Genomic DNA, 72,089 nt, shown 5'->3' with positions numbered 1-72,089 from the left:
AGTCATGTTCAAGAAAGCAGTCTGAGATGATCTGAGCTTTGTGACATAGCAGGTTATCGTCCTGGAAGTGACCATCAGAAGATGGGGGACACTGCAGTCACAAAGGGATGGATATGGTCAGCAGCTAGGCTGTGGTAGGCTGTGGCATTTAAATAATGCTGAGTTGGTAGTAAGGGGGCCAAAGTGTGCCAAGAAAATATCACAGACACCATCGCACCACCAGCAGCACAACCAGCCTGAACTGTTGATACAAGGCAGGATGGGTCCCTGCTTTCAGGGTGGGTTGGCACCCTGCCCAGGATTGGTTCCTGCCTTGTGCCCTGTGTTGGCTGGGATTGGCTCCAGCAGACTCCCGTGACCCTGTGTTCGGATTCAGCGGGTTGGAAAATGGATGGATGGATGGATGGAATATATATAAAACTGCATTTTCCAGTTCTGCCTTATAATTCTTGAAATGCCTTTGTTATTTGAGCAGTTAATCATTTATGCCTGAAGTTATGTAAGCAGTTAATGATTTCTCTGCTGAAAATGTTATGTCTCTTTAGCATTTAGTGCCCGTGTCTCCTTTTATTTTTTCCAGTTCTCATTATTCCAATACCATTTTGAGTTCAAGCTGTAAAAGCTGGACAGAAAGAGCAGAAAATGAAAAACAGACTCTTTTTTTAAAATTGAAATCAATAGAAAAAAAAATTAAAAATTTCCGATTGAATTGTCTCCCTGGCTGTAAAAAGAGAGTAAGAGCAGGGCAGTTCATCACATCTGCAGTTGAATCGGCAGCAGGGTTGATTTTTGATGGTTTGCATCAACAAAGAGCAGACACGGGTGCAAATGACAGGAGCGGCGACTTCATTGTCGCTTCTCTTGCTTTTGTGGTCATTAGCGAGCTACTGATTCAAGAAACGAGACTCTTATTTTAAAAGAAACAAAAGAGACAGCTTGTAAAAAGACAGATCAGAAGAGCTTAGTCATGAGGGTTAAATTCCTTCAAAAGGTAAATCAATCCTGTTGTGCGTCTCTGGATTGACTCATTAAAGGCTGAAACGGGCAAATAATGGCATATTTTATTAATACGGAGGCCTAATTAACATCAAAACGGGCAGCCGCCGCAGCCTCCACGGACTGAGCCGAGCAGCCAGCTGGGCCTCGGAGTCTGCAGAATTGCTACTGATGGACTAAAATTCCGATTTCAGGCACACACTCCTCTTAAAATGGCAGGTTTTTGTGAGGTAACAAAAAAAATGAAACCAAAATCAAACATGGTGGAACTTTTCGCACCTTTATTTTTAAAATGTATCCCATACAAAGAAGGTGAAAACAAATTAGAAACTATTTAGGGGAAAAAAAAATTAAAAACTGCCAAAAACCCTCAGGTACATCACCACTTAGTCCAGGCCATGAGAAAGGAATTCTATTAAACAATAACTGAAAAATAAAGAAATGACCTTTAAAACCTTTCTGTTTTATTAATATCAAAAGAATTGATAAACAGTATCAGACTAGAAGAATCATCCATCCATCCATTTTCCAACCCGCTATATCCTAACTACAGGGTCACGGGGGTCTGCTGGAGCCAATCCCAGCCAACACAGGTCACAAGGCAGGAACCAATCCCGGGCAGGGTGCCATCCCACCACAGGACACACACAAACACACCAAGCACACACTAGGGACAATTTAGAATCGCCAGTCCACCTCACCTGCATCTCTTTGGCCTGTCGAGGAAACCCAGACACACACGGGGAGAACATGCAAACTCCACGCAGGGAGGACCCGGGAAGCGAACCCAGACGGGTCTCCTAACTGCGAGGCAGCAGTGCCATTGTGCCGCCCACTAGAAGAATCAAATACTTTAAAATACTTTGACTCAGCGGCCACTTTATTAGGTACACCTTCCTAGTACCCGGTTGGACCCCCTTTTGTCTTCATTGCTGCTGTAATTCTTCATGGCGTACATTCAGCAAGGTGCTGGAAACATTCTTCAGGGATTCTGGTCCATATCGACATGATAGTATCATGCAGTTGCTGTAGATTTGTCTGTCGGCTCCACATCCATGATGTGAATCTCCCTTTCTACACCTCCCAAAAAGTGCTCTACTGGTTTGAGATCTGGGGACTGTGGAGTCCATTTGAGACCAGTCATGTTCAAGAAAGCAGTCTGAGATGATCTGAGCTTTGTGACATGGCAGGTTATCATCCTGGAAGTGACCATCAGAAGATGGGGGACACTGCAGTCACAAAGGGATGGATATGGTCAGCAGCTAGGCTGTGGTAGGCTGTGGCATTTAAATAATGCTGAGTTGGTAGTAAGGGGGCCAAAGTGTGCCAAGAAAATATCACAGACACCATCACACCACCAGCAGCACAACCAGCCTGAACTGTTGATACAAGGCAGGATGGATCCCTGCTTTCATGTTGTTGATGTCCAGTTCTGACCAAACCTTCTGTGTGTTGCAGCAGGAATCGAGATTCATCAGACTAGGCAACGTTATTCCAGTCTTCTATTGTCCAGTTTTGGTGATCCAGTGCTAATTGCAGCAAACAGGAGTGTCACCCGGTGTGGTCTCCTGCTGCTGTAGCCCATCTACTTCAAGGTTCGACATGTTGTCCTTTGAGAGCTGCTCGTCTGCATACCTCGGTGGTAACGAGTGCTTATTTAAGTTACAGTTGCCTTCCTCTGAGCTCAAACCAGTTTGGCCATTCTCCTTTGACCACTGGCATCAACCAGGCATTTTCACCCAGAGAACTGCCGCTCACTGGATATTTTCCCTTTTGTCAGACCCTTCTCTGTAAATCCTAGAGGTGGCTGTGTGTGTGAAAACCCCAGCAGATCAGCAGTTTCTGAAATGCTCAGAGCAGCCCAACTGGCACCACCAACCGTGTCACGTTCAAAGTCACTTCAGTCCCCTTTCTGCCCCATTTTGATGCTCGGTTTGAACTTCAGCAGGTCGTGTTGACGACGTCTACATGCCATGTGATTGGCCGATTAGATGTTAACAAGCAGCTGATCAGGTGTGCTTAATTAATGAAGTGGCCAGTGAGAGTATAATAATATAATAATAATAATAATGTTCCTTTCTGGTAATTTGAATATACTGTATCCGCATAGCCTCACAGTTAGGAGACCCGGGTTCGCTTCCCGGGTCCTCCTTGCGTGGAGTCTGCATGTTCTCCCCGTGTCTGCGTGGGTTTCCTCCCACAGTCCAAAGACATGCAGGTTAGGTGGATTGGCGATCCTAAATTGGCCCTAGTGTGTGCTTGGTGTGTGGGTGTGTGTGTGTGTGTGTGTGTGTGTGTGTGTCCTGCAGTGGGTTGGCACCCTGCCCGGGATTGGATTCCTGCCCTGTAGACCCCTGTGACCCTGTGTTCGGATTCAGCGGGTTGGAAAATGGATGGATGGATGGATGTGTCCGTATATACAGGGGTGGGCAACAGTAAGTTTACCATTATTTGTGTAGAAAAAGACATGCAGCTTATGATTATTACAATAGCTTTATGAAAAGGTATATCCTTATATATAATTTGATACTATCCGTATGTATGGTGTTGGCGTCAATACCTCGACTCAATACAAGTTAGAACCATCCAAGAAAAGGTCCAGAGAAGAGCGACTAGGCTGATTCCAGGGCTACAGGGGTTGAATTATGAGGAAAGATTAAAAGAGCTGAGCCTTTACAGTTTAAGCATTAGTCCAGTGGATCGAGACTTGTATTTTAAAATGAGCTCATCAAGAACACGGGGACACTGTGCGAAATTTACCCTTAAGTTTCCAACTAACATTAGGAAGTTTTTCTTTACACAAAGAATGATAGACACTTGGAATAAGAGACCAAGTAGTGTGGTAGACAGTAAGATGTTCGGGACTTTCAAAACTCGACTTGATGTTTTCTTGGAGGAAACAAGTGGATAGGACTGGCGAGCTTTGTTGGGCTGAATGGCCTGTTCTCGTCTAGATTGTTCTAATGCTCTAATGGGACTCTGCCTCTGTAGGTAGAGCATAACGTGGCAAACGCGGCCGCAGTATTGCATGATTGGCTAAGAATGTTCGAACGCTACAGTGATGCCGCTGGACGGCCGAGAATAGTAAGTCGGTGTTGGATCGAGCAGATTACAGTAAATTCGGTTGGTTTTTGGAACGTTGGTTTGGTGGGGCGTACTTTCCAGGACTAACATCGTCGACTGACTTAAACCCTTCGACAGCTCCGGAAACTATAAGTAATTTAGAACGTATCGCCATTTGCTTGGTCCGTCGAAATCTATCTTTGGGCAGTTCGGTTTTGGCATCTGTCCTTCTGACTTGTATTGTTATTACTCCGACACTGATTAGAGTCGTAAAATACGGTTTGTTTTGAAAATTTGTTTTCTGCAAAAAATCAAATGATGTGCGCTGAAGAGCCGAGTTCACGTCTCGCAGCCCCGTTTAAACAGGCAGCTCTTCATTACATCGGCCGAAAAGGTCTATTTTAAGCACAAATCAGTGCCATGATAACAAAATCATTTCAAGGACTTAAAAAAACAAAGAATTCTTTGCAGAGAAAGTATGGATTTCACAAACGTAGAATCGGGCTCCCAGTCGCTAGTATATATATATATATATATATATATATATATATATATATATATATATATATATATATATATATATATATATTTATTTTACTGCAAATGGGGCCGACCAAAGTCGAACTCTCTCATGAAGGGTCTTTATCAGCTCCTGTGCCACCTATCAGTAATCGGTCAGCGTCCTTCCAAGCTACCTGGTGGTCTGCCGTTGCACTGTTCATGTCACATGACTCCTCTCCTCATGGACTTCTGTTTTCTTTGTTTTTTTCCCTTCACAGAAGAATGTCTTCCAAACAAGCCACCTCTCCATTTGCTCCTTCAGCCGATGGAGAGGAAAGCGTAACTCAAGAACGACTGTCATGGGACAAGGAGGAGAGCAGCGATCAGCACCTGACGTCTATGTTGCCTCTACACAACTTGCTGCACAACAAACCTCACTCTGAGGAGCTTCAAAGCGTCGTCACCAACGTTCATTCAGACTCTGATTGGGAAAGCATGGTCTCCGCCCAGCATCGAATGGTAACAGACAGTCCTTCTACTCTATTAGACCACCAAATCTGCGCAGGGTCTGTGTTTTCCATGTGGTGTGGGTGCTGGCAGCCTTGACAAAGGGGGCATTCTAGTTGTGGATGTTGTGTCGTGGCTTCATTAGGGAAATTGTCGTTGTAAAGAACATCATCTAGACGAGAACAGGTCATTCAGCCCAACAACGCCTGTCCACTTAAAGGGGCACATTAGCTCGAAGAAGGGAAAGCATAAATCACTTGAAAGCTTGACAGTGGCCTAGTCTGCTCTGTTGAGACCTCCTGCCTGCGAGTTCAGTTGTTGTTTTAGCATAGCCACTTGGCATGTCTTTTGGTCTGTCATTTGCAGAAACTCTAGCGGTTTTAACCCGACACCAAATTCTTCTTTGAACTAAATGAGTCCTTACAGGAGATGGGTGGGCACATGGTGGCAGAATGTTTCTTGTAAGAGATTGGCCTGCCCACTCCCTGTGTGGAGGTCTCAGCACTTGTGTGTTTTCTCTGGGTACCATTGTCTGAATGTTAACTGAATGTGTAAAGTCTGGCTGACTGGGCCCAATTATAGACTGGCGTTGAGAAAGGTGTGCATCTTGACTGAATTCTTTTGAGTGGGACCAGAGACAGATTTGGATACAAAGATGTGAATGTTGGCAGGATGTGTGTCAGTGGGTTCAATTGAAGACTGGCCAAGTTTGTGTGAGTGGACAGAGTGGCAGACTGGCATTCAAAGATGTGGATGTTGATGTCCTCTTGAACACTGGCATTCATACCAAAAATGTGAACCCACAAGAGACTGACACTCAAAGATGTGAATGTGGACTGAATATGTTTGAGTGGGCTCCATGACAGGCTGGTGATCAAAGGTGTGAATGCTGACTTCATTTGTGGGAGTGGGCCCAGTGACAGGCTGGTGTTCCATCCTTGATGGTCCTCTGGGAATACTCTCTGGCTCCTCACAACCATTTAATCAAACGAGCAGGTTAACAAAATGGATTGCTGGACACAGTAAGACTTCACAAGTGACACACTGGCTGGCAGGAGGTTTGATTGCCATCGCCTGTCACTGCTTGTATGAGTTTAGAAATGTTCCTCAGGCGTCCATTTTGTCTGAGTGTACTATTTGCTTACCACTACCATAAGGCATCCAATTCCTGGGTCACTCCCTACCAAAGCCGCAGGTAAAGACTTTAACTGTCCTTCATCCTGGAATTTAAAAAATGTAGATTGACAAAATGGGTAGATGTGTTCATGGTTTAGGCTCAGTCAACTGAATTTATGCCAAGCTTGGCAGGCATTACAATATTGCAAATCACAAAATAACATTATGGCATGAGTTCTGTGCTGCAACCAATCGTTCTTAGTTATCTATCGTTATAAATACATGGATGTATGCCTTGGCCTAATTAGATAGATAGATAGATAGATAGATAGATAGATAGATAGATAGATAGATAGTGTCAGAGGTGGCTGGGGTGGCGACCCGGCCGGGACGCCCAGGAGGACCGGAGGAGGGCTTGCGCCTTCCCCAGACCATCTGGGGGCGACCACCCTGGTTCCTATGGGGGCCACGGGTACAGAGCTTTGAAGCTCCACCCTGTAGGGGCCCGTGGTCGCCACCAGGGGTGCCCCCATGCCTTTGGAGCCCTGGACCTCAGCACTTCCGCCACACCAGGAACTGCTGGGGGGAAGAGGAGCAGGGACACCCGGAGTGCTTCCGGGGATGCATCCGGCACTTCCGCCACACGGGGGTGTGTCCGTGGAAGGTTGCCGGAACCCACCTGGAGCACATCCGGGTGATAATAAAAGGGGCCGCCTCCCTTCATTCGAGGCTGGAGTCGGGTGGAAGAAGGACTAAGCAGGAGAAGAGAGATTGTGGAGGCGGTCTGAAGAAGCCATTGTGTGGCCAGGACTTTGGGGGGGTTTGTGTTGCACTTGAACTTGTATATATTTGTAAATAAACGTGTGGTGGTGGAAAACAACATGTCTGCCTGTCTGTGCCCGGGTAACGTTCACAATAAATAGATAGATACTTTATTAATCCCAAGGGGAAATTCACATTGACAATTCTAATTGACAAAGCATTGGCCTTCTAAACCAGGAATTGCGATTTCAAGTCCATTAATACAGTGTATTTGTTCTGTGGTGTGGAGTGGCTAAAGGCCTGGACTTTAAATGCCAAGGTTGCCTTCTTCTGCCATCACTTTCTGACCCTGAGTGAGTCATTGCACCTTTCTGTGCTCCTACCATAAATCAGCATCCTGAAGCGGCCTTGGATAAAGACATCAGCCACATTGGCAATACTGCGCCTGACAGAGTAAAGCAGTATTCAGACTTTCTGTATTCCATTGCATTCTGATATTGGGAGATGGCACATGCAGGGCAAGCACCTCTTTCTTTATTTCTAGTCACCCAATCTGAAAGGCTCAGTCTGGTGCCCACGAGCACCCGGTCTTGACTGGCTGCACTAACTGTGGCAGAAAGGCTCTTCATCATGGCACCTACTCGTGTGCTCAGGCACATCCAAGACCCTTTGAGGTTCATTCTAAAAGAGTGCAGTCATCACAGTTTTCTATCTTGTAACAGGGACCAGTACTTTTTTTTGTCTGGGGCTTTGATAAAAGTACGCTCTGAAAAGACGCAGCCATTTTCAAGTAATATTAAATGGTGGAAGAACTCAGAATCCCATGAATCGTCACTAAGCCGTGCATGGCCGTGTTGATTTTTGGGATGTTGACTTCTTCCACCAACTCCGTATGAGTCCACTGACATCTCCGATCCTCTGTTTTCTGGTGATTTATACCGAAACAACTGAATTCTTTAATGCCTCAGCTTCTTCAAAGCTCCGACATCAAAGAGTAAATCGCATTATCTAAAGATAGTAAAATGTGACTGTCCTCCATTAATTTACAATGAGTGACCTCGCTGGGGGAGTGCGGATGATGGATTGACCAAATAGGTGCCAGTGGCCTTTGCCTGCTTGCCAGTGCTTTTTTGCTAAGCTTTTCTGTTTCAAGTGTACGTTGCTGTCGTCTTTGTTTGTTTGTGTGGATTGATATTGTGTCTACTTGGCAATGTAAAAATCGCTTCTTTAAATAGCAATACTTTAAAAGTGTCCATCATTACCATCGACGTTCAGATTTCTTACACTAAATTGCTGCCAGTCTGTGTACCCAGCTAATGCATGCCTATTGCCAAGTCCTGCCGCAAGTTGCTGCCAAGCTTTGGGGTGTTCTGGTATCTTCAATATAGTCTTGCGGTGCAGGAATGCCTCGGGATTGTGAACTTCCCTTCCCAAGGACAAAATAAAAAAATTTTAAAAAATCGCTTCAAGGCTCAAGATGCTTCAGTTGCCAGCATTTGTCTTTGAAGTTCTTGGCACATTTGGTGCCGTTGGATGCTTGGCATTAGCGTCACAGCAGAAGTGCAATGAACTGTGCTCTAGTTGCTTGAAATTTTTTAATAATAAGTAGAGATAAAGAAATCCTGGAGAGTATGTCCTTCTTTTGTCTTCTTGAGGTCCATGACAGGGCAGTCAGGATTCATTGACTTATCTCTGTGCCTGCCGTTTGAATCCTTCAGAAATCCATCACCCCTGGTGGAGCATTAGGAGTGCGGCAGGCAGCCCGTTGGCACCAGCCAGTCGACATGGTGGTAGGGTGATGGTGAAGGAGGAGCCCGGAACGTACGAGTAAAGTGGAGTACAGAGTACAGTATGGGGGAATCTCCTGAAGGAGTTGAGCCGTCTCCTGCTGGCAGAGAGCTTAAAGCTGTTGTTGAATGTTTGCTTTGTGTCATTTATTTGATGGCGGAAATCCTGCTGATATCGTACTGTACTGAAAGTGGGATTCTGAGACAGAAGCCATCACCAGACAGGCACAGCATGTCTGACTTTGACAGACCGTGTCCTTCTTAGGGACGGCAACTCTCACACACACACACACACACACACACACACACATCTCTAATATTTTTCTCACAGTTTCTTTTTAAATAACCACATATTGAAACTTCATTTTCAGCTTTGTTTTGTTTCCTTCAAGAGTCACGCAGACACTTTTTGAAAAGGATACGATCAAAGTGGAGTACATGATATTATTTATCTGGACTTTGAGAAAGCATTTGATAAGGAGTCACAGAGGGTGGGCATCAAACTAAAAGAAGTGGCAGTTCAGGGTGTGACGCAGGAAGCAAAAAGTGATGGTAATCAGAATTGACTGATGTTAAGAGTGGTGACCAGTAGGGGGCAGTGCTGGAGCTGCTGCTATTTGTAATAAATAAAAATGATTTGGATGGGAATATAAATAACAAGCAGGTTAAGTGTGCAGATGATACCAAGAGAGGTGGATTAGCAGATAATTTGGAATCTGTTATATCATCACAGAAGGACTTGGACAGCAGACGAAACTTAATGTCAGTAAATGTAAAGAATTACGCATAGGAAGTAAAAATGTGAGGTCTGAAAATCAAAAGTACATCTCATGAGAAGGATTTAGGTATCAGAGTGGACTCTAAGCTATCGACTTCCAGACAGTGTTCAGAAGCCATTAAGGAGGCTAACAGACTGTCAGGTTATATAGCGCCTTGACGTGTGGAGTACGAGTCACAGGAGGTTCTGCTCCAGCTTTATAGCACACTGGTGAGGCCTCATCTGGAGTCCTGTGTACAGTTTTGGTCTCCATAAATACATAGCAGCACAAGAGAAGGTCCAGAGAAGAGCAACTAGGATGAGTTATGAAGAAAGATTCAAAGAGTTGAGATTAACACTTGCATTAAGTTTAGGTCTTGTTAGGCGTGAATACACAATGGGAGGTCTGAAAACCGAGAGTCCGCCTTAGGAGAAGGACTTAGGAGTCGTGGTGGACTCTAAGCTATCAACTTCCAGACAGTGTTCATAAGTCATTAAGAAGGCTAACAGAATGTCAGGTTATATAGCGCCTTGACGTGTGGAGTACGAGTCACAGGAGGTTCTGCTCAGGCTTTATAACACACTGGTGAGGCCTCATCTGAAGACCTGTGTACAGTTTGGGTCTCCATAAATACATAACAGCACTAGAGAAGGTCCAGAAAAGAGTGACTGGGCTGATTCAGGGCTACAGGGGATGAGTGACGAGGAAAGATTAAAAGAGCTGAGCCTTTACAGTTTAAGCAAAAGAAGATTAAGAGGTGACCTGACTGAAGTGTTTAAAATTATGAAGGAAATTAGTGCCGTGGATTGAGACGGTGACTTTAAAATGGCAATACGAATTGTATCGTAGATGAAGTGTTTTGTCCCGGGTCTAGTCAGGATGTCATTTTTCAACTTGCGTGCATCAGCTGATGCATCCTGCACCTTGAAATTCTCCAATTTTTCTGTTTCTGTTTTGGCAGGAATCCCAGTCTTCATTTCCCAAGGATTTGGCAATCTTGTACTCATTTGTAACCTTTAAAAAGCAGTTATACTTTATCATCTGTCCTCACAAACAAGTCTGGTTTCACTTTAATTCGGATTTGTCGGTGCTCTTTGTTATGATTGGCATATTTTATTATTTTTGTGCCTTCTCAGGGGAGGTTTTTGGACTTCTGTGCAGGTACACTGGGGCTTTTAAACTCAAGAAATTCAATTTTGGTATTTTTTTTTTTTTTTTTTTATAAATATTCCTGAGAAATGTTTCGTTTTCTATCATCACCCTAGCAACACCTTTTTGGATTTTTACGGGTGCTGCTCTTTTGTGACATTCACATTTGCTATTGCCGAAGGTGATTTTCCCAGAATTCCCTGGGCATGCGCAACACGTAACATCATTAGTATCACCAGATAAAAAGTCTTCATAGGCATGTCTTGCTTAGCGGATTCAACATTTGGTGTGAAATTCTCTGTTTAAATTCTCTTAACGGTGTTCTGGCTTATGATTTTTGATTTTTACTTAACGTTTCTTGCTTGACAAAAGATTGGTTTTGTTTCTCTGGTATCATATTTTTGATTTCACTTCATCTCCTGACTCCTTTAATTCATTTTTTTTTTAATGGTCTTCTAGGGCTAGCAAACTGTGCCTGCTCAGTAAGAAAGATGTATGTGTTTTTAATGCTTCATTGTAGATGATAAAGTTTTAGAAAACAATGCGAAAGCACAAAAGTGGATGGAAAAATTTTTAAACAATGTCATTTTCAAATGTGGGCCTATTATCAACATGAGCCTCACCCCAAACTCTAGAAACGGGCTTTCAGGCCTACACAGATCCAACCAAAGAAGGGCTGGTCGCATTCCAGAAAAGAAAAACTCGAAAAGACAAAAGGAGAACTGGAACAACACTGGACCCAAATCTTCTTTTTTATATAAGAGGCAAAAAATAATCAGAATATAGCAAGCTGCCTCAAAATGAGGCAACTGAAAAACAACAAAATTTCAAAGTGTGAAATTCAAAAGCAAATCCTTAAACAAGAGCAGAGGGTCCAAAAGCCAGAAAATTAAAAACAGATACTTACAATAATCCAAAGTAGGGAACCAAAGCGACTGTCGCCGCCCTATGGCTGAGGGGCTCAGTGCGCCCTTTGTGCTTGACTGCCCACAGCGCTGTTTGAAGTGCCGGTTAACTAAGTGACGCCCCAGACGGTGATCATGTGTGTGTGTTACAGAATATTTGACATTTAGACATTTGTCTTTTCACGTGAGCTCTATGGACGAGAGCAGCTCCAGATGACTGGATTTGAGTCCCATGTTCTACTTCTTGTACCTGGATGGGTTTCATCTGCGGATGCTCCAGCTTTCCTTTCACATTCCAAAGACATGATGGTTGAGTGAATTGGGGTCTCTAAACTGGGCTTGTCAGTAAGTGCTGGTGTGTGTGTGTGTGTGTCCTGCAGTAGGCTGGCTTTTCCATATCAAGTTTGTTCCAACCTTCATTCACCCTAAGATCTGCTCCAGCACCCTACGACTGCTGGATTTAGAAGTTGATGGATGTTATTGGTGATCCAAAATGGTCCCTAGTGTGTGCTTGGTGTGTGGGTGTGCCCTGCGGTGGGCTGGTGCCCTGCCCGGGGTTTGTTTCCTGCCTTGCGCCCTGTGTTGGCAGGGATTGGCTCCAGCAGACCCCCGTGACCCTATAATTAGGATATAGCGGGTTGGATAATAGATGGATGGATGGATAATTTCTGATGGTTATATTTAATAATCAGTGCTGTGTTTTGGGCCAGAATGCTGCAAAAAGCACAATGTAAAAATGCATTTTATTATTTAAATAGTCATTTTTGTGCCCCATTCTTCTCACATCTGCAATGTAAAGATTTTACTGACTCACTGCATCATAGTCTGGTGTGGCCACTGCACCTTGGTAGACTGAGAGACCCAGCAGTAGGTGTGTAAAACGGGCACATCCACCATCAGAGCCAGGCTCGCACACATATAGGATGTTTATAACGAGAGACGTTTGACGAAAGCACTTGCCATTGTCTCAGACCCCACACACCCCTCAAACGGCTTTCCCCCCCGCCACTGAGCAGTCGATATCGCATTTACCCCTGAGCCATTCAACTGCTAGTGCGCACGCAGCCATTTTGACAAAGCCTCCAGCGTGTAAGCACCTGCACCACTGATTTTCTGTCGTGCAGCTCAGTCCCGGTGTTTTGTCTGGTGCACTTTGTATGTTTATATTTTTCATTTAAAACTGTTGCATATTTATTTGTCGCTTTGTTTTTTTGTCATGGCTTTGTTTAGTGTTCTTTGCCTGCTGTACTGTGTCAGCGCACCTTATATTGCATTACTGCTTTATTTTTGATATTTCTGCAACTGGTATCTTTTCTTTGTGCTGTTTTGTATAGTGATAATAAAATTTTATTAAACTGTTGTTTAATAAAATATATATGTATATATTTATGTATACTTGTACATGTATATACTTGACATATATATATATATATATATATATACAGAATTTGCCAAATAATATAAAGAGTACACAACACAGACACACACACACACAGATATATATATATATACTAGCTGTACCCTGTGGCTGCGCCCACATAGTAATGAAACAGGACAAACTTTAAAAATCAATAGACGTTGGCACTGTACCTGATCATGTTCAGCTCTGACGGGAAAGTGTTCCCCGTGTGGGGAGAAAAGCACATGGCCGTGATATCTCTGGCAATCAGCTCCTACCCTCTAAAACACGTGGAGCTCTGATCTCTCCCTCAAAAACGTCAAACGTGACTCCTTAACAATCTGTAGATGATAATGGCTGCTGAACAAACAGGTATCAGTCGCTAGCTAAGCAGAGGCAAGGTGCACTCCAACACGTGGCGACAGGTAGAGCGACTTGAACAGAGGCGGGCCAGTGAATGAGGAAGGCCCCGCCCCCCTGTCCTCGGCCCACAGCCATTCTCCTGGATTTGCATAAATACATCGGCACCGCAAGTGAACTCTGGGACTTAGACTTAGCAAATTCTAGAAAAACAACCCGATCAAAATCCGTTAAGTAATTCTCTCATGAAAAGCGGACAGACATACAGACAGAACGCGCTTGGACCACAATTTTTAAAACCGTTTCTTAGAGAGCACCTATGGGCCAAGGGTAACCTACATTCCAAATTTCAAGTTCCAAGTCCTCCTGGTTCGGGAGATTTCATGATGAGTGACTCAGTGGTATTTGGCTTTGGTACCTCGCCAAACACCAGGTAAAAGTGCAATAATAATTATTTTTATTATAATAATGTGCACTAAGCACCCTCCACTCCACACTATTCATTAACCAACCAATCACAAATACAATAACCAATCCTCCGACTCCCAGACGCGTTGCCCTCCTACCACCCAGCTCAGTTCGCCGTCTGGGAGCTCCCATAGTCCTTTTATAGTTCCTGACCCGGAAGTGTTTCTCATCCTTCAGTCCATAATTCCTTATCACTTCCGGGTCAGATAAAAGTCCTTTTTTTCACCCCGGAAGTACATCATCCCTTCCGCTCATGTGACTTGGAAGTACTCCCTGGGCGTTGGGCAGCAGTCCCTGGTTCTCCCTGGAGCGACCCCTGGCGGCCCCGACATTATCCAGCAGGGCTGTGCACTACAACTCCAAAGTCCATGATGCCCTGCTGGAATTTGGGGCATCTCCACATTGCAGGGAGGGCTCCATCTAGCGGCTTGGGGGTCTTGACCAGGATAAACAGCCAGGCATAGTCCACAATATATATATGTGTGTGTGTGTGTGTCATGTACTCTTTGTATTATTTGGCAGGTACTGTGTCACATACACACACACACACACATATATATATATATATATACACACACACAAGGGGGCAAAAGTTGATTCACAGTTGTTCATATGGATTGATTGCTACACTCAAGAACACTTTAATGTTAAGAAAAAGACAAAAATACAATTACAAATATACAGATACAAATACAAAAAATGACTAATAAATAAATGATAATGCAAGAATAAACTTTGTGTTTTGTGTACTTGCAACTGTAAACGTACTTTTTCTCACCCCTTATACTGTAAAATAGTGCACTACAGAGAGATGGTAAAGGGTGGAAGGCCTGCTGGGTACTTTGGAGTTTTTCGAAAATCAGGAACTTTTGTAACATTCCTACTACAGGAATATTTGTAGCTCCTGGTAGATGGTTCCTGGTACTTCTTTTAGCTCCTGCTCCAGGGTATGTATTTTTCTTTCAACCAAGACCTATTGCACATGGGGCTTGGCTGGTGAATCGTGCTGATTAGTAGACCACAAGCAGTGGAACCATGTTACAAATCTGTTAGTAGTTTGGACCTTGGAGAGTTAGGTGAAGATGGAGCACCGGACTTCTCACCACACCACTCCTCATAGTCGCCTGTGTTGTGTGCCGCACTGTTCATCACATCGAAGCAATAATCTCCCTTGTGAAGTCCAGAGTGCGTTAGAGCAATAAATGTCCTACTTTGCACCATATCTCTCTTCTTTGCATGTCACATATTTTGAAAAAAAAAATTCAGTTGCAGAACACAAAATGTATCAGGAGCCACAAATTGCCCAGGGCCTACATCTTACAGTGCTTTCTGAAAAAACAAAATCCTTGTGGTGGAAAAGCACCTAAAGTTATATATTTTATATATACAGGGTAGTCCAGACCTAATTATTTAGATCCAAATCGTCTAGATGATTCCAGTTCGGTGCAAAGACGATGTTGTCAGTTCGCACACTTCTCAATGGTCCGGGATTTTTCGGGTGATTTTCTATGTACTAAACTTAATAAGTTATAGTGTAATGAAAATTGCATAATTAGATCTGGACCACCCTATAGATGTTATACACCCAATATATATATATATATATACTCTCTCTCTCTATATAAAATCCTAAGCCTAAAAGTGCAATGATTTTGTGCAACGATTTTATGTGATGTTTTTTGTCACATTTTAAATCGGGCTTATTTGAAAATCTGCATACTGTATACAGTATATGTTTGGTATCATCCATCCATCCATTTTCTAACCCGCTGAATCCGAATACAGGGTCACAGGGGTCTGCTGGAGCCAATCCCAGCCAACACAGGGCACAAGGCAGGAACCAATCCTGGGCAGGGTGCCAACCCACCGCAGGACACACACAAACACACCCAAACACCAAGCACACACTAGGGCCAATTTAGAATCACCAATCCACCTAACCTGCATGTCTTTGGATTGTGGGAGGAAACCGGAGCGCCCGGAGGAATCCCACGAGACACGGGAGAACATGCAAACTCCACGAGGGAGGACCCGGGAATTGAACCCGGGTCTCCTAACTGCGAGGCAGCAGCGCTACCACTGCACCACCGTGCTGCCCGTTTGGTATCATTCTTTTCAGAATTTATCAAACTTTAATGTGATATTATTAGATTTTCATATTCTTATTCTGTTTTTAAATTCTATACTGTAAAATTTCAAGAACTCACGCGAGACTAGACTTTGTGCCAAGACTTTTAACCACGCCCGGGGCTGGAAGTACAAGACAAAGAGTAGGACAGCTGCTGTACAGGCTTTTAAATGTTTGAAGTGCCACATGAGATGCAGATCACATGGCACGGCAGCAGCAGCAGCAAGCCAGCAGGTGATCGAGCAAAGAGGAGGTTTAAAAAAAATAACTGTATTTGATTCCCATTGTATCACCGTTTAAGAGGGGGTTTTAGAGGAGTGACTGCATGTCCTTGGGGTGCATTCAGCCCCCCTCTTCACAACACGAGCAGCAGAGACGCAAAGGCCACAGGGGTTGGTGAGCGAAGTGTATATACTGTATAGGAGACAATCAACAATTAAGAATTGGGGGACCACCTTGGTGACCCCATATAACCAAATGAAGAAAAAGAAAACAAGACAACACGTAGTACATGTGCAGTGGTCTTTTCAGACTGGAGTTCTAAATAGGAACTGAATCAAGATATGACTTCAAGTGGCAGGAAGGGAGTGTTGTCAGTGATGTCAGAGATGGAGTGGCTGTCCATCTTCCATTCTGCAGAAGTAATAATAATAATAATAATAATTCTTTACATTTATTTAGCACTTTTCTCACTACTCAAAGCACTTCAGTGAGTGTTGAGCCAGTTCAGCCACCATTTATGTGCAGCATCAACCTGGATGATGTGATGGCAGCCATTTTTGGCCTAGTACAGTGCATTCGGAAAGTATTCCCAGCGCTTCATCACTTTTTCCACATTTTCATATGTCACAGCCTTATTCCAAAATGGATTAAATTCATTTTTTTCCTCAGAATTCTACACATAACACCCCATAATGACAACATGATAAAAGTTTACTTGAGATTTGTGTAAATTTATTAAGAATAAATAAATTGAGAAATCCCATGTACATAAGTATTCACAGCCTTTGCCATGAAGCTCCAAATTGAGCTCAGGTGCATCCTGTTTCCCCTGATCATCCTTGAGATGTTTAATTGGAGTCCACCAGTGGTCAATTCAGTTGACTGGACATGATTTGGATAGACACACACCTGTCTATAGAAGGTCCCACAGTTGACAGTTCATGTCAGAGCACAAACCAAGCATGAAGTCAAAGGAATTGTCTGTAGACCTCAGACAGGATTGTCTCGAGGCACAAATCTGGGGAAGGTTACAGAAAATTTTCTGCTGCTTTGAAGGTCCCAATGAGCACAGTGGCCTCCATCATCTATAAGTGGAAGAAGTTCAAAACCACCAGGACTCTTCCTAGAGCTGGTCGGCCATCTAAACTGAGCGATCGGGGGAGAAGGGTCTTAGTCAGGGAGGTGACCAAGAACCCGATGGTCACTCTGTCAGAGCTCCAGAGGTCCTCTGTGGAGAGAGGAGAACCTTCCAGAAGGACAACCACCTCTGCAGCAATCCACCAATCAGGCCTGTATGGTAGAGTGGCCAGACGGAAGCCACTCCTTAGCTAAAGGCACATGGCAGCCCGCCTGGAGTTTGCCAAAAGGCACCTGAAGGACTCTCAGACCATGAGAAACAAAATTCTCTGGTCTGATGAGACAAAGATTGAACTCTTTGGTTTGAATGCCAGGTGTCTCGTTTGGAGGAAACCAGGCACTGCTCATCACCAGGCCAATACCATCCCTACAGTGAGGCATGGTGGTGGCAGCATCAAGAACTGGGAGACTAGTCAGGATAAAGGGAAAGATGACTGCAGCAATGTACAGAGACATCCTGGATGAAAACCTGCTCCAGAGCGCTCCTGACCTCAGACTGGGGCGACGGTTCATCTTTCATCAGGACAACGACCCTAAGCTTGTGGCATCATGTTCAAAAAGACTTGAGGCTGGAATTGCTGCCAAAGGTGCGTCGACAAAGTATTGAGCAAAGGCTGTGAATACTTATGGACATGGGATTTCTCAGTTTGTTTATTTTTAATAAATTTGCAAAAATTTCAAGTAAACTTTTTTCACGTTGTCATTATGAGGTGTTGTGTTTAGAATTCTGAGGAAAAAAATGAATTTAATCCATTTTGGAATAAAGCTGTGACATATGAAAATGTGGAAAAAGTGATGTGCTGTGGATACTTCCTGGATGCACTGTATGCTCACCACACATTAGCTGTTAGATGGTGAAGTGCTGAGAGAGAGACAGACATTATATGTTTATATCTGTGCACATTTTGTAGGCTAAGAAGCTTTACAGGCTACACAGCTAATATATATATATAAATAAAAGTGCCAGGCCAGGCTGGTAAAGTTGTTTTTACTGTAAAAGCAGAACACTGGAGAGTCAAAGAGGTTTGGGCTCTCAGACTGAGCCCCCCATTAATTAGCCAGCCAGCTGAAGGATTCCAATTGTTCATTTATAGTACATCAGTGAGGTCCTTGCTCTGTGATGTCCTCCAAATGACGACCACGTCCTGTTTGTGGATCCTTCTGAAGGAGGACTGGGAGGTGCAGTTTGTGGTCTTCTCCCAGGTTTTGTTGGTCTTGGCTGAGGCTGAACAGACAGACACACAGGTACATCACTGTGTCACTCCCAAATTATTCCTCGATGCATCCCTGAAAGTCTTCCCCCTAAAACACTTTAGCGAGTGACCATATATTTTTTGTCCCTTGACTCCAAGCTGGTGCTCTGGGTAAACTCAAAGAGTCAGAGGTTGCTGTTGAATTGGTAGCCTAGTGGTTTGTCAGTCCAGTTTCTCAGAACTAAGTCACACCTAAAAAGGGAAGAAACAAGTAGATAAAAAGAATATAAATCAATATGCCATATGAGACGTACAAAACAGTCCAAGCTGACAAATAAGATGCAGTTAAAAGCTGTTTATTGCACTAAAAGCATTTTGATAAAAGTAGGTGTTAAGCTGATTTCAACAAACTGTGGACTGACTCTTAGGGGGAGAGCTCCACAGCCGAGGCTCGTAGAAGATGAATGGAGCCGCCTGCCTGCTGCTGTTATCTTGGGAATGCAAAGACAAGCAGCCTCAGCTGATCTAAAGGCCTGATAGGCCATTACATGAAGGTGTTTTGGGATTGAATGATCAATTGATTTACTGATTTGATTGATTTCAATACAAGATGAGCAGCATGAACCAGGATCTCGATGGCCAGTGCTGTGTTCTTAGCTTATTGTGTTTACATGGCCCTGTCTGGTCTGTCTTGTCAGGTGTTATGTACGTCCAGCACAACTTCACACTTCATACTTCCTGTTTGTCTCAAGCAGTTGAACTTTTAAGGCAGGAATCCAAAATGTGGTGTGTGTTTAGCTCCCAGGATTCTGTAGGCCCACTTGACCCAGAATCCTTTGTGGATGTACAGAGATATAGTGACAGGTTTCAGATCACAGGGAGGGAGCGTTGATTTCACATTGTAGTCCAGTCTGCTTAACCTGCACACGTGTGATCTGCTTGGACATCTCCATTATGGTTTGTGCCACCTCACATCTGGGTATGTGGCTCAATCTAGGAGTACAGCCTTACGCTCAGCTTCTTTGTCACATTGAGATCGTCTTGAATTGTTCACGTAGCCATCAGATCAGATTTATGTCCTGAGGCTGCTATGAACTGTCAAACGTCATCAGGGTTAAACAAATAACCTTTATACCTTAATAGGGTTATTATTGTCCCATGTACAGAATACAGTGAAATTCTTGCCTGGGCATGCCAATCAAAATAGAACACGTCATTGTCACTCTTTAGTACCATCATTATGGAGTAGAATTACCCGATCTTGACACTTTTTTTTGCCTTACCAGAAAATTCTCACATTTGTCATTCCCTAGCAGCAACAAATTAGATGCCAGATGTCCCACTGCATTCTGTTATATGGTGGTGGGACACTTTTTTGTTACATGTTCAGGGTACAGGGAAATTTGCAGTGGCCACGAGGACTAAAAGATTTAGACCGTCCGAAGATGGTGATTTGTTTATGCTACTACGGGGACCCCAGGAACAAACTCAGTGTTGACCCAGTGCGCAGACACTCACACACAGAGACACTGATAAAGGGGCTCAGTGAATTAATAATAAAGATAATTACATATAGATAAATGAAAGACTTATGTGTGTGTGTGTGTGTGTGTGTGTGAATGGAGCAGTCTACTCTGCTCACACTCAACCACAATCACTAGATGGCATATGTATGCACCTCAGCTCTCTCTATGAAAGACCTGTGTGTTTGTGTTTGTATGGAGCAGCCCACTCTGCTTACACTCAACCACAGCCATGGGAGTTGGTGTGAATTCTATGGAGGATGTTGAAGTTTATTCCAGTGTGATTTGCACTTGGTGAGATGGCGCATGCAGGCACTTTAACATTTTTCCGACGTTTGTATGCACTTCATTTCTCATTCAACCCAAGCAGACAAAGTCAACTTTGTGGCATGTTGTACGCTCACACAACGAGACCGGTTCCAGCCTTTCCTGCTCAGTGTGTGCCACAGCTGCACTCGACTACACGTCCATCTTGGACAGGATACGACCTCTCCCGGCTGCAGAGGAGGGTCCATGATCTCTGACCTGAGTAATTCTTAAGAGTTGACTGATGCCTCTACAAGTTCACCAGTATAGTAAAACTGCTAGGGAGTCTTGGGTTGTTTTTTGTCATGAAGGCCATGTGAAGCTAGTAAAGTGTCATGTGTACCCAAAGGCCCTCCCCATTTACCCGACGGTGATAATTATTGTCAAACACTGCAGAAATGAAACTGAATGAAACACCGGACATTACACAGTAAACAATTAACAGGCATAATGCAGTCAGAACATAGTTCAGTACAGCAGGTGCAGATGACAATGGGGTGTGGGACGAAACCCTCCTGTAAACAGCCCACTGAATGAAATTAAAGGTTTTGTCCTACCCGGTTCCAGTTGTAGTGTGATGCGTTGGTGTGATTGGGAGTTCTCTCCAGATGAGATGTATCAAACCAGGATGAAATCACTTGAACAAGCACATGCATCCAGTTAGAAACTGTGGTACTAGGGTGTTGTACCGTGTTAGCCATTATGAATGTAGCGAGAAGTCAAGCAAAATGGCCCCTTTTATTGGCTAACTTAAAGTCACTTTTGGCATTTACGGGATTCGAACCGGCAACCTTCTGATTATCAGTGCAAATCCCGAGGCTCAGAGCCACCACTCTGCCTTTTTTAAAGAGACTGCTTAATTTTCATTCTTCCCAGCAACCCCCTGAGCCCTCTAAACCTACGTAATGGTGTATTACTACCGGGGCTGCTGGGAGTTGTAGGCAATTTAAGTAGCATTGATACAAATTATGGCTTGTGCTAATTAACATGTCGCACTTTGCTACTATATGTACATTTTTATTAGGATTTTGTTTTTTATAGGGTCATTATTGTCACATGTTATAGCACACTTTAAATTTCACAGATTTGAGTTGTGACCCGTAGGATGCTCCACTGAGCCCCCAAAACCTTCAACATGCCAACATATTTCTTTCTTTCTTTCTTTCTTTCTTTCTTTCTTTCTTTCTTTCTTTCTGACTCAGACTCACCTGGATGAGGTCAAACGGCTTCCTTTATGCCAGACCCAGAAGTTCTTCCAGTGATACCACACTACAGGTTAGAAGCACTTCTGGGCCAGGCAGAAGTTCCTTAAAGTGGGGACGATCAGTCCCTGCACCTCCACCTGGCAGCACCCATTGAACACCGCAGGGCTGCGTAACGGGAGTGCAATTTCCAGCCTGCCCTGCGGGGTATCCATGCAGGCACTGTAGCCCAGGAAGACTGCCACCTATTGTATCGGGGGAGCAAATAGTCCATGTGATTGGTTGCCCTTCTATCTTTCAATCAAACTGGACTCCCAGTCAGGTATCACACCTTGAACCATAGTGGCCAGATCACCACCCCATGCCTGGTGTACATTATAGAGTTTTGCGCGTGTATTCCCTATTAGTGGATGTCATTATGTGGACATGAATGCAGTGAATATGTAGATGGTAATAAACGCACAGGAAATGCCAATTGTTGCAGTTTTATCCCTTTTTCCATTCTCCTTTTGTGCTTCCAGCCATTAGCGCCGCCCTCTTTCTGTGGACAGTAATGGTTTCTGTTCTGTTATATTTTACATATCTCTTTACTCTGATGAAACACCGCCTTGTGGCACTTTACAAGTGCAGAAACGTCATGTGGATTGTTGCGTTTGGTAGGTGTATTCACATAAATTGTGAAAGTACCCATAGTCTTCGTGTCTCTTTGTCTGTCTTTTTGTTGATTATTGACGATTGGAAACTTTGGAAATTTCAAAAACTTTACTTTAAGAAAGCATTGGCAAATTTTTCAAAAGCTTCAAACGGAAAACGGATTAATACTTTGAGTGGTGTATTTTGTGTGATTCTCTTCTGAGAGGGTCCCCGTACAATTAAAACTACAGCAGACTCTTGAGTGTTGCTGTGATGCCACTGTCATGTCAGCTGGAAGGGCACGTGCAGGTGGTCTTTAACACTCGTTTTAACTCTCCATTGCATACTTGTTAGACATACAGTGGATACGATGTGTATTTAAACCCCTTCACTTTTCAAACATTTTGTTATGTTGCTAAAATCACCTAAACTTGTTTGTTCCTAACATCAGTATTAGTATCAGTAATTAGTATTATCTATTGTCTCAGTACCCCAGAATGACAATGCAAAAATGGATTTTAGGAATGTTTGCAAATTTATTAACATCACACTAACATAAATATTGTGATGGATGGCAGGCATGAGCTGGGTGGGGTCTGAACCCTCACATGGCTGGGATGCTGTCGTAATGAATGGGCGAGAAGAAAGGCAGGAGGTGCCAACCTCAGAGTAAATATGCTGACGTCTCGGCAGGGATGGAAAAAAGATCCTCACCTGGCCGAGATACCAGGAGGAGAGGATCTAGTCAACACACTTGGTGGCAACATCCGTGGGCTTCAGTACCCATGTGGACACCCGCAGGACTTACTGGGAGCTATAGTACCATAGAACAGTTCCATGGTTGCTGCCATGTGGTGCCGCAACAATTAGCAGTTCCTACTCTGTGGGCTTTCTCCTGATCCGGAAGTGCTTCCTACAGGTCATGCCCTGGCAGCAGAGGTACTTCCAGGTCTGAGATAAAAGAAGCCACTGTGAGGCGAGTTGGACTCGGGTGTGAAGGATGGACAGAGTTCACCTGGTAGGAGTAGAGGAGAAGAAAGAGAGGGAAGAGAGAATTGTGGTTGTTCAAACCGTGTTGAGAAGCCTTTCATGAGGTATTGGATAAAATAAACATTATGTCCGTGCAGTTGTGTCTGGAGTTTGGGGTGCTGCTAAACCCCCTACTGGCTACAGTATTTAGACCCGTTATATTGAGCCTTGAACTTGATCTCATTCTGTTGATCATCATTGAGATGTTTCTACACCTTCTTTAGAGTCCACCTCTGGTCAGTGTAGTTGACTGGACTGATTAGGAAAAGCACACGACTATTTATGGAAGGTTTCACAGGTGAGCGAAAAAACCAAGCCATGAAGTTGAAGCAATCGCCAGCAGAGTTTAGAGACAGGATTGTGTCAAGGCATAGATTTTAGGAAGGCTGCAGCATTGAAGGTTCCCAAGAGCACAATGGGCTCCATAATTCTTAAAGTCTTTAATTAGCACGACTCTTCTTAGAGCTGGTCAAATGGCCAAACTGAGCAATTGGTAGAGAAGTGCCCTGGTAAGAGAGGTGATCAGGATCCCAATTGTCACTCTGACTGAGCTCCAAAGAACCTGTTGGGTTGATGGGAGAAGGTTCCGGAAGGACCACCATCACTGCAACATTCCACCACATTTTGGTTTTATGATCCAATGGCCAGACAGAAGCCTCTAATCAGTTAAAAAACACGGAAGCCCACCTGGTGTTTACAAAAAGGCACCTATGGGACTCTCTGGCTGTAGGAAAACAAGATTGTCTAGATTAGTGTCACTTTGGAGGAGACCAAGTACCTCCCATCACTTGTGCATTGCTATGGTGCTGGCAGCACCAGGGATTTGGAGACTAGACAGGGTTGAGGGAGAGGTGAATGGAGCAAAGTGTGGAGATATCCTTAATGGAAACCTGCTCAGAGAGTTCTGGACCTCACAGGAGTAGCAATGTTGTTGTGTGGTCCAGCCAGAGCCCGGACCTGACCCTAAATCAAACATCTCTGGGGAGACCTGAAGACAGCTGTGCACTGATGGGCTCCACCTAACCTGGCAGAGCTTGAGAAGCAGAAAATTCCCAAAACCTGGTGGGTGCAGCCTGCTTGTTGCATCAGAGCCAAGGTGACTCCAGTCTGGAATGGCTGCCAAGGGGGCTTCAAGTAAGTACAGTGTAAAGGGTCCTGAGTACTTGTGTCCATTTTTAAATTTGAAAAAATGCCTAAAATCCTGTTGTTAGTTTGTCATTCTGGAGTATTACTGAGTGTTACCCGATGTTATAAAACATGAATTGAAATGATTGTAGCACAAGGCTGCGACATAACAAAATGTGAAATAAGTGAAGGGGTCCAAAGACTTTCTGAGTCCACCGTATAAACTCCAGTTAGTCACAGGCCCCCCGTAACCAGCTTCTCATGAATCCATTCAAAAGGTGCAAATATGACATCACTTGACTCGGGTGCTGCTGTCTCGGTGCCCGTCTGAGCTCGGCTTCTCACTAGCATGGATTTTGTGTGTCCTACTGCGTTATGTTTGAATTTAAACAGAATGTGATATCTCAGCCTATGATGAAGTCACTGAAGAGAATCTTTCAAAGCACTTAACATACCTGAATGTTACGCCATAGCACTAGCCTTGTGGTTTGGAGCCCGAGGCCTCCTCAGAATGAGAGCTCACGAGATCTGCTCCCACGTCACACACCTGTATTTAACTGACAGGCACAGCCAGCGCTAGCAAAGCGCACATTCGCATCCTAGGGTCGCGCCTATATTTATGCATTGGCAGCCCCCGGTCACATTTTAATTTAGTGCTTGGTTTATTAGCGGGGTGGGCTTGGCAGTAGTTCAGCCGGCAGCACAGTAAACCAGAGATAAAGTGACATGAGAATTCGTTTGTGTGCTGAGCTAAGGAAGTCGCCCTGAATGGTACGGCCAGGTCCGCACCGGCGCCCATCTCATGTGACATTGGTGCCGTTCATCCATAAGTTATTCAGCTGCTCCACCTTTGGCTCTCGCTTTAGTGGGTGGGTGGATGGCAGATAAAGACAGCAGTGGCACACTTGCAGGCCTCAGGGGTTTTGTGATATTGAAAAGAAGCAAACCGCAGGCTTCCTACGGCTTCAAAAACAAATCTGTGTTTTAACTTAACAAAGTTTAGGCTCTTTAATGTGAATGGTCTCTGCTGAGATTCGATCAATATGGACGCTTTGTGTTTAAAGCTTCACACAAAATACCGAGCAGAGCTAAATCCGGAGCGGTGTGGGGCTGCTTGTTTTTTTCTTTGCGGCTTTGCTGCTGAGCATTTTTAATGCACCAGCGTGTGCCTTGCGCTTCTCTCCTTGGGGTTGGATGACATGCGTGCACGCAGCTTCAGACATCTTGTTGGAGAGCAGTGGCACTCGTTTGTGTGCAGAGTGTTTGCCAAGCACTAAATCGAATCGTGCCAACTGTCGTCTGTGAACACCGTGACCCCGAAGACATGGAGGTGCAGTTCTGTACCTGTTTTGGGCAGTTAGGAATTCCTTCTGTGGGCCTCCAAAAGTGGAACACCTTTGTCTATTCAGTCTCTGCACACGAAGTCACATGACAGAAATGACAGCATGCAGTGAAGTCTGGCAGGGCCACTCTACTTGCTATGTCATACCTCTAAAGGACTTACTCCACACTACAAAGTGTCCCCCTGGTACAGGCCTCACTTGTCTTACATTGCATGACATGACTGTCGTGGTGTCCTTCTATGTTGAGACACAAAAAGGTCCACAAACTCACACAAATGGCCAGACCTACCCTTATTCTGAGGTCTGGGCCCACTGCAGTGGGCTCGCCTCAGGCAACCTGAGCCCAAACTTAAAAGCCAGGCTTCAAGCCTGCACAGGCCCAAAATGGGAGGATAAGGCTCCTAAATAGTACAAGTCTCAAAACGACTGCAAAAAATGGAGAAGAGGAAAATGTGGAAACCTCTGATCAAACAACAAAACAAAGCAAATTCCTTTAAATTTAAATATTTAATAACAAAGGTTCTGCAGGATAAAAAACTTGAGACTTGTGTAATGATAAGAAAGCGGTCCCAGTAAGGCACTATATAAGCCAATTGCTGTTGGTCTACTGGAGTTCCAGCAGTGTTTCTTCACACTTTCTGCTGAAAGTCCTCAGTGTCATAGTGTCACAGAGAGAGGATGTGCAGCATTGTTCATCATGGCCATCACATCTACTCCACTGTGACCTCCAGCGAGTCCAGAGGGCTCCCCATGACTGAGCCAGGCCTCTTATTTAGCTTGTTGATCCAGTGGTCCTCTCCTGAAGTGATGTCACAAGCCCAGCACACCACACTGGTCATCACTGGTCAAGCACTTTGAGCCACATCATTTGTATGAAGATGTAATATATAAATAAATGTTGTTGTCATCACAGAGGTGGAGGACATGAGAAGGATGACACTACCCACCTCATAGGACCACAGTCCCCCAAGACTAAAGAGTCTGCTCTGCCCTTTCTTCTCTTAGTTAGGGAGCTGGTCCAGCACGTTACTGATGTGAGCCCCCAAGTACCTGTAACAATGTACCATCTCCACATCCTCTCCCTTAATAATGAATGACTGGACGTGGAGGCCCTTTGGTGCTTCTCATGTCAATTAACAGTTCCTTGGTTTGCCTGATGTTGAAATGTGGACATTTTTTAAGGTTTCGCCCCCTGACTCTTCTCGTCTTTCTCATCCCCCTTATCAATATCACCCCACCAGTGCAGAATCATCAAAGGGTTTCTGCAAGTGACGTGGCCTGATGTTATATTGATAGTCCGGGGTGTACAGAAATGGTGACGGGCCTGTTCCTTGTGGTGCTTCAGTGTTGCTCACACAGTCCTTGAGCGTCTGCTTGATTGATAGTCCATTACCCAGGACCCCACAGGCTCATCCACCTGCATATCTCTGATTTTTGCTTGCAGTGTTTCAAACAGTTTTGCACCAAATCTAATCCTGAATTGCCACTTCTCTAGATTTGATCCCCAGCCTCTCATGGTAGACTTTATCAAGTACAGCACTGTACCTTCTGAAAGTCCAGATCAGTAATGTCACGGGCGTCTCTCTGATCACATGGGTTTTGTTGCTTCCTTAAAGAGTTCCAGTGTAGCGTGATTACCTAATGGTGCAGCTGTCCTGATGTCACATCCAGACACTTTATAAAAGGGTCTCAGCGTCACCTTCATGACTCGCGGGTTTTATTACAGAATCCCGTGGCCCTTTGTGTGAGGAAGTGCTTGCTGGCTTCTGTCTTCAGTGTGCATGCCCTTAATTCCCACCAGTGGTCCTAGAAAGGAGGATTCGGTATTTAACTGGCAGGGTCAACGGTATCAGTTTTTCAAGACTCGGTCAGGTCAGCTCACATCCTTCTCTGCTGGAGACTGAAGTGGTTTCTTTCTCTCAGAGTGGCCCATGGAGGCGTCTGGTTGCCCGTCTCTGCTTTGTCTTCCTTCCTTCTTGCAGTCCTTGTGTTCTAATCGATGTACAGGGTATGTATTCCATAATCACTATAGAAATGCACGGCCAGCGGCCGTCTAGAATTTTGTTTCGATTTGCATTATCTGAAAGCTCACCCGATACTTTGTTAAAAAATACTGGGAGTTGCTCACTAGCAAGTAGCAGGGGATCCCCATTAAGGACCTGCATGGGGCTGAAATCATCTTGTAGCCGTACTTCAACCCCGAAAGACGCAGCCTTATTTTTTTTTGGCACTTTTTATTTCCTATTTCTTAACTGCGCCTGCTGCCCAGCATCTGAGAATGTGTTCAAGACGTGCGTAAATAAAGGACATTTGCTTATACTTAATCGATGTATCGTCAGGGGAGCTTTGTTTTTTTGTCCTGTACATGACTTTATCATAAACAACAATTTACATTATTTTAATATCATATTGGTAGGAATAATATTTAAGCAGTTATTGGGAGAACAAGGCAAAGTCAGAAGCCAAAAAATAGTTGAAGGCTGAGAAGTCTGCCGCATGGATATCACAGCCAGGATTCAGCGCTAAGTCAAAAACCAGAGAAGCCAAAGTCGTAGAATTTCATGGCACGAAAGGGATGTTTTGAACTCTCAAACTCAGATTGTGCTGTGCATCCAAAAATGAGCTCTTAACCCGTGTGGTCGGGTGCTGCAGTGACAGACTCAAAGCAACAAATTTTTGGGACACCAACCAGGTCTTCCCTTTTATTCATCCAAGGATGGAAAAAAAAAGAAAATGATAAATAACATAAAGAGCACAACTTCACACGTATCCCGTAACGGAAGTTTGTTAAAGGGTCCTTATGAGGGTCTGGCTTTTACAGAGCTCCATCCCGTGGCTTGCTCAGGCTAAAGGGTCACGCCTCCTTCTGGGACGCCCGGGTTTTATGTTGGTGGGACCATAAGGGGGCGGAGCTACTTGCCCTCACTGGGAGTGTTCTCGCCACTGTAATGGGAACAGAAGATGATTCTGACATACGTCGACAGAGCCGGTGAGGGAGTCGTCCATCGCACATGCGTGACACCAGTCGCATCGTTAACTGGAGGACACGCCCCTAACAACACGACAACGGGATGTTGAAATAGCGGCGATCGTGGATAAACAAAAATGGCGGTGAAAACGGACCAAAATCTGCAATTTCAGATTCTGTGACTCAAAACAAGTGATAGATCTTGTAAAAGGATAGAGAATAACTTAAATAATCCATACATGAAAGGGCGCTTATAATGTTTCGCTTTATTATTAAATTCTGATGTTTTTTGTAGCATTAAACTAGAAAACTACAATGAGTGGAGTTACCCGCAATCTCAGATAACCCATCCATCCATCCATCCATTATCCAGCCCGCTATATCCTAACTACAGGGTCACGGAGGTCGGCTGGAGCCAGTCCCAGCCAACACAGGACGCAAGGCAGGAAACAAACGACGAGACCAAAATGCCGACCTTTTATGCGGTCACTTTGATGGCGTCGTGTCCTGCGCACATGCAGATCGTTACTAAGGAAACACGGAAACAAACGGAGCCGTCAGTAAATGAAAAGGCTAAAGAAAAACATGAAAATGCCAAAGGTGAGTTCAGAGCAGCAACATATATTTAAAATTTCACAAGTACACAACATAAAGCTGAAATACTCAACCCCTTTATGTAACGTTACCCTTGCGTTTAAAGTCCAGTGTCCTGACCACATTGTCCCATAAAATACAATGGATTCAGAAAGTCTTGAGACCCCTTCACTTCCTGCACATTTTATTGCGTTGTACGTTTCATTTTACATTTAGAAATTTGCCATTTTCGCCCAGCAATCTCCGCTCAATACCCCATAATGATAATTTGAAAGCTTCTAATTAGAAAAGGTCAGCAAATGTATTGAAAATCGCAAACTGAAATCTCTTCATTCCTAGAAGTGTTCGGACCCTTAATTTGGCAGCAATTCCAGCTTTCAACCTTCTTGGTTGGGTCTCTACCAGATTTGCACACCTGCATTTGGCCAGCTGATCCCATTCTCTCTGGCAGATCCTCTCAAGCTCCGTTAGACTGGGTGAGAAGTCAACTGCCATCTTCAGGTCTCTCCAGACGTGTTCTACGGGGTGTAAGTCTGGACTTTGGCAGGGCCACTCAAGGATGCCCAGAGACTTGTCCTGAAGACTCTCCAGCGTTGTCTTGGCTGTATACTACTGGTCATCGTCATGATAAAAGATGAACTGTCACCCCAATTCAGGTTTTCTCCAAGAACTTCTGTGTATTTGGCTGCATTCATCCTTCTCTCAATTCTGACCAGACTTGCTGTCCCTGTAATCATGGTATGATGGTGCCAACTCCAATCTTCACTGCAGGGATGGTATTAAGAAGGTGATGAGCAGTTCCTGGTCTCTGCCAGACATGATGCTTGGAGAGCCACCCCAATGGTTCAATTTCTGTCTCATCACACCAGAGGAACATCCTTCAAACCGTCGTATGCCTTTTACTCTCGTAGTCTTCTGTTTACAGTAAATGACCGATCCATGGAGTGTTGCCAAGATGGCTGTCCTTCCAATGGGTTCTCCCATCTTAGCAGAGGAGTTCTGAAACCCTGTTAGAGTCACCATTGGGTTGTTGGTCACCACCCTGACCAAGAAACCCTAACCAATCCTGGTGGCTCCACACTTCTTCTTCTATTTCAGAATTTTTGAGGCCACTGTGCTCTTGAGACCACCCCAAACTTTATAAATGCCCTTCTCTATGTCTCCCCACAGTTTGATCTTGGTGGTCTACAGAGAGTTCTTTTGGGCTTCATGGTTTGTTTTTCCTCTCGTCAGGCAGTGTGAATTGTGGGACCTCCAATACACAGGTACACGTGGGCCTTTCCAAATGATTCAGTTGGCAACAGGTGGGCTCCAGTCAGGTTCTAGAAAGATCTAAAGGAGAATTAAAGCACACAGGATGGGCCTGAGCACAATGTGGAGTGCCACAGTAAATTGTCTGAATGCTTCTATGAAGGAGAGGTTTCAGTTTGGGGTTTTGTAGTAAATTTGAACATTTTTCTGGTCACTTTGTCATTCTGGGTTTGATGGGTAAAAATGACAAATTGATTCATTTCAAATTACGTCTGCGTCACAATAAAGGAAGCAATGGGGTCTTAGTCGAGTGATAAAGTGTCTGACAAACATAAGGATGCCATTCAGCGCTTGTGTTACTCGGATTTGTGAACTTGGCAGCTTTGGTGAAACATGAAGACAACTTAGCTAGCTAAATGGGCGCAGCGGCGTGCCTGAATGGTCACCTCTTGTTTGTCAAAGTTCATGTTACGTTTTCTAAGTTGCCCTAATAGCTGCTTCTTTCAAAGGTGTCAAGGTTTCCTGCTTGTTTGTTCCTGATTCCCCTCAGGCCCCTTTTCGTGAAGAAGTGCATCATCCTGGCTTTTGTCTTAAGTGCCGTCACTTTAGGTTTACACCGTTCACTACTTAGCTTCATCAAGGCCTCGCAAGACGTTTTCTGACCCCATTTCAGTCCCTCACAGCCTTCACTGATTGGATTGGCATACCACACTCTCTCATGTGACCACCTCTTCTGGTCATGTGACCAGGGGAACTGGGATAAAAGAATGGACTGAGGAGGCGCCAGTCAGCTGTGGTTAGAGTAGGGATGCCACCATCCGAGGGTCGCTATGCCCTTAAACGACAGGTAAAAAAAAAACAACAAAAAGAGACTGTGGCCACCATTGGGCACTGCAGCTCCCCAGACTCCCGATACAAAGGCACCGACACAAGTCCTGATTAATATAAAAGTTTTAATTCTGCAGATACCTTCACACTAAGACTTTAAAGGCACACAACATGATTCTCAGGGCTCTTTCTATCTCCTCTGCTCCTCCTCGTCTGCTTTCTCCCACCTCTGGCTGACCTGGATGACGGAGGCTGCTCCTTTTTTTATAAAACCCGGGAGCACTTCTGGTGTCTGGTGTCCCGATGCTGTGGCTCAGGAGTACTAACAGGTAAGTCTGGAGCCCAGCGAACTAGGGCTCGTAAATCCCATCAGTGCCCCCCAACAGGGCTCCCGATATGCCCTGTGGGTCACTGTAGCGGTTCTGAAACCCAGGAGGGCTGCCACTTAGGGTACTGGGGGAGACAATGCCCTGAATGAATCGCCTTGCCCTGTCCTCCAATGCTGTTGGCTTCCCAGCCAGGTAAGGATCCCAGTTCTGCTCTGGCCGGGATGCCTGTCTTTGTTAAGATGGTGGTGGCCACCTTTGTTCTTGACCCTCTTGGGCACTTTTGCTCTTAGTCTGATAGGAGGTCCTCACCTGAGAGTGTATTTTGTGCCTGGGTGTTCACAGGGAAGTTACTCAGTCCACCAGGGCACTCTGTGTTTAGCAAACACGGGTTAACATCCCACCATTTCACAAACCAAGTCCCTTTTGTTTTCTTGTTTGTCCTTTGACGCAAGCGTGGGCTCATTTCACGTGTGCCTCGCCATACTGCGGCGCATGTTAATGTTAGCTTTGCGTGGCTTCAGGGTCTAAGGTAAGGCCAGCGCATGACCCCGCGGCTCAATAAAGTTTACTCACCTGTAAAGGACACACTCCCAATCGATAGGACTGTCAGAGTTTGTGCTAAAAGGGGATTAGGAGGGTTTGGCCGAGGCCCCTCAGCTTATTGTTCTTTGGCTTGTCAGCAAAAACCACGGAAAGGGAAACAAGAAAAGATGAGCGCTGACTGTTGTGGGGTTACAGCTGACGGGCGTTTACTGGAGGGGCTTTTGGGGGGGGTCCTCTCTTGTTGAGATAGTGCCTGTTATCTCCAGTTTTATGTTTTAACCTGAGCTGCACTTGTTTGTGGCTCATTATGGGGTGGAGGGGGGTATTGGGGACTGAAGTAGAAGAAGAAAAAAAAAAAGATGACATGCAAACATTTTAATGAGCCGGCTGACATTGAGGACGTATCAAGTGTCATTCCAATTTCGCACAGTGTATGCTAAGCTTTTTTTAACAGGGAGAAAAGACTGCATGTTTAGGATTCCCCATTCTAAAATTGGCAAAAGTTTACAAAAAAAAAAAAGGCGTTATCACATTGGAGCAATTGTGAAAATGCTATGCACAGCAAAGCCTGTCTGAGCTACGACTCAAGTGTTGATCCTCAGCAGAATTTGGGCCGGGGGATGAAGAAGTCAGACGCGACAGACAAATCTTCACTCGGCTCACGCTGTCACATGAGTCGCGAGGTGACGTGCGCGAGGCGAGGGGTGTCGTGTGTGTGGGGGTGGCGGGTGACAGGTGCTAAGCACTGGCACCTTGCACTGAAGCCCTTCTGACCTTTGTGCCAGGGAGTTTGCTTCTTGTTGTTTTTGTTTTTTTTTTGTTTTATTCTTCTTGTCCCAAAAAAGAAAAAACAAAACATTACGACAGAACACAACTTGATCAAAGAAATGACTACACCGAAGACAATCCACCCGACGAGGAGAGAGCTCCTCAGTGAAGTTAAAAGGGTTAAACGCCAGCTCGGCTTTTAGATATCTATCTATCTATCTATCTATCTATCTATCTATCTATCTATCTATCTATCTATCTATCTATCTATCTATCTATCTATCTATCTATCTATCTATCTATCATATAGCACCTTTTAATCTATCTATATATCTATCTTTGTACCCACTCTGACTCCCCAATGTGAGGCAGCAGCCTCCTTTTAAGTCGGACCTGGCAACACTTGCGGTGCTACGCTCTGTCTCCCTGTCAGCACCCTCAGGCCATACGGAAAGCAGGGTGGTCCTCCCTTGACAGCGTCCTCCATCAGCAACCAGGAAACACGATTTCGTCAAAGTGAGACACCGCCATTTGGGGGCATTGGGGTTTAAAAGTCTTCTGACCAGAAGGGCCAGCGTCAGTCGTCCACAAAAAGTGCTGCGGGGAAGAAAAGAAACTGTTAGCATCAGTGCCACCATCTTGCTCCTGGTGTATAAAGACAAACCTGCTGCATTACTTCTTTAATTATTAATATAGTTATTTACAGTATGTTTAGTCTTTATTCAGGAATCACTGTTTTTCTTTTGTTTCTGAACTTACTTATCTACGTATATATGTATTTATTTATTTAAAGAGCTGGCTGGCTGAATGGCTTTATTTATTACATATAGCGCCTTTAATATATACACAATTACATAGCATCTATCTTATATTTACTAATATTTACTTATATTTACTGTGAATTTCCCCTTGGGATTAATAAAGTATCTATCTATCTATCTATCTATCTATCTATCTATCTATCTATCTATCTATCTATCTATCTAGTGCCTTTCATATCTATCTATCTATCTATCTATCTATCTATCTATCTATCTATCTATCTATCTATCTATATAGTGCCTTTCATATCTATCTATCTATCTATCTATCTATCTATCTATCTATCTATCTATCTATCTATCTATCTAATTGACTAATTCTATTCTATCTATCTATCTATCTATCTATCTATCTATCTATCTATCTATCTATCTATCTATCTATCTATCTATCTATCTATCTATCTATCTATCATATAGAACTGTTGCCATCTACCCTTGCATATTAAATCCATTAATGTTTATTGTGCTGCCAGAGTGTGGTGACTTGTGCCATTTAGTTCGGCCATAATAGTAAGAATCTTCCTTTCTTCTGTACTTGTCACAATACAATTAGGGTTTGTACTCCTCCTCCTTCTTCTGAGGATGGTGGTCTTTCTCTAGCGCGGGCTCATTCTTCTCTTTGAGCTCAGCCTCTTAACATGGACAGACATAAGGAACTGGATGAAATGCCACAGTAGTGTTGGATTGATATTAAAATGTGGACCTTGGTACCCACAGCAGTTTTCTCACCTTGGTGTCAGTTCCATGTATATGAATTTTTTTTTTCAGTTTTGATATAATTTGTTTTACCAAGTTCTTTGCATTTTGGTTTTGGTTTAAGGCCCATTGGCATCTGCCTCAGTCCATCTTAATGAATCTCCAGATGTCACAAGGAGGTTTTTTTTCTCCCCACCTTGTATTGATTTTTGTTTATTATATACTAGCTGTCTCTATGGCTCCGCCCACATAGTAGTGAAACAGGACAAGGCTAAAAAATCAATTAAAAAAAAAGAAAATGTAATTCTGGCTAGGTGCGCTCCCATGTCAAATGCTGGCACTGTATCTGATGGTGGGGAGAAGAGCACGTGGCCGTGATATCTCTGTCAATAAGCAGCTACCCACTAAAACACGTCTCTCAAAAACGTCAAACATTACTCCTTAACAACCTGTAGATGCTAATGTCTGCTGAATAACAGGTATCACTAGCTTAGCGGAAGCGAGATGCACTCCAACATGTGGCGAGAGGCAGAGTGACTCGAATGGAGGCTGGCGCGTGAGTGAAGAGGGTCCGGCCCCCTCCCCTCGGAGTCGCACAAATATATCGGTACCGCAAGTGAATTATTATACTTAGTGCAATGAGAGAAGTCGAAAATCATCCAGAATGTTTAAGCAAATTCTAGAAAAAAACCTGATCTAAGTGCGTGAAGTAGCTTTCTCGTGAAAAGAGACAGACACACAGACAGACAGACAGATACTTGATTTTATATTGTCACAAAAATCAGAGACGAGAGTCATTAAAAGGTTTGGGGCAGCCACTCATATAATATTCCCTGGCTGCAAATGGGTGAATAGAAAGCACTGATGTGCACAGATCAGAGTCCAACATGGGGCTTTAAAGGCCAGAAAGGGAAATGAAGTCATTAAAGCCAGAAGCGGAAGGGTCCTCTTCCCTAGGCTCGGACCTGGGCATGACGTCATCAAAAGGGCCGGAACCTGATGTTTTTTCTTTAATGGGTTCTATACCGCAAGTGACGTTATCCAAGGGCTCGGAAACGGATGTGACGTCCTTGTGGTTGGAACCGGAAGTGACATCATCTGGGCCAGGCAGAATTTCCTGTTAGCAAGTGAGAAAAAGAGTCCGCTTACTCCGCCACCCCCTGGTCTGTTGTGGGATTACTCTCATTTAGGCCCTAGAGAGATATATAGGTAATTGTCAGCCTTATTTGGTGGAGTGGCGTGGTGGTGCAGTGAGCCGTGCTGCAGCCTCTTGAAATTTTTACTCAGTGTTAGATGGTAGATATGGGATGTGAAGTCACATCTTTGGGATAATAAGATGCAAATTCTCCCTTTGCACTAAAGGCAAACATCCTCACGGCCACGGCAGACTCACATGCATATGACGCCTGTCTCATGGATTGGAATCCCTCACTTAGTGTCTGTGCGTGTGTGGAGTTGGCGTGTTCTCCCAGTATTTGCACATTTGTCTCCTCTGGATGGTGCCAGTATTGTTAAGACATCCTGTACACAGTGCAGCCTTGAGTGTTGCTGAGCGGGATTTGGACCCTGGAGACGAGTGGTGACTGACCTGCCACAAAAGTGGCCCGTCATCTGTGAGAATTATGAAATATCACATCTGTTTTCAGGTATAAATCCTTAATTTTTTATAGATTCTTTGTTCTGGTTGCACTTAGGATGAACTGGCACCCTATCTAGGGCTGTTTCCCACCTTGTGCCAAGTGCTGCCAGGTTAGCCACCAGCTCCCAGGACTCTGAATTGGATGAACAAACGGTGAAGGACTGCTGTTTGTTTCTTTTGGTGTTCAGGATGCCAAGTAGTCGCACTTGTAAATGTCAGAATGTGCTTCAATCTTGGCCTCATGTCCTCAGGTCGTTTTTTGATGTGAACTTGGGGTCCACTTTCCTTGTGTCTCAGGTGGAGGAAGGTGGCAAAGTTCCCTCTCAATGGCTTGAAAGTAGCAAAGAGCCAATAGACTTTAGGATCACTGAGCAGCCTTGTAGGCTTCAAGGGCCGCTGGTAATAAATGAGCAGCTGTTCATCACACTCAGGCACCTTGATTTGATTGTTGAGAAGACGTGACAAGTTATGAATTGCAATAAATAAACACTGACATGAGACTATTAACCAAGCTTGAAGTGTCAAAGGTACAAATCACAGCCCAGGTAGGTCGACTCTGACTACTTATCAGCCTGGTGGCTCCTGTTGGAGTGTCTCTTAGCAGCAGGTGCCCTGGTCATTGTCCTTCTTATTTTGTTGGATTATCTTTTCCTTCTCATAATGGCTAATGTCTTAGCGTCCATCAAAGCGTGCCTCTATGAAACAGACTGTTTTACTGAGGTTTCTTCCCTGAATTGTTGAATTGTTGTTTGCTGGACTGAATGCCACATTTTGAATCTTCTTATTGAAAGTCACTCTTTTCTCTTTTTGCAGGAATCAGACAGCAATAAAGTATGTTCCCTCTACCCTTTCCGGAATAACTCTACCTCACCACACAAAACAGAAGACGCAGGCCGTGACCGCGGAGAGCTCTTGACGAGCTCGGCCTTCGGGACGCCAGAACGACGCAAGGGAAGTCTGGCCGACGTGGTGGACACACTGAAGCAGAAGAAACTTGAGGAGATGACCAAGACGGAGCAGGACGGTATGGCACATCTCAGCACCAGTGCTTTATCCGGTGGTCCGGGGAGGGTTGGAGGCCTTGTGAAGTTTGCACTTGCTTCTCTTCATAATCTGTACATTTTGAGAAATCCCATCATGCTTTGCTATAAGTATCATTTGTCAGGTGCAGAACCTTTTTGTCTTTTTTAGTTTGTTTTCTGCCTATAGACTAGAATTGGATCAATACAGAAATTTTGACTCTGGTACCAACAGCAGCTTTTGCACCTCATTACTGATATTAAAATGAAACTAAGGGATAATTAAAGGGCTCCAAGCTGCGCCGTTCCTCAGGCCTGCACACACGTGTGGCTCCTCATATCATGACAACTATTACCAACTATAGCTTTGAAGGTGTGTGTGGGGGGGGGAGTACCCCTCTTGATGCTTTGTGCACAATGATACAATTATGTTATAGTGAAGAGTGGCATTTGGGGGCATGGTCGGCAGGGTTGATGGGGGTCTTCTTCGAGTTCCGATCGCACTTTAGGTACCGAAATTAATATAAGAGCTAGTATCGTACTGATTTAAAAATGTGATTTTTCGGTACGCTTTCACAAATATAGCCAGACCTTTGTTGTGGAATGTCAGCTTCCCCCTTTCCCATCTTTCAAATTCAATGGTAAGGAGACAGGGTGTGTAACTGAACATTTACATAATAATATAAAAATAGAAATACAGTATGTAACAAATTTACTGTGACCCGACACTTGCATGATAGACATATGCGCGGCGACAAAATAGCGCCGATTAAAACGCGCCGTCAAAATCGTACCGACAAAATCCCGAAAGTTTCATTAAATATGAATTCCTAGTTTAAAGTATATATAATAATGTTTATTTTAGAACTCAATATTATGAGACGCGGCAGGCCATCAGCACGGCACGCAGATAGTCCTTAAGGTCACGCCCTGCACATGCAGGAAGAATTGCAGCAAGGGCGTCCCACTCTCTTGGCCTCTCTCGCAATTTTGTTGTGGCGATTTTGTCGGCGTGTATTTGTCGAAAACCAGCTAGCGGGTTTGTCGGCGCTCATTTGTCCGTCGCGGTTTTGTCGGGGCGCATATGTCTATCGCGCTTTTGTCGGTGAACCCAACTTTACAGACCAAATAATATTCAAAACATTACAAAATACAGATTATATACCTCAGGCGGATATTTAACGACTAACAAAAGTACATTTAAGCCTGGGCTGATATTTGGCACCATTTACGCTCAGCCATGCTCAGTTCTCTTTAATATCATCCATTAGCATCGTTCTCTGTCTTTTCACGTGACGTTTCCGCCAATCTCCTTTCAATGGTGCCTCTTGATTTATAAGTTTATAGGATCGGACGTCATCAGGTTTACAGCGTCCAGTGAAATTCTTGTCTGTGTGTGCCAATCAACATGTCTCCGCAGCATTATTAATGAGTAGAACAACCTGATCTCAAAACTAACAAATCCAAATAATGATAATAATAATAAGAAGAAGAGTCATCCATTTTATGTAAAGAACAGATTTGTCATTGACACACTCTCTGATTTTCTCCATTGTTATAAAATGTATATTTCTGTTTTTTACTTTATCTCTGTGTAGCGCCTATGAAGCGCAGCACAAACAATAGGAGGCTTAATTAACATGAAACAGCAGCAGTGGATTATCCTGCTCCGGTAGCGCATCCCACAAGGAAACTTCAAGTACTTGGACATAAGCCGTCTCTGTAAGACATATGCACGTTGGATTAGGAAGAGCAGTTTAACGCAATTTATTGCCTCGTATTATTAATTCTTAATGAATTTCAGAAGACCATTGAAATCTTTGCTTTCAATGAAGAAGTAAGACATTCAAATTGCGAGAGGAGATCACTCAGTCCATCGAGCTGATTTGTTTAGTTAATAATAACAAAGCTCTGCTCTAGATGTGCATCTGGATTTTCTTTATTATATTATTTAATGTAAACATCTGTTAGTATCTCATGGAAATAAAGATGTGAAAGGCTGTTAGTTATTTTTAATAAGCATACACTGTATCATTTCGATTGATTTATAACATTACAACAGAGATTGTATTTATTGCAATGGGTGCAGACCTTAATAATCTGCATGAGTGCCTTTACTCTGCTGTACAATCACAAAACCTGTGTGAATATCAACAACACATTCCTGTTTTAATCTGCAAGCAAAATCACGTGGAACGAGCTGCCCACCTCCATTCGAGCTGCTGACTCCCTCAATGTGTTTAAGAAGCATTTGAAGACCCTCCTGTTCTGTGAATTCCTGTCTAGGTCTACTAATACTACACTGCGCCATTTTCATTTAAAAAGCACAAACTTGTTACTCTTCATTTTCGCCTTTAGTCCAAACTACCCAGCAGGAGACGTTTGAAAACGCCGCATACTTCTGAAAACGACAGGTCGACATTATATTATGAGTGAAAACGAGGCATTTTGAAAACACAGACTCTTAATTGCGCTCTGAATTGTGACGTAGGTCTTCCCTGATTGGATCCTGCTCGTTACAAGGTCTCATTCTCTGATTGGTAACCTTTCACGGAAGAAAACTGTATTCCAGCAAGGTGGATGCAGAGAGGTTGTTTTCCATTGTGCTTCCTTGTATGCATCCAGAGCTAATTGTATTTTGTGCAGTTTAAATGCTGTATACATTTGAGAAAGGCAAACATTTAGCCAGTTGGTACAGTTTTGCTGTAAATATCGTGGCCGGTGACATTACCATCGCTTTTAAGGATTTTTCTGCCGAAGCACACTGTATGTTAACACCAACATCAAATGCGTTTTTGTTCATCTTAGTGTGGCCAGAGATGCCTTCATAAACAATGTAGAACACTGTGGATGGAGATTACTTACATTTAAAAATGACATTTTTTCAAATGAAAACACAGTTAGTGTGGACATGGCCTTGATAGATTCTTGTAAATATTCTTGGGTTCTGTTTGGTTTAAAGCTCTTCACTTATGATGATCAATTTTGGGCAAACCTCTCCTGTAACACTTGTTCCTGCACTGTCCTCCATACTGATGGTCACTCAGTTATGATGACCTCCTCTGTAAGTCACTTTGCTAAGTTCAATTTTTTTCCTCATGGCTGCCATTTTAGCAGGCCGCCACACCTAAGCAGATGCCATCTCATTCTGATGGTCCTAATTAATGTCCTGCCCTCCCCTACTCTTCTCAGTATCTCCTCAACATTCTCTCCTTCTGTTCCAGCCTATTCTCTCCCTTCTTCTTGCAACCTTTCCAAACATTTCATATCTGCTGTGAGTTGCTCTCTGGCTCATTTTCTTCAAATTCTGTTGGATTGTGTGGAGGTTTGGGGGCTGCAAGGGTCAAGAGGGCCGTTACTTCAAAAATCCCAGGATTGAACGGATCAGTGGTGCTCAAGGGTGGGCTAACACAGATTATAACTTATAACATAATACTGTTTTGGTGCAACAAAACAATCAGTGTTTGTTTATGGGGCTACACACCCTTTAGCTAGAAATGTCTGGAACATAAAAAGAACTTTCTCAGCATTTTGTCACAGACTGATAATGTTATGATGAAAACAAAAATCGGCAGTGGCCTCCCCTCGACTTTCTCGTATACTCAGAAATGGGGATGGATATTTGAAGAGTAAACCGCAAGACAAGGATTATATTTTTTATATTATGTACATTAAAGAACCATCAACAACAAATCAAATCAAATGAATAATATATTGAACAATTATTATAAAAGTAAAGTTTAACAAATCAGACTCTGTAGCTGCATGAATTAAAGGTAAAGTACCACTTCAGGTTAGCAGAAATAGCTGAAAAGTTGTTAAAAATCTACGTTTTGTACCTAATACTTGTATGCAAAATTTGGTTGACCAAAGTGAAAGCGTACTCAAGTTATCATGTTTAAAGACACACACACACACACACACACACAGACATAATTCCAAAAATGGTAAAATGTTGAGATTCATCAAATCTCAAGGTGGAATTTTTGGATGATTACAATACTTTACCTACAATATAGTCGGACTGAGGGAAGTTTAAAATGTCGAGATTCATCGGAATCTTAAAACCAAATTTCTGTACGAATACAATACTTTCCCTACGAAATAGTAAGTTGGACTCGGGGAGGTCTAAAATGTCGAGATTCGTCAAAATCTAAAAATTGAATTTTTGGACGATTCAAATACTTTACCTATGAGATAGTAAATTGGACTCAAGGAGGTCTAAAATGTCGAGATTTATCAAAATCTTGAGGTTAAATTTTTGGATGATTCAAATACTTTACCTAGGAGATAGTAAATCGGACTCAGGGAGGTCTAAAATGTCGAGATTCATCAAAATCTGAAAATCGAATTTTTGGATGATTACAGTACTTTCCCTATGAAACAGTAAATCGAACTCACAGAGGTCTAAAATGTCGAGATTCATCAAAATCTTGAGGTTAAATTTTTGGATGATTCAAATACTTTACCTATGAGATAGTAAATTGGACTCAAGGAGGTCTAAAATGTCGAGATTCATCAAAATCTCAAGGTCACATTTTTGGATGATTACAATACTTACCCAATACTTCGTATATGAGAAAGTAAAAAGCAAGAATGAATTGTACATAAGGGAAAAGCATGGTGTGTGACATAGTGATATGTCATATTGTATATGAAAGAAGAATCGTTTGTTATCAGGTTATGTGTATGAGTGTGAAGCTTATTGAATACACCGATCACAGTGACATATCAGATACTGCTTGAAGTTCGTGGCTGCCTTTCAATGTTCGGTGGATTACAAACCAGCTAACCTGGACAGGTGCTCGTTAAGATTCTGATTTGTGTTGTAGTTGTATACGTTAATACTTGTCTAGCTCATGACCTGGGGATTAGAATAAGGTTGCCATTGCTCTTGTGTGTCGTAAACGATGACTAAAGGAGGGTGGCATCAAGATGGTCATCTGTTTGTAACGATTTCTCTGATGCCTCCAAAACCTGGGGTGCAACTGGGCGAATGCAGAGAATGGTTGTTAAATTCCTTGCTTTACGCCACATTTTCAGAGTGAACACGTAGAATCTTGCACAAAGCAGCAGTTCCGCCCCATCTGGATTGTGGCGTAGCCCAGTGATCAGCGAGCAGTACACTTTGAGCTTCAGCTTGTGACTGACGATGCAAGGCATGCTTCCATTTTGGTTGTGGAGTCCGACCTCCCTGGGCTTGAACGCACAATTCAGACTGTTTAAGTCATTCAAAGCGACAAGGCCACTGACAAGCATTTTCACGTCCCTCGACAGCTCTTGTGTAGCGCGTGCAGTGAGGTGAGCGTCGGTGGCACTGCTGTATGCTGTCTTCTCTGCCTTTCTTCGTACAATGCAAGTTCTCATTTGAAAGTTGAAACCCTGAAGCCTGAACATCAGATGCCAGCCTTATTGTTAATAAATATTTCAACTTGTGAAATGTAGAGCAGATCTTCTCTCGTCTAGTCTCCCGAGAAGCAACGCTGTGCTTCGGAAAGAGAAACTGGAACTGGGAAAGAGTGAGAGAGAGCGACGATAGGAACATCTGTATCGACGAGATGCACTTGGCAGGCAACTAATTCACTGCCTTCCTAATTAGCTGCAGCATTTCAGCTTCTGCTTTTCTGCTTCGATCTGTGATACCTGAAGAAATGATAGAGCTAATTACACGAGGAACGAGCTCTCTTCCTGCGATGTCTCGGTGCCTCGGCTGGCTAACCCCATCCACGACTTTCTCAACTGAGAGCTCTTGGGTGCCCGTGTCGCTTCCTGAGGCCTGCTCATGCCACTCGTGCGCTCGCTGGCCTTTTACCGCTCGGAGACGTGGCAGCCTAGTGTGTGCGGCGATAAAAACAAACATAAAAAAACAACAGCTGAAACATTTACTCTGCACTTAATTAGTCCTTTAAATGGAACACACAATCGAACACATTGGAGCTCCTTAGGGATGCGCATTGATTGTCTGGGGAGCTCTTAACTGTGCTGGCTCATCAGCGGAATAAATTATCATTTACTCAACATTTCCAATTCTCTTTTATTACATTTCCTTTCACTTTGCTATTTTTTTGTTCTTAATTAATTACAAATATCTTCATATTTTTACTCCACTGTTTATTTCATTGTAGTCTGACACGGCAAGTCTGAATTGACAATCCATTCAAGCCATTATCAAACCTACTTAATCCAGTAAAAGGTTCACGGAGGGCTTGAGCCTCTGCCAGAAACACCAGATATGGCCGACACACTCAAGACCCCGAAGAGCCAAACCAAAATGCCTCAACACCCTGTCACATTACTCGACTTTTCCAGGCATTTTCAGTCAAAGCCTTTCTTTATGTAGCCTTGGCGAGTTTTGGGGGGTAGGCCTGTCGTATATTGTGACGTCCCCAGAGAGCCAGGCATAGTGGCGTGCGATAGGATTGGATTTTGTCTTAAGATGGATGGATGGCACCTGAGCATGTGAGAGTGGAGCACAGATGACGTCTCAGCAGGATACATTGCGACTGTAAGGAAAGAAGGAAAGCAGAGTAGATGGAGGAATAGCCCACCGGGAGCACTTCCAGGTCAAACAGAAGTCCCTGAAAGTAGGGATTGTGAATCCCGGCAGGTCACCCTGGCAGCCCTCTTGGAACCCAACAGGTCTGCCCTGTGACACTACAGGTCCCAGCATGCCCTGCGGGTGTCCTTGTGGGAACCCTAACCCAGGGCTATCATCTGTCCTGGTCATTCCATTGCCCTGGCCTCCCACCCGTGTAAGGATCCCTGTTCAATCCAGGCCGGGATGCCAGTCCATTTGTGTCATCCATTGCAATATATACACACACTAGATGTGTTACCTGCCCAAGACTGGAAATATTCTAAGTAATCAACGTTTGCAATACACCATCTATTGGAATGTATTTTTGAATGCCTGTAGTAATGAAATGCATTGCACTTGTCATTCTAACAGATGCTGCCTCACAAACATGTGTAATAATAAAATGCATAACTATAAATGTTTGTGATGCGCCATCTGTTTGAATGTTAAATGCAGTGCATGTGTCTCTGCTTTAAGTCATTAAATGCCATGCAGTGTTAATGTTTGCATGCGTCATCTGTTGGAGTGACTGGTGGACACACAGATACGTATCCTTGTATTAAGGTGAATAGATGTACTGTATATATAGGAGAGGGCAAAGGCAGGTTTACAGTTGTTGGTAGGGAAAAAAGACGTAGAGGTTATAATTGCTACACTCAAGTACACTTCTCTATGTACAGGGTGATGTTAACAGGAATGGTACTGCTATGCATATACTTGTATACAATTTGTGTGAACAGTTTATATGCCACACATGGTACATGTGCTGAACATGATGGCGGACAGGTTGAGCCATTTCTGTAAATCATCTTACACATACAAAGTATTTTTTGTGAATTAATTGTTTCAGCCGTTCAAATGTTAACATAATTTTGATTCACCCTGTATATACTATATACTGTATATATGTATTATGATGGACGGCCAGAGATCTTGCATGAGAAGACCGGGGGAATGGACATACTTCCAGCAGTACCTCCACCGGGCAGGACATGAGAGGGCAGCCCCCTTGGTTTACATCGGGGCCACGGAATTGGAGCTCAGACGCTCAACCCGGTGGGGGTCCATGGCCAGCTCCAGAGTCTGGGCATGCAGCACTTCTGCCACACCCATAAGTGCTGGCGGATGTCAATCAGGAGACACATTGGAGCACTTCGGGGGTGCAGTATAAAGGAGGCCACCTCACTCCATTCGAGAAGCCAGAGTCGGGTGGAAGGTGGACGAAGCTTAGCAGGAATGGAGTAGAGGCGGCAGAAGATTGTGTGGCTGTTTGGTGCACTGTGTTGTGTGCAGGATGTGAAGACGAATAAACGTGTGTGCTTTTGGACAAACTGAGTCCATGTCTGTCTGTGTCCGGGGCTAATCTTCTACAATATATATCTAAAATACACACTCCATCTGTCTGTCTCTGTACTTAATGGATTTAGATCGGGTTTTTTTCTTGAATTTGCTGGAAAATTCCGGTGGATTCCGTGGCTTCTCTCATCACGCTAAGTATCGTAGTTCACTTGCGGTACCGATTTATTTGCGCGAATCTGAAAGAGATGCTGCAGGCCGCGAGGAACCGGGTGGGGCCCTCCTCACTCCCGCGCCAGCCTTCGTTCGAATCGCTCTACCTCTCGCCACGTGTTGGAGCTCACCTAGCCTCCGCTTAGCAAGCCAGACCTGTTTGTTCAGCGGACATTACCAACTATAGATTATTAAGGAGTAACGTTTGACTTTTTAAAGAGAGAGGGATCAGACTTGCGTGTGTTTTAGAGGGTACGTGTTGATTGGCAGAGATGTCACAGCCACGTGCTTTGCTCCCCACGCAGGGGACGCTCTCCCGTCAGACCCAAACACAATCAGATACAGTGCCAAAGCTTGACATTGGAGCATTCCTACCTTCCACTTGGCCAGAATTACATTTAAAAAAATTTTTTTTATTGATTTTTAACTAGGTGGTTAGTTTCCCGAGTCTGCATGTTCTTCCCGTGTCTGCGTGGCTTTCCTCCCACAGTCCAAAGACTTGCAGGTTAGGTGCATTGGCGATCCTAAATTGTCCCTAGTGTGTGCTTGGTGTGTGTGTGCCCTGCAGTGGGCTGTCACCCTGCCCGGGGTTTGTTTCCTCCCTTGTGCCCTGTGCTGGCTGGGATTGGCTCCAGCAGACCCCCGTGGCCCTGTGTTAGGATATAGCGGGTTGGATAATAGATGGATGGATTTTTAACTAGTATGTGTGTGGAGCTGTGGGTGACAGCTGGTTCATAAGAATAATAAGAAGAAGACAAATAATACAATAATTAATACATAAATAATAACAGAAGGATAAACTTTGTGTTTTCCGTACTCACAAGTGTAAACCTACCTTTGCCCTCCCTTCTACGGCATATCCACGCTCTATAATACACACACACCAAACCCTTTGTAGAGTGACTTGAGGACATTCAGTTTAAAGAAGTCCTCGACACCTGCCACTGCCTGCAGTTGTGACAGTACAGACTGTGCCACTTAATGCGCCATACGTGTAATGCATTTGTACGGCCACTGGCACCGTCGGGCAGCGGGCTGACTGACTGTCAGAATGCGACGTGCTGGCAAAACGTTGTAAATTTGAACTTGTGCTGAGAAGTCGTGAGGTCGCCGTGTAGTCTGTCATACTTAGGCCGATGAGATCCAATGTTTTGGAGTCAAAGAGGGTGTGAAAGATCACCGTTGTGATGAATGAGTTCATTATTTAAGTTTTAAATGTTTTTCTTCGTCATTTGATGATATGTAGCACTTGATTGGGGGGATTTATTAGGCCCCTCGAGTCTGAATCTCACATTTTTGATTAAAAGGTTGCTGTTGTTTCTGTGAAGTATTTATGGGCCGTGTTTGTGCCGCCATTTTGTTTTTTTTTAATGATTCCCGCCATTTCTAACATCCCTTTTTGATGAACGTTCTTTTTAGGACGGATGTTTTTCCTAAGTACTGTCGCCAATGCTTGGGTTTGGTTGCTGGTCTTTTATTTTTGACCCTTTTTCTGCCTTTACCTTTTCTCCTGGTTTCTACTCCCGCTGGTTTCTTCTCTGCTAGTGTGTAAGAATATTAAGTATTGTGAAATGTGAATGAGACGCAGCCAGGATGGAAAAAAGGGGCAGACAGTAAGCAGGAAATCGGACAGATCAAATACAGTAACGTAGTGGACACTTTGTGGGCATCTGTATTAAGTCAGATGAGCAGATGTGAGATGCCCACTCGTTGTTTGGCAACCTTGCCGTATCTCGTGGACAAAAGGGGGCAGTTGGCACAGATCTGGATTGCAGCTTGAGCGAGTTTTAAACGGGCTCTGCCTTCGAGTTCCTCTTCTCAGTTGAACCTGCCCGCCAGATTGTTTTGTCCCTCCATGCCCGGCGTTACTCCCGTTATTATGAGGGGCTTTGATCTGCTCACTCTTTTCTGTGCTGTGGTGGTCTCTCTCTTCACTTCACTGAGTTTGCAGCGCCTTTCAACTGCACTGCTAGATCTTCACTCCATGAATCCACAGTATTGTGTGTGATTTGTGTCTTCTAAAAATTGATTTTGTTCAAGTGCCATGCAGAAATGTAAAGTCCACACTCTGATTAAAACAACTGTGGATGGCACTTCACTACGGTGCCTTCATCTTGTTAAACTGACTTACCAACTGTTTTCACAAACTGCAAATGAGGTTGTTAAACGTTGTGCTAGTTCTTCCTCTGTCTGCGCATTGGTCATTATTGCAAAATGCTTTTCAGATCTGCAATAGACTACAAAAGGAGAGCATTTGGTTGTTTGTAGGTCATAGTTTGTGGCGTAGTGCGAGGCTGCAGCATGTGCAGGAGTAGGTGGTCCTGAAATAAAGAGGACAGACATTTAAAAGGTGAAAACGTCTGGCATTACCGTCACAGCAGTATTGGTTTTGTTGTCATTAATACCCTGAAATGCTCAAATAAGACCTAAAATATCAAAACAGGAGAGGAACTCTCATAAAAAACTAAAACCTTTCCATTGAAATTGGATTTATTTAAACAAGAGAAAGTCCCAGAGCAAACCAAAAAACAAAAAAAAAGTTTCTAATGACAAGTTATTTGAAAAATGGAATAGTAACAAAACTATTTATTAATCTAAATAAGTCCACAAACCTCAGATCAGAAAACTGGGCCAAATTCCAAACTCAAACAATTCAAATGAATCGGCTAAAAGGGCAACAACCTCAAAGGATAAAGGGGAGCTGAAGAAGGCTGACACTGCAGCTGCTTACTGGGGGGGCCTGCAGTGCCTTTAAATGGGGGCTCCAGAAGCTGCTCATCTCTGGTATCGACAGGCCACACATGCACTTCAACCAAGGAGCCGCCACAAACGTACTGCAGATGCGGCTCTCTGCTGACAACGTGCGCTCAATGGCTGCACATTTAATTATTTGCTTATTTATTTGACTTTGCAGGTGGATTGGTATTGCTAAATTGGCCTTTGTGTGTGTGTGCCCTGTGATGAACTGGCACCCTGACCTGGTGTTGTTCAATGTGACTGTGCCATGGACAAGCATATAGCTAGATGATGAAAGCCTCTATATAATAGATAGATAGATAGATGTGAAAGGCACTATATAATAGATAAAGATATAGACCATGAATGAAAGACACTTCGTCTAAGTGTGTCTTTATTAGTATTCTATGTTTCATGATAGAGGGATATGAAAGGCACTATATGATAGATAGATAGATAGATAGATAGATAGATAGGTAAGCACTATATAATAGATAGATAGATAGATAGATAGATAGATAGATGAAATGCACTATATAATAGATAGATAGATAGATGGATAGATAGATAATAGCTTATAATTATTTATAATAGCTGTATAGTTATGATTATATAATATCTTATCTATAATATAATATGTGATAGATAGATAGATGTGAAAGGCACTATATAATAGATAAAGATATAGACCATGAATGAAAGACACTTCGTCTAAGTGTGTCTTTATTAGTATTCTATGTTTCATGATAGAGGGATATGAAAGGCACTATATGATAGATAGATAGATAGATAGATAAGCAGTATATAATAGATAGATAGATAAAAGGCACTATATAATAGATAGATAGATAGATAGATAGATAGATAGATAGATGAAATGCACTATATAATAGATAGATAGATAGATGGATAGATAGATAATAGCTTATAATTATTTATAATAGCTGTATAGTTATGATTATATAATATCTTATCTATAATATAATATGTGATAGATAGATAGATGATGAAAGGCACTATATAATAGATAAAGATATAGACCATGAATGAAAGACACTTTGTCTAAGTGTGTCTTTATTAGTATTCTATGTTTCATGATAGAGGGATATGAAAGGCACTATATGATAGATAGATAGATAGATAGATAGATAGATGTGAAAGGCACTATATAATAGATAGATAGATAGATAGATAGATAATAGCTTATAATTATTTATAATAGCTATATATTTATCCATCCATCCATTACCCAAACTGCTACATTTTAACTACAGGGTCACGGGGGTCTGCTGGAGCCAATCCCAGCTAACACAGGGCGCAAGGCAGGAACCAAACCCCGGGCAGGGTGCCAGCCCACTGCAACTATATATTTATGATTATAATAATTATTATATATAATATCTTATCAATAATATTATAATATGTGATGGATAGATAGATGTGAAAGGCACTATTTGATAGATAGACAGATAATAGCTTATAATTATTTATAATAGCTATATATTTATGATTTTAATAATTATATATAATATCTATAATATTATAATATCATAGATAGATAGATGTGAAAGGCACTATATAATACATTAATATATTATTTTACTGTATCTTATATTAATGGTGTATTACAATATATAAATGTTGAGGCGCTAGCCGAGTCGCCCCCTTTAGTAACAGAATTGAGCGCAGGAGGACGAGTGTCTTGGTGGCGCAAACAATCACAAGCACGGGCCTGCAGTGCCCTGTAAACAGAAGGTCACGTCAGGAGCACAGCTCCATTCTGGGGGCGCCTCATCTTTATATTCCTCTGACCGGAAGGCACAGAGTCAGGTGTCCTCACAGAGGGCACAGGAGGAGCTGATACCGCTGGCAGCAGCACTCCCTTTCATCCTGGGTTGCTGTTGCTTACCATGGATGGCCCGGGAAGCTGATCCTCAGACATGCATGTGTGACAATGGATAGACAGAATGAACTTTGTTTGTGCCAAGAGTACAAAGGTTGTCTTTTACATAAGATCAATAAACAAATAAATACACATTATCATAAGAGCTCCTCTCAAGTACACACCACAATGACTGAGTTTGGATTTTTTTATACATCTTTGGGTGTCTTGTGAGGCCCTCTGGCCTGATTAATCTAGGATGATGCTGGTAGGTGGTAGCCCCCCCCAGCAGCACCTCGACGTCCTGCACTGTGGCTAAATGCGTTCCACTCTTGACTTGATGGTGCCCAGTTGCTCACTTTTTACCCTTTGCTTATTCTTTAAAAAGTGGATGTGAGATGCTCAACTTTATAGGATGAAGGAGGAGGCTCCTGCGCTAATAAGGCCCAGCTGGTGGATTGCTTCTTGCTGTAATTGAAATGGCCAAGTGCTTTCGGTAATCCGGAGCCGCATGTTTGCGCAGGCAGGAGTGGGCTCTTCAGCGCCGTGTACAGCTGTTGGAATCTCTTGTTAATCGGAGCGCCACAGACGTTCTCATGCCTCCTGCATTCATTTGCGTCTTGGTGAGCAGACTTTCCTTCAGAATTGCTTTTCTCCTTGTTTTTTTTGTTTTTTTGGCCTTTTCTCTGGATTCTGTCTGTGATCTTCTTAACTCTTCCTCGCCTTACTGTTGTTTCAGTCCTAAATGTCCGGCCTGCTTATCTGCTGCCTTTGCAGTTGGCTGCCTGGTTGTTGTTGGTGGCTTTTTCTGGTGTCATCATGAAGTTCTTCCTCTTGTTCTCCAGGTAGCACTTGCCATCTTTGTCATTATGTGAAGTAGTAGTGGTAAGCCAGTGAGTCAAGAAACCATTTTAAAAAGTAATTAGTAGTAGTAGTAATAATCATCTTATTGTGATGTATGCAGAGGACAGTGAAATTCAGACTTTATGTCCATATAGCAGGGTACTGTAAGAATAGATTAAATATAGAGAGACAGACAGATGAAAGACACTGTACAGTATAATAGTGTGGCCAGGTGCAGGAATGACAGGTCGGAGAATCCTGTCCCTTCTAATACAGTCCTCTAACTTAAATACATGTCTTTCCGGTGCAATTATACAGCTCTCAGAGGGGAAAAACAAAAAGAAATGGAATATGCCGCCACAAAATACGGTCTTTCACAGGAACTCCATCCGGTGTCAGCACAGCCTGTAAAAAGACTCCCTCCTTCAGGGCGGCCGGACTTCTTATATAATGCAGGCTGGAAAGGGTGGGGCTAAGTGACCTCACAGGGGTGGGGACCTCAGAGCTGTGAGGAGAAAAGAAGAAGAAAGCCTTTGTGACAGCGCCCCCTGCCTCCTTAGGGGTTAACACATACCAGCCAGTGAGGAGATCCTTGCACATGGATGTGTGACAATAGATTGATAGATGAAAGGCACTATAAAGTAGATAGATAGAGAGACAGATGAAAGGCACTATATAATGGATACATAGACAGATAGATAGATAGATGAAAGGCACTATATAATAGATAGATAGATACATAGATAGATAGATGAAAGGCACTATAAAATAGATGGATAAAAAGAAAGGCACTATATAACAGATAGATAAATAGATGAAAGGCACTATAAAGTAGATAGACAGATGTGAAAGGCACTATATAACAGATAGCTAGTTTATTTCCTTGCATGTCTGAGCAGCATGGCGCTCATCCTCATTCCCTGTCACTAAAATAACAAACCCAATTTTCTGTTACACTCTGTGTGAACTCCCTTCCCTGTTCCTAACAAGGCTGCCTGATCCGATTCACCATCACGGTGGGCCCAGAGCCTTTCCCAGCAGAACTGGCGCTGGACTGGGCGCTGATGCTTTGCGGTTTCACTCTTGAATTGTGTGAGTTTTGTACCTTTAAAGCTCTCGTGGCTGCTCAGACCAGCAGCTGGCTTGTTCTGTTCTCTGTCAATTCCTCGCCTTCATTCTGTCCATGCTAGGCGTTTGATAGCAAGGAGAGAAAAAAAAAAGAAAAACCTTGAGGCGTTACATCAGAAAGTTGCCCTCAGTGTTTTGAAATATTTTTTTTTTTCATATTGCGTGACTATAAATCTTGAGGTTTAAGTGCTGCTGAATCGCAGCAGTTATTGTAAATGTGAATGACAGCGGTGCTTTAGAAAGAATGGCGCACTTCTGATAAACTTGTCATGGAAAGCTTCACTTCAGAGAAAAATGCATAGCAATTAAAGTGGAAAAAAAAAAAAACTCAATCCTCGGGAACGACTAAACCCCCATATGGGGTGGCACACCCTCCTCACCACACCTCTGCAGTCCAGAATAAGTCTCTGAAAGGATTCCTGGTGCCAATGTGAGTGCAGCAAGTCTGTCTGAAGGTAGGTAGTCTGTGTGGTGTTTAGGCCTTCGACACAAAGCTGCAGGACTGTAGGACTTCTGTGCCTCTCAATAAATTTGCCCTTCATCTTGAGTCAGCGTTCGCCCCATGCAGTTGCAAATAAGCGTAAGTGTTGCATATTTCATTGTAATTGAAGGGCGCCCATTTACAAAGTTCAAGTCACTGCTGAAAGAAGAACTTCATGGCAGTGCACCCCAAATACAAGATGGACACATGGGCCTGATGGCAGACACAACCTAAAGTGTGAGCAGTACGTTACCCTTTTGTTCTCGTCGACTTCCATAAAGACGTCTCAAATGAAGAGGGAGAGCACATCATTTTTTGACATACTCAGTCATTTTCCAACCCACTGTATCCTAACACAGGGTCACGGGGGTCTACTGGAGCCAATCCCAGCCAGAACAGGGCGTAAGGCAGGAACAAATCCCTGGGCAGGGCGCCAGCCCACCGCAGGGCACACACACACACACACACACACCCACACTCTTTTTGACATACTGCATGTCATAAATCAAAAGAATGTCAACAAAGGGATGTTTTGTTCTGAGTAATTGAGGACAGTTAGTCCTTAATAAAGTTTTCCGGTTCAAAAAACAAATCTGTGTTCAATGTGCTCACTGAATGAATATCATGTTTGTTAGTATCATAATAATTATAAAGCGTTTCTCAGATTTGTGTGTTTACATTTATAGGGAAAAATTCACCTTTCTGGAATCTTTACTGGATGAGGTGCCAGCCTGTTACTGGGCACACATCCTCACCAGTTAACAGGCCTAACATCCCCGTGTTTGCGAAGCTGAAGAAAACCGTGGAACGTGCAGGTCTGACTGAGGTCTTAAATACCATTCACAGCTGGCCAGCTCTGTGCTGCAGCATGCTAGTAGTGGGCCTAATGGTCAAAACGTTATATTGTGATGAGATGGAATCTCAAAATAAGTTTGAGGCCTCAAAATAAAAAGCCACAAGACAGGTCAGGACCCTCACTAGCTAGTCCAGGAGAGACTCACACCAATGCAGCTGCTCATTACTGCTAACTGCTGGCTTCTGGCCTAGAAGGCCCCAAACAAGAAGAGCTAGAATACAAACTAGAAATGGCTCGAAAGAAAGCAAAAGCCCCAACTGGAGGAGGAGGAGGAGGAGGAGGATTACCATAAACTCCAGGCAAACCCAAAGGGCAAACATAGAATCTTTCTAAATCGAGAGATTTATTACAAAAAAATATATCAAAAATAGAATTAGTTGGCTAAAAGGAAGTCCTAAAGCAAACAAGTCCCGAAATACAATCCAGAAAATGGAATCCTTAAAACAGGGCAAGAAAGTCAGCAGAAGCAGAAAAATCCAAAGAAGACAAAGCATCTGATCTGAGCCTTCTCTTCTCTGGCTTTAATAGTCAGGGATTGGGCTTAGAAGTAGTGATGTCAGTGGCCCACCCCGCCTCCTGTGGCTCCACCCACAAAGCAAGCACGAGGAACAGCGAGACATTTAAAGAGCCGATATTTAATTTCAAACATAACAGAAAATACATACAAATATGCAAATTTATCATTAAAAATCGACTGTCTTCTACTGTATAATAATATGCTACCAGTTTCTGTCTGTGTCTGTGTATGTCTGGTCCCACCAAGCGATCTGATTCATCAGCTTGGGTTTGATCTGATTGGTCAGCTTATCTTGGGTGACGTAATTGACAGAAATCCAAAACTCAAGGTCAGAAAAGTTCGGCTCCTACTTTAAAATGAGTTTCACTTTGTACAAAAAATGCTGATAGGAAAAAAAAAAAGGTTTGCATTTGATCCAATATGTAGATACGCACCTTCCCAGGCTGCCATCTTAAACAGGTACAGCACAATGACATCCACATCCACCAGTTTACAATAGGGATAGTGCAATCACGTCTAAAGCCGACATCTTTAATAGGGATAGCACAATGATGCTGCATTCACGTGCTCTTGGGCTATTTGGAACTCCGTGTTGTGGCGGTTCATCTTCCCACTTCACGTGAATTTCTTTTCTGAGAATCACGAGTTCTCTGCTGAAATGTTACTTGGTCTGCAAATACATAAAACATATTTAAATGGCATTTTTTGTGGAAATAAGAGCAAAGTAAATGTATTAAAAGCGTATCACTTTGCTCCAAATGCATTTTGACTAAAACAATGGCATTGTAAATGTAGAATTTCCAACTCGGAGACTAATATTTACTGTCTATCCGATAGCATGTAAATGCAGCATGACATTGAAAGCCGCAGATTTAATAGTAGTGATAGTACAGTGACATTCAAATTGCTATCTTAACTCAGGGTAGGTCAGTGACACCTGAAGCTGCCATCTTAAATAGGAGCGCCACAAGGACATCCAAACTGCCATCTTAAATCAGGATAACACAATCACATTTAAAGCCACCATCTTAAATAGGAATGGCACAATGACATCCCATGCCTCCAATTTAAGCTAGAGGTGGTGCAATAATTTCTAAGCTGCCATCCTAAATTGGAGTAGCTCAATAACATCTAAAACCACCTTAGATAGGGATGGCATAATGATGTCCAAACTGCCGTCTTAAACAGGGATGACACAATGATGTCCAAAGCCTCCAGATTTAAAACAAGGATGTCCAAAGCCACTGCTGTTTTTCTTTAGGCATCATCAAAAATAATAATGAGGTAATTGGGGGATTGGAGTTGTCAAAGCGAAAGCCAGATCGGAACTGGGAACTTCCTCCGCAGGGTGTCTGGGCTTTCCCTTAAAGATACGGTGAGAAGTTCAGAGTAGAGCCGCTGCTCCTCCGCATCGAGAGGAGTCGGGTGAGGTGGCTCGGGCATCTGATCAGGATGACTCCTGGATGCCTCCCTGGTGAGGTGTTCCGGGCACGTCCAACCGGGAGGAGGCCCCGGGGAAGACCCAGGACACGCTGTATGGACTATGTCTCCCGGCTGGCCTGGGAATGTCTTGGGATTCTCCCAGAAGAGCTAGAAGAAGTGGCCGGGGAGAGGGAAGTCTGGGCTTCTCTGCTCAAGCTGCTGCCCCCGCGACCTGACCTCGGATAAGCGGAAGAAGATGGATGGAAATGATTCAGAATAATTTACAAATCTAAAACCAGACATGGGAATAAATAAAAGAAAGGAATTCTGTGATATCAAAAACCACCTGTCGGAATCCGTAAAAGCACAGAACATGAATAGTAAACGATTAAAACAAATTAAATCTATACTAATAAAAAGCAAAGCCCTCACTCACTGACTCACTCACTCATCACTAATTCTCCAACTTCCCGTGTAGGTAGAAAGCTGAAATTTGGCAGGCTCATTCCTTACAGCTTACTTACAAAATTTACGCAGGTTTCATTTCGAAATTCTACACGTAACAGTCATAACAGTCAACAACGTCCGCCATGTTGAACTTTCTTATTCATGGCCCCATCTTCACAAAATTTGGTAGGCGGCTTCCCTGCACTAACCGAAACCGATTTACGTACTTATTTCAATGATATGACGCCACTGTCGGCCGCCATATTGAAGTTTCCAACGTCACTAATTCACTAATTTCCCGTGTAGGTAGATGGCTGAAATTTGGTACTTATTTCGGTGGTATGACGCCACTGTCGACCGCCATATTGAACTTTTCAACGGTCTTTGTTACTTATGGACCCATCTTCAAGAAATTTGGTACGCGGGTTCCCAACGCTAACTGAATCCTACTTACGTACATATATACGTCCATAGCCTGCAGCTCAGTCACCGTGTGAGGCGACGTTGGGTCCCCGATCCCAGATTTCCATGCCCGGAGATGTCACCTGCCTTTTCCATTCTCTGTGTTACATATTGCACGGCCATATCAGGCTCACTCTTGATATCCATTGTGTCTTATGTATTGAATGACTGGCACAGGTTCAAGGTGTGGACTGATGACGTACAGGAGATAATTAGACTACACAGGAGCACTAGAAGAGTCAAATGCTTAAGCCCTTCACCTCTGGATCTGCATGTGAGTTGATGGCTGCCGCTGAATTGTTCGGTTGTCGCTTTCAAGTGTACTGAAATGGCCAAATATTTTACACCTGTGGACAACCGCCAATGCCTCTTAAACATCTTAGATTGACGGGTGACGATTTCAGTAGTGGACACTTTGATGTTTATGAATGTTTAAACTCTCAAAAGCTGGATGTGAAGTTATCGATGAAACCGGTTGTGTGCTTACAACACTTGACAGATGCCGAATGTCACTTCAACACAAGTCCTACAAATACTGTCGTCATTAAAAGAAACCATGAAACTCAAACCGATTATGACAGCAGCAATCCAAGCTGTGAGATTTGAGACAAGATTACTGTTCACATGGCCGACTGTACGTTACATGCTCAAGAGTAAGATCAGCGCACAGCTTGGTCATATTACAACCGGAGGGCCGAACTCACAATGTGGTATACAAAGAGATCCTTAACAAATCATTATTGGTATATTTACACTCAGTTTAAAAAGGTTTACTTTTCTTCTTAATAAAAATTTTAAGGCAGTACTTTGCCGCTGCGAAGCGCGGGTATTTTGCTAGTACATCATAACCGCCATCTTAAGTAAGGATAATGCGGTCTAAATATGTGACTGGCGACTGATGTCGCTGCTACAAAGGAGTGAGAACTGTGGAAGAAACGCGTCCAGAATGGCACGATGTTGACATCATTGTTATTATGATAAAATGAAGCTCGAATCAGAAATGATCCAATATCACAGGAGATCTGCACAGTTTGTATGTTTTCCACTGGTATACTGGTGAAACATTTTTTTTGAAATCTACAGTATATCGCAATTTAAATTTAAATCTGGTATTCTGGATCAACTCGCCCACTCCTGCAATGCACTACTAAGAAGCTTATCATGGGACACTTCACTTCAGAAAAGTAAAACACAAAACAAAGTCCCTAAAATGGCACAAAGCCAGAATGGTGGCACGCCTTCCCACCAGACCTCTCCAGTTTGGCTCCTCTCAAAAGGTACTCACCAGATTTCCAAATTTAAATAACATCCATCAAGATGTCAGAATTTTAACCACCTAAGCGTCCTGTTTTTTTTTTTCCCTGGCCTGCCAGTTTAAGTGTCCTGTCCTCCCCCTGGGCTGTACTGGAATGGATGGCAAGTTCAGCCGAGGGAGCGTCACACATCTATAGTGGAGACATTTGCAGTCAGATCGCTCACCTTTGAGCCTTATTATCGGTGAAAAATCAACCGAGAGAGATCTCAGACCACAAAGACACGGCCCACACTATTTACAAATGCCTCCATTTTAGTGCATGATGGCCTTCCATCCATTTAGAAACTAAATTTTTGACCATTGAAAAGAAGTTGCGTCAAAAACTGCCTGGAGTTTAATTTTGAAAGTGCTGGGTCTCACGTAGCCGTTGAGTGGAGGGAATGAAGCTCTTTTCAAAAACGTAAAGGTGTCATTGTCGTGATCGAGCGCTGACTTGGGTTTTGTCGTCGTGAACTCATCTTTACCATGAGCCGACTTGTACTGATCCTTGATCCTTGAAATGCTCAAATGCTTTGCTGTTTTACGTTTGGCAGAACCCCCAGTCCGTGTTATGCAAGCCTTTGGCTACCTTGTGCTCGTTTGTCACCTGAAAAAAATGATTGGACTTCATCTTCTCTCCTGGCAGATCAGTTTTGCTGTTTTCTTTGGGTGCTCTTTGTGTGTGTTTTTTTTTTCTCTCTCAGGTGTTTCGTATTTTGATTTATTTCGGGTTTCTTGTGCTCGGCCAATAGATTTAATCACATGCATTTCACTGTGATATCTCGTGTTCTGACCTTTTTATTTCCAAAATCTTAATTAGAATAATTTCTGTTATACAATATTAGCTAATAAAAATACGAGGGCTGATTGATTTCATTTTTCTTTTTCAAAGACTTCACATTGAATACGTTTTCTACACAACTCAAAGACAAGTAAGCGACTGTTTGGTGACATCACTTTTAGTGATGTGGCCGTTGCGTTTTTCTCTTCAGCACCTGAGGAGGACTTAACCCAGCCACAGGGGAAGCACAAACCAGAGTGTTTGTGCCACTTGGTGCCACGGCCCACCTGCCTAAGGTAAAGTCATCCCTGATGGAGGATCACAGGAATCATGGGAAAGAAGGGTCCTTTCAGCTGTGGAATGGCCATATGGGGGAGGCAGCTTCATGTCCGAGGTCTCCAGGACTCTAAACAATCCAAATCATATTATGGGATCTCATCTGTTAAATTCTGCTCCGTACTTCTAAAATTTTTATTTTTATACTGTATTGAGGATCTGTTCTATTCTGTGTATTGTATTGTATTGACCCCCCCTTCTTTTGACACCCGCTGCACGCCCAACCTACTTGGAAAGGGGTCTCTCTTTAAACTGCCTTTCCCAGGGTTTTTTCCATTTTTTCCCTACAAGGGTTTTTTTGGGAGTTCTTCCTTATCTTCTTAGAGAGTCAAGGCTGGGGGGCCGTCAAGAGACAGGGCCTGTTAAAGCCCATTGTGGCACTTCTTATGTGATTTTGGGCTCTACAAAAAATAAATTGTATTGTATTGTATTGTTTGTTCTTGCCGGTCCCAAGCCCAGATAAATCCCACGGCGGTAAATCTTGGCTATATGGAGGGTGGCTGTTCCACTGCAGTCCCACCAGTTTCAGTCAGAGGTGCCAATGCAACGGCAGTGATATGCGGCCAGGCATTTTCATGGAGGGAGGGGCTGGGGGCACAGTTTTCTGGAGCAAGTTCTGGTCTTTTCTTCTTGATGGCTCCACCTGACGCTCTCACGTTGAGTTTTTTGTTTCTCTGCCACGGTCTGCTCAAAGAAGATGCCAAGTGAAGTCGAAAGTTCACACAAAGTGAGCCGTAGGTCTTCTTGCACCCGTTTGCTAGTCGTAACCGCAGTGGGTGGCCTCCACAAACACGCTTCTTTATTCACACGTGGGTTGTCGACCACTTCTTCCTCCAGTACAGTGTTGCAGATGGCTGGGGGGGGCAACCCGGCCGGGACGCCTCAGAAGACCAGAGGAGGGCTTGCACCTCCCTGATACTATGTGGGGGTGACCACCCTAGGGCCTTTTCGGAAGCGAATAGCTGTATGTAGCGTGTAAAACAGTTTGCTATGGAGCACGCGGTCGGGCGTCGTAACCGAAAAGTTGGTTTTTGAAGACTGCTCACTTCATTGTGCTTCATCCTCAGTTGTAAAGGATTGTTTTAAGGATCCCATGAGATACCCCTCGCAAACCGTTTCACACGCTCCATGTGGCAATTCACCTCCGCTAGAAACATGCCTCTATGAACAGTCAACGTAGCTCGGAAGTGCATGACATGCACATGACATTGACCTGACCTGCACTGCATACGACAGACGAATATAAATGACGCCAGTTTGTCTGTGTTGTCGCGTCCGAGTTGGTGGGCGTGGCCCTGCGAGTTGTCGTAGTATCCAATGGTCTTGGAGTTGGTGGGCGTGGCTCCTTCCTGCATGCACCATAGGTGTCTCACTTGTCGGCGGCTTATTGAATCCACGCCCCTTCCGGCATGCTTTCCATGGTTGTCTTGCCTTAGTGAATTATATATATAGATAATTGATTCTGTAATGATCTACAGTCGACTTGATGCAATTTGGTAAATGAGATTGGCGAGCTTTGTTGGCATTATTGACCTGTTCTCGTCAAAATTGTTCTAAAATCAGGTTGTTCTTGCCTATAGTGACATGATTAAGTAAAAAACACATAAGAGTTACATTTATTCACTTAGCATATGCCTTTATCCAAAGCGACTTACAAATGGAGTAAACATCAGACAAACAGGTTTGATGTTGTCTTTAGTTGTAGTGGCGGACTCTGTGAGCATGAGAGATGAAATCCAATGAACGCGTATCTCAAAATACAGTTTTAATAATGCAGCGCTGAGGAATAAGAAACGTGGGTGTTTTGCACCTCACAAACAGAAGAGAAGCGTGTTTGTCTGGTGTCTTGTGTTTTATGTACCACAACAAAATGGAAAATAAAAGAATCAAGGGCCGAGATTGCTGCTGAACTCATTGTACCCGTTAACCCTTCAAACTGTCACAAAAAGGTCACTAAATACGACATGCCTAGAGATTTGCAGATATGTAAAGTATCATTGTCTGCCAAGGAGATAAGCAACCGCAGTCGGCAAGTCTGGCAAACCCAGTAACGAGAATTCACATAATGTGACCTCTTATTCAAATAGCAGTCACAGAACAATGAACCCTCTGACAACTATTCGGGGAACAGTGAAGGGGAGTGAATGAATGAATGAGAACGAGATCCGTCCACAGCTACTGTATGAGAAAACCGACTCGCTCAGGCAGAACGCTATTGGCTGTGAGGGAAAGGGGCGAGTGTGAGCATTCTGGGGAGTCGGCCAGGCAGTCACTAATATTGAAACGTCTAGCGATTCTCAGTTGTGTAAATTGACAAGATCAGCAACCGCACTCAGGAAGTCTAATGGGCCCGGTGACAAGAAGTTACATAATGTGACATCAGCTTTAGTGTGGACCTGATAGACAGACAGACAGACAGATAGATAGATAGATAGATGAAAGGCACTATATAATAGATAGATAGATACAACAATAACAACAACATTTATTTCTATAGCACATTTTCATACAAAAAAATGTAGCTCAAAGAGCTTTACATGATGAAGAAAAGAAAAATAAAAGACACAGTAAGAAAAGAAAATAAGTCAACATTAATTAACATAGAATAAGAGTAAGGTCCAATGGCCAGGGAGGACAGAAAAAACAAAAAAGAACTCCAGACAGCTGGATAAATAGATAGACAGACAGATGAAAGGCACTATATAATAGATAGATAGATAGATAGATAGATAGATAGATAGATAGATAGATAGATAGAGATATGAAAGGCACTATATAATAGATAGATAGATAGATAGATAGATAGATAGATAGATAGATAGATAGACAGATAGAGTAAAAGGCACTATATAATAGATAGATAGATAGACAGATAGATGAAAGGATAGATAGATAGAGTGAAAGGCACTATATAATAGATAGATAGATAGATAGATAGATGAAAGGCACTATATAATAGATAGATAGATACAACAATAACAACAACATTTATTTCTATAGCACATTTTCATACAAAAAAATGTAGCTCAAAGAGCTTTACATGATGAAGAAAAGAAAAATAAAAGACACAGTAAGAAAAGAAAATAAGTCAACATTAATTAACATAGAATAAGAGTAAGGTCCAATGGCCAGGGAGGACAGAAAAAACAAAAAAGAACTCCAGACAGCTGGATAAATAGATAGACAGACAGATGAAAGGCACTATATAATAGATAGATAGATAGATAGATAGATAGATAGATAGATAGATAGATAGATAGATAGATATGAAAGGCACTATATAATAGATAGATAGATAGATAGATAGATAGATATGAAAGGCACTATATAATAGATAGATAGATAGACAGATAGATTAAAAGGCACTATATAATAGATAGATAGATAGATATGAAAGGCACTATATAATAGATAGATAGATAGATATGAAAGGCACTATATAATAGATAGATAGATAGATAGATAGATGAAAGGCACTATATAATAGATAGACAGATAGATGAAAGGCACTATATAATAGATAGATAGATAGATAGATAGACAGATATGAAAGGCACTATATAATAGATAGATAGATAGATAGATAGATAGAGTAAAAGGCACTATATAATAGATAGATAGATAGATAGACAGAACCTTTATTAATCCTGAAGAGAATGACAGAAATTGTCGTACTCTTAAATTCAATATAAAATGTGTAGCCAGCACAAGGCCCACTTCTGGCTCAGTCCCAGCACGGTGACCCTCAGGACAGCAGGCACCTGGAGCCCCCAGGAAGCTCAAGATGTCATCGAATGGGCCTTCTCATTAAGTCACAGGCACCAAGACTTGTGTGGACCTACCGCCATGATGGCACAATTCCAAAAAACGCAAGCCCTGCCAAAGATCACATGCAAAGCCTCAAGTTGTTAATGAAATGTGGGTTTCAAGGCAAAAGTGCTGCAATGAAATTGAATGGAAGCTAATAGAAGTGGTCTGCAGGCTCGCGCGGCGGGAGTGACCTTTGTTTCTGTCCCCCATGAACCAAGCGCTGCCCCTGCAGTTACCTCCAGTCCGCCGGCTCTCCCTGCTGTTTTCTAACAGGTTCTTAAAGTGCTTTAAGTGCTTGTGAGCGCCGTAATGAATGGAAATGGCTTTGCAGCACGGAGAGTACTGCATTAAGCTGAATAGTCACCTTCGCTGTAAAAGCCCTATTAGAGCGGGCCGCCGGCAGGAAGGGATAACGATTGTGTCCACTGTTTATTTACTGGATATTGTAAATGGATTATTTATTGAGAACTCTCCAGACAGAGCTTGTCAGAGTAAAAACGTCAATATTAAGCAAAATTTTTATAATCACTCATAAAAATTCAAGGTGAACGTTTTGGATACACGACCAATTAGGCCTACTTTGTTTAATGTACGCCGCGCTGATCGATATGCGGCCCCCAACTCCTGACAAGGTGTTTAGTCCGATTGCTAAAAGTTTGATTTGTCTTATTGCCCAGCTGTTCTCGGGGCCTTTCTTTTATTTCTCTTTCGATTTCCGCAGCCGACTGTGCAAGTGAGCAAAACGAAAAAGGACAAAAGGTCCCGCGGTTCAAGATGGCCGACTCAGTTGCATGGGGCTGTGGCCAAGAACAGGCCTGGCCCGGTCCCTGTGTTGCTGGTGACCCTGCCGTCAGTCTGGGGGCCACATGAGTACCGTCTTGGAGCCGCCGACCGACTTGACGTTTGGAGCCCTCCGACTTCTGCTAAAAGCTTGTTATCTTCTAATCCCGGCTTACAGCCCAGCTAGTCGGCATTCATGTTTCACTAAAAATATGGCAGCGTTTCAAGGATTTGGCTGTTAAAGCAGGATTTGCTTCAGAGACTTGAGCTTTACATGTGTTAATCGCAAACAAACGTCTTAACCTGGAAGGCAGGCAGTGAGCCGCAGACTTCTCACCTTGTCGCTGGTTTTGAAGGTGGAGTGTGCATCTCAGGTGCCTCAGGGTTTAGTTTTTTCCGAGTGTGGGGTTCTTATGGCATTCCTAGGTGTAGCCAGGTGATATGGCAGGGTGGCTTCTCTGACCTTTTATGATGAGCTCAATCTCGCAGTTCTTAGCCCTTCAGAGTGCATGTTAAGGTTCAGTACTCGGACCTCACGATCTTCTGATCGGCCACATGGTGCCCTTCATAGCTTGTCATATTACATTTTCTGTCGTATAGTCAGCTATATGGCATAGTGCGTAGTCAGTTGTCATTTGTATCTCTGATAGGTGGTGCCGTTATTCAGCACTTTACAGTTCAACCATACTGCGGCCATCATAGGGGGCTCGATGACAAAGTACTTTATTTCTCTGCCTGTATTCCATGTTCCCGGATTGGTCATATGGCACCTCGTGTCTGTCTTATAGCACCATTGTAGTCAGCTCAGTCTCACAGTTCTTAGCCCTTTTAGGGTGCGTGTTAAAGTTCAGCACTCGGACCTCATGATCTTCTGATCGGTTATATACCGCCACTGATGTACCCATTCCTAATCAGCACCTTACATGTCAGGCATATTCCTAATATGGCACCTTTAATGAGCAGTGATGTCACCATGCCCAGTAGTCAGGAGTGTACAGGCAGTGAAATCAGGCACAGATCAGCCATATTGCATCTTTCTGAATCACAAAGTGCTTTATTTCTCTTTCTGTATCCCTTACTAAACATTATCACACAGTTAACACCAATCAGTGTCCATGGATTGGTCATATATAGCGCCTTTTATGGGCAGTGGTGTCACCGTGCTTTACATGTCTACCCTATAGCACGTAGTCGTAGTGAGCGCAATCACTTCAGGCCCCGTCTGTCTGAGTGCTTGTGAAGGTTGAGCATTTGGACCTCATGATCTTCTGATCGGCCATATACTGTAGCGCCCTTCATAGCTAGTCATATCACATTTTCTGTCGTATAGTCAGCTAAATGGTGTAGTGCTTATTCAGTTGTATCTCGGATAGGCGGTGCTGTTCAGCCATACTTCGGCCTTCATAGGGGGCTCGATGACAAAGTGCTTTCTTTTTCTGCCTGTATTCTGGTCATATGGCACCTTGTGTCTGTCTTATAGCACCGTCTTAGTCAGCTCAGTCTCACAGCTCATAGCCCTTTTAGGGTGCGTGTTAAAGTTCAGCACTCATGATCTTCTGATCAGTCATATAGCGCCACTGATTTACACATCCATAATCAGCCCTAAAGCACCTGTCATTGTTAATACAGCGCCTTTTATTGGCAGTGATACTGCAGCATTTACGCAACTGTCAGGTAGCGCCTTTCGTTGTGAGTTCTAATGCTTTATTACTAAGCACCCCAGACCTTGTCAGTCCGCATGTCTTTTAGGGTGATCAGTGATATAGTGCCTTTCTCAGTCAGTAATGTCATGTAGTGGTTTACAATACAATACAATGTATTTGTTGTAGAGCCTAAAATCACACAAGAAGTACCGCAATGCGCTTTAACAGGCCCTGCCTCATGACAGCCCCCCAGCCTTGACTCTCTAAGAAGACAAGGAGAAACTCTCAAAAAAACACTAGTAGGGAAAAAATGGAAGAAATCTCGGGACAGGCAGTTCAAAGAGGGACCCCTTTCCAGGTAGGTTGGGCGTGCAGTGGATGTCAAAAGAAGGGGGTCAATACAATACAATATAATACACAGAACAGAACAATACAAGTCATCCTCAATACAGTATAATAGTGCAATAGAAATATTACAAGTACAGAGCAGAATTCAACAGTAGATGATATCCCATAATATGATTTGGATTTGTTCCAAATCGTCAGCCATCAAGCTGCCTCTCCCTTTGGCCATTCCCCAGCTGGGACCCCTCTACCTGATGATTCCTGCGATCCTCCATCAGAGATGACTTTACCTTAGTCAGGCAAAACCACTTGGCAGGTGGGCAGTGGCACCAAGTGCCACATCTGAGTACTGAGAAGAGAAACCGAACAGGTGAGGGTTAGAATCCAATTCTAATGATCATGTGACTTCTGTTTTAGTGCTAATGATCAACAACAGAGACGCAGTCTGCACAGCTAATCAGCAGCTCTAGTCAGGGTGTGCTAAACTGAAGTTGTGAGTCTTCAGCCTGAGACCGAAGGGGCATCTCTTATAGTAGCAAAGCAGACCAGTCCACAGTTTAGGGGGGTCCTGTAACTAAAAGCTCCACCTCCCACTGTTATTTTTTAACAAATTCTAACTATCACGTTACTTATGTTTTAGTGCTAATAACTAACAACAGAGACGCAGTCTGCACAGCTAAGCTTTAGCAGCTCTAGTCAGGGTGTGCTAAACTGAAGTTGTGAGTCTTCAGCCTGAGACCGAAGGGGCATCTCTTATAGTAGCAAAGCAGACCAGTCCACAGTTTAGGGGGGTCCTGTAACTAAAAGCTCCACCTCCCACTGTTATTTTTTAACAAATTCTAACTATCACGTTACTTATGTTTTAGTGCTAATAACTAACAACAGAGACGCAGTCTGCACAGCTAAGCTTTAGCAGCTCTAGTCAGGGTGTGCTAAACTGAAGTTGTGAGTCTTCAGCCTGAGACCGAAGGGGCATCTCTTATAGTAGCAAAGCAGACCAGTCCACAGTTTAGGGGTCCTGTAACTAAAAGCTCGACCTCCCGCTGTTATTTTATTAATCCTTGGAATCCTAATCAGACTGGCATCTTGAGATCTTAATGTGCGCTCAGGTTAGTAAGTCTTACAGATCAGTCACTGTATACTCGGGCCTGCGACGTCTGAGATTTTACACAGCGCTTTATCTTGGTGAAGACTTTCAAACACTGGTTGTCGTGATCACTCATATAGCGCCTTTCATGGTTAGTCCTATCACACAGTGCTGCTAGACTATTATAGTCAGGTAAATGACGTACGGCTTATTCAGTAGCTTCTCCTACAGATTTTATTTTTTTATTATTTTTTTCTCCAGCCGTCTGGAGTTTTTTTTTATTTTTTCTGTCCACCCTGGCCATCGGACCTTACTCTTATTCTATGTTAATTAATGTTGACTTATTTTCTTTTCTTACTGTGTCTTTTATTTTTCTAATCATTATGTAAAGCACTTTGAGCTACTTTTTGTATGAAAATGTGCTATATAAATAAATGTTGTTGTTGTTGTCTCGTACATGGTAGCTTTACAGATCAGCCATATCGTAGCCTTTGTAGCGGGACACAGTCACAAAGTGCTTTACTCATCTGCTTGTGTTCCTTAGTGAATATAATCACAGTCATTGTTCATGGATTGGCACTTTTAAATAGACAGTGATGTCACAGTGCTGTCCATGTCTGTTGTATAGCGCCTGTCATATTGAGCTCAATCACACAGTGCTCAGCACTTCAGACCCTGTCGGTCAGTCTGGGTGGCTGCTCAAGTCCAGCATGTCCCTTATACTCTTCTTGTCAGTCATCTTGCGCCATTCATAGTTAGTCATATTAAATTATCCTGTCGGGTAGCTCCTTTCATAGTAAGCTGGACGTCATGGTGCTTAGTAAGTCGTCGGTAGCGTATAGACAGACAGTGATATCACGCACTTCTTCACAGATCAGCCACATTGTCCTTCTAAATGACAAAATACCTCATTTCTCCACCAGTACTCCATCCTGAATATTGTCACCCATCAGCGGCCATATAGCACTTTTGATGGGTGGCGATGTCGCACTGCTTTACATGACTGCACTATAGCCTCTTTCACAGTGAGCTCAGTCGCACAGTGCGAGTGCCTGTTAGGACTGAGCAACAGCACGTTTGGCTCTTCTGACCGGTCATATAGCGCCATTCGCTGATTAACATAGTTGGACACTTCGTGCTATCATAAAGCGCCTTTCTTCTTCAGAGGTTTCATACAACACTTGACATTATTGCTCATTTAGCACTTTAGGCCTCATTTTTGCGGGTGCCTGTTTTATTACAGGCCATCATGCACTGCACTCCTGTCATGGGCTGTGCTTTTCATAGTGCGCTCTACCCCAGTGACGCGTTGTGTGGTGTTTGACACATGGAAGTAAGAGTTTCACTGGGCTCTAAACATCAAGTCAAGTCGACTTTTGAAAGTCCCTAACGTCTTACTGTCTACCACACTACTTGGTCGCTTATTCCAAGTGTCTATCAATCTTTGTGTAAAGAAAAACTTCCTAATGTTTGTGCGAAATTTACCCTTCACAAGTTTCCAACCCCGTGTTCTTGATGAACTCATTTTAAAGTCACCATCTTGATCCTCCGAAACCCTTCAGTCAGGTCACCTCTTCATCTTTATTAAGGCTCAGCTCTTTTTATCTTCCCTCATAACTCATCCCCTGTAGCCCTCTAATCAGCCTGGTCGCTCTTCTCTGGACCTTCTCTTGTGCTGCTATGTCCTTTTTATTAGCCTGGAGTCCAAAACTGCACCCAGGACTCCAGATGAGGCCTCACCAGTCTGTTATAAAGCCTGAGCAGAACCTCCTGTGACTTGTACTCCACACGTCAAGGCGCTACATAACCTGACATTCTGTTAGTCTTCTTAATGGCTTCTGAACACTTAGAATTCACTGCGACTCCTAAATCCTTCTCATAAGGTGGACTCTCGATTTTCCGACCGCCCATTGTATATTCAAACCTAACATTTTTACTTCCTATGTGTAATACGTGTGACTACAAGGACCCCCCATGGATGTCTGCATCGCTGATCGGTCGTATCGTCCCTCCCTTAGTGATCAGGGTGTGCTTTTTCTTGTCCTATGTGGCACCTTTCACTGTTACCCTTGCTGTGTCATGCCAGTTCAGAACAGAACTAACACTGAGCTGGGGGGGTCGACAGCGGTCTGAGCCGCCATTAAAAGAGCAGTCTGTATGCCAGGCACCCCCCGCCGCCGTGGCCATCTTAGCTCCTTGGAAGCCGTTCCTGCCGCCCTTCCCCTCTCGTCCCCAGTCACATTGGGAATCCCCAAGGCGGCGTGCACTGGCCGCACATCAGTCGTCTCCCGCTTTATTCCCTCCTTCGCCTTTAATGATGCTGGCTGCCTTCTGCCGACCTTTGATTCCAACAAGCTGCTTGTTGCGAGAAAACGATCTGTTTAATCAGTGCACTCGGCGGCCCGCAGCCATGGAAGTGCGCGCTGCTCTGTCGCTCGTCTGTGAATCGGTAATGGGGCGCGAGAGCCGCTTGTTAGGACACAGGATCAAAAGGGGCCGTGTATGGTGAGCTGCCACCCTGAGAGCTCTGTGGCACGCGCTGCAGGTAGGCATGCTGCAACTAAGCTGAGGCGGCCTTCAAGTGCCCTGCACGTTGGTCTCTGTGCCTGTATGTGTGTGTGTGCGCGCGCGTGTGGCACTGTACTCTCCGTCTCTCTCTGCCATCAAAGGCACTATATACCCAGCAGAGCTTCTGCTCTGGGAAAGTGAAGGCAGCCAGTTGGTGGTTGGCTGATGATTTAAGGGCCTGCTCTAAAACAAGCACCTGTTTCATGAATATGCCATTCTTTGGGAGCCCCAAATTACCTTAGCGCTTCTCAAATTCTGATTAGTCAACATTCCAGAAGCAGTCTGTGTCCAGCTCAGCTGTTGGCCGATGTCCTGGGGGTGGGAGGGAGGTGTCCCGTATGGTGGCATTGTGTCACCTGTTTACCCCGCAGATTGGATTTCCTGACAATCAACAGTCTTCTTGCAGGGAATAATATTGAGTGTGGCGGCGGCAGCGGGGGCCCTCGGCTAGCAGTGCCTGTAATTGACTGACGGTCTCAGTGACCCCTCTGTGTCCGCTTAGCCGCGCGCAGTGCAGAATGCTGACACGCAGGAGTCCGCTGCCCCATTAGCGGCCCTAAATCTGTCATTGTGCCGCGCGCGCGGCTTGTCCGCTCAAAATAGCAAAGCTCTTTTTGTAAATTAAAATCGGTGTGAACCCAAGCAGATGTTGACGTGCTTTACTTTATCTGCTGAGATTTCACTTGCCAGGAAGGTCAGATGTGGGGATGTTTGGCCAAAAGCCAGTGGTGGGCCGCCAACATGCGAGCCGCTCTCGCTAAACTCCTGACGAGTTCCTGTGAAAGCTGCAGACCCCGGGACTCCTCGAGTGACTGCCTCCTGTGCACCAGTTCTGTCTGCTGGCATTGTGTTTAAGCGCAGACCCCAAGTGTCTCTGTGATGTGACCTCACAATGTGCAGGAGCTTGTCAAGTGGCTGTCTGCTCGATTCAGTACTTCATAGTGCCTTGCATGCTGATCTGAGCACAGGTAGGACCAAGGCCAGCTAGTTACTTAGGGGCCAGAAGAGTCCGTCTTAATGACAGCGTTTATTTTAATTAGGAATAAAGTGAGCCACTCTTAGGTGACATCCTGGATGATATAGCGCCTTTCAAGTAAGTGATGGTGAAAAGTGGGGGTTGTCTTTTGTCATTTATCGCCCATATTGCTCTCTGTGTCTGCCAACTAGCGCCCATAATGCTCTGTTGTTGTCACATAGTGCCCATCATGCTCTCTATTTCTGTCACATAATGATTTCTCTCTGTCACATAGTGCCCATCATGTGCTCTTGTCTCTGTCTCATTGTGCCTATCATGCTTTCCTTCTGTTGTATAATGCCCATCATGCTCTTTGTCTTTCCTGTAGTGCCCATCATGCTGTCTGTCACATTGTGCCCATCATGCTCTCTGTCTCTGTCACATTGTGCCCATCATGCTTTCTCTCTTTCACATACTGCCCATCATGCTGTCTGTCATGTAGCGCCCACCGTGTTGCCTTTCCCTGTCATTCATTCCCCACCCAAACTGGTTACCTCATACTAATTCACTTCAGAGCAGGGCAGCAAGTCCTAGTGTCATATATCCTGGGCAGAGGACTTTCCAGCTTCATCCTTACCATGCCCTGTGGTGCCCAATTGCAGAAGTCACCAGTAGCCATCAGTTTCTGTTTATCTCATAAGTGATATGAAATTTGAGAAATTACTGGAAGGGATTTGAAAACTACAAATGGCACTTGTGACGTTTTTAGTTTGGGACGGAGTCGGAGCGAACTGGTCGGATGCACAGTTATGTGTGGTTTTAGTGGGAATCAGAGGTCTGAGTGGTTTATCAATCCACAGACAAAGGCTGCCACTTAATAGCAGTGCGCCTCCTAGTGGCTGAGGTTATCAGCTGTCATTAAAGCATAAAATTGCACCTTAATATCAGTGTGCCCTCTTGTGGCTCTGAGTATCTCTAGCTCATAATTAGCACTTGCAAGTTAGAATTTTGCAGTTTGCGGGACAATAATGACCCTCTAAGCCTCACGTGTATGCCCACATTTGAATTTGAAATTTGCAGTGCACAGGGATGGCTATGGGAGGAAAATTTGAATACCTGGTAAGAAAAAGTCTTACCGACACAGAAAGAACATGCAGACTCCACATTAACAAGAATCGGGTACTGGACCTATCAGGTGTCGGCACTACCCTGAGCAAACCTGTCCTTGTTTTATTGGCAGAATATTAGATAGATAGATAGATAGATGAAAGGCACTATATAGATAGATAGATAGATAGATGAAAGGCACTATATAGACAGATAGATAGATAGATAGATAGATAGATAGATAGATAGATAGATAGATAGATAGATAGATAGATAGATAGATAGATAGATAAATACTTTATTAATCCCAAGGAGAAATTCACATAATCCAGCAGCAGTATACTGATACAAAGAAACAATATTAAATTAAATAGTAATTAAAAATGAAAAAAATAAAAATAAAATTAATGTTAGCATTTACTCCCCCGGGTGGAATTGAAAAGTCGCATAGTGTGGGGGAGGAACGATCTCCTCAGTCTGTCAGTGGAGCAGGACGGTGACAAAAGTCTGTCACTGAAGCTACTCCTCTGTCTGGAGATGACACTGTTCAGTGGATGCAGTGGATTCTTCATGATTGATAGCAGTTTGCTTAGTGCCCGTCGCTCTGCCACAGATGTTAAACTGTCCAACTTTACTCCTACAATACAGCCTGCCTTCTTATCAAGTTTGTCCAGATGTGAGGTGTCTTTCATCTTTATGCTGCCTCCCCAGCACACCACCGCGTAGAAGAGGGCACTCGCCACAGCCCTGCGGTGGGCTGGCGCCCTGCCTGGGGTTTGTTTCCTGCCTTGCGCCCTGTGTTGGCTGGGATTGGCTCCAAAGGACCCCCGTGACCCTGTGGTGGATAATTGATGGATGGAATGTTCAGCCTCCACATAGACGGTGACCAGGCCAGGCTTCAAGTCTCCTGGAGTTGTGAGACTGACTGGTAATGGAGCTCATCAGTGAAGGTGATTTGTGTTTTCTGTTAAATAAAATTCTGGATTTTAGTCCATCCTTATTGTCAGACATGTCAGTAAGAATCCCTCTGCTCTCTATACGCCTCGCAATTACTACTATATAGTGACTTTCAACAGAGCGTTAGCAGATTAGAGCACTCTGGAGGAGAACAGGCCATTCAGCCCAACAAAGCTTGCCAAGAGTGAAGTGGAAGTTCACAAGATGAGAGTATGAGAGACAGATGATGGGGACACTGGGTACTATTAGAGACTAATGTTCTCCTCTTCATTGACCTGTGAGAGTGGCCAATGTGACATGACTACCTTGGGTTCATGTCTTAGTTTTTGGAGTCGGTATGAGTGCCCATTTTAGGGCGATTGGTTTATAGTCAGTGTGTGGAGAGCCGAAGGCTCAGCCTGATGTCTTGTAAGCTGTCCCGTCTGCAGGTTTTCCACTGTTAGGCTCGCTGATTGAATTCTTGGACGGACACATTGTGGCGTCATATTTTTTTTT

This window comes from Polypterus senegalus, chromosome 1, assembly GCF_016835505.1.
Source record: "Polypterus senegalus isolate Bchr_013 chromosome 1, ASM1683550v1, whole genome shotgun sequence".
Classification (NCBI taxonomy): Eukaryota; Metazoa; Chordata; class Cladistia; order Polypteriformes; family Polypteridae; genus Polypterus; species Polypterus senegalus.
The sequence above is the reverse complement of the archived record's forward strand: the minus strand, read 5'-3'. Positions refer to the sequence as shown.